The sequence below is a fragment of the Dermacentor albipictus genome, chromosome 7 (assembly GCF_038994185.2).
Source record: "Dermacentor albipictus isolate Rhodes 1998 colony chromosome 7, USDA_Dalb.pri_finalv2, whole genome shotgun sequence".
In the NCBI taxonomy this organism is placed as follows: Eukaryota; Metazoa; Arthropoda; class Arachnida; order Ixodida; family Ixodidae; genus Dermacentor; species Dermacentor albipictus.
Genome location: NC_091827.1, coordinates 127,157,442 through 127,229,530, shown reverse-complemented (window position 1 = coordinate 127,229,530; position 72,089 = coordinate 127,157,442). Strand labels below are relative to the sequence as shown.

Sequence of the window (72,089 nt, the reverse complement as noted above, 5' to 3'; positions counted from 1 at the left end):
CCCGAACTACGGTGATTAGTTTTCTTCGTGCCGAGTGGCAGGCCGATGCCTCATTGGCAAAATGGAGTGGTGGCGAAGGGAAGGCGGTCGACAACTGGGGAAAGTGTGTTCGTCCGATGGGTTTAGAGAATTGAAAAGCGCATCCGGCAGAGCTCGGCGTTGAAATTCTCTTGCCGGGTAGGTGAAGGTTGCTTGCCAAAAGCGAACAGTAGGTCTCATCCAGCGCATGCCGAAACACGCCACAGGGCCAGAAATTCTGCAGGAGTAACAGATTGGCCAATTGTCCAATTCCAATAACTGATCGGCCAATGCTGTGGCAAATAACCGGGCAGGAGACAGTGATGTTCCCGTTGGTGCATGAAATGCGGCACTGGTTGGCATTGCGGGCATCGTGGCCATTGGCGCACAGCTCATTGGTGCAGCAACTGAGGAGTTGTGAAAAGCAGGATGAATGCACACTGCGACTTCTTCCTGGACCACGTGCTGCAGCGTGAGTGCCGTGGAAAAGTAGGGCGTCTCTTGCGTCAGAGGAACCAGCGAGAACTGGCGGGCCAGCTCATCACCAACAAACTGCTTAATCTGGACCATCAGTGAAGAGTCATGGGCAGCCACAATCAAGGCAGGGAGAGAGAGCCCCCACGTGACTTGCGCGTCGCAAGCCGTTGCTTGCGCAACTCATCATAGCTCTGTCAGAGGGTGACTAGTTCAGAAACAGTGTTGGAGTTCTGGCAAACCGCATATAAAAGGCATCGTCTTCAACCCCCTTTAATAAATGCGTGATCTTTTCTCTCCGCCATTGTCACATCGACAGGCTTGCAGAGACCAATGACACGTCGATATAACTTGGGAATGTCTCACCGGTTTTCTGCGCTCGTTGTCGAAAACGTTGCATGGGGCGAAGCTTGCGGACCGGCTGCCCGAACACCTCTGTGAAGCTGGACGTGAACGGCACCCAAGCCGACAGGCCAGGTTTGTGGTTGCGGTATCACAAGTTCGCAGCATCGCTCAGATAGAATATGACGTTGTTCCGTTTCGTAGCATCGTCCCACTTGTTGTGGCTGCTCGCCCTTTCATAGGTGACGATCTATACCTCCACGTCATGGTCTCCTATCCCGATGAAGATGACAGCGTCCCGCTGAGGCAGTGCAGTGCAGCCGAGGCGGCCACGGCAGTGATTATGGCCGTCGGACGCGGTGACGGGTCTTTCGCCATGACGGGAATGGATGGCAGAGTCCTGCTTCCAAGTTCCAGGATTCAAGGCGTAGCCCGCACGTCCACGAAATGGGATGATGTTCATTGTGGTGGTCGAGCAACAGCCAGAAACGCAAAAGGGGCGACGACAGCTCAGCGGGAAGGGGAACTGGTAGTGAGACACGCGATGGCGACGGAATTTTCTAGTCCCGTTATTCTTCCTTAAAAAATAAATAAATAAATAAATAAATAAATAAATACTGCTGGCAGTAATCTCAATCGCAAGCAAATCACTTGATTTGGTCGAGTGTCACGCATACTACAACCATGCCAAAACATGCCAGTATAATCGTGCTGTAATACTTATTAGGGTAGAAGCAGTAATCGGCTAAAGTTGCACGTTGGGCTTGTTGGTATATCATGATGGAGGCAAAATGCATAGCGCATTAGAAACAGGACAAAAAGGAACACAGACGACAAGCACGCTTGGCCTTTTGCATCATTGTCACGTAATAGTGAACTGACAAGAAACGTATACACCTATTCATTAAATTCTCACCATCCTACTCATAAAATTTTATTCCTGAAAGCGCAACTCGGTTTCTCACTCTACCTTTGCCTCGCCGCGTTGCCGATGCCTTGTTGTCTGGCCGTTTATTCTACAGCCTGCTTTCTCTTTCCCTAAATCTTTTCTCAGCACACTAACCATAACTAGCACTATCATTATTTCCATACCACTTGCTTTTTAAGCGAGGAGCAATAGACATGCATGGCTTTCCTTACTACATCGTGGCACCTCGCGTTTTGTGTTCCTGTTATAAGCTACTGAGCGACCATCTTTCTTAATAAGTATTTGAACTCAATTTGCATATTCTTTTATACAAGCCAACACTTATGTGGTATCGCCGACGATATTCTGCAGTAGGTCACGTGAACTAATCGCTACTGCTATGAGCAAAAGAGACAACGAAAGCTTGTACGATGAGAACTAGCAGATAAGATAGCCAGTGAAGAGCAATGGAAGGGTTCGAAGTGCGCCAACTTTTTGGACTTGGACACGAACCTTCATCTGCGTAGAGAATGTCTCGCCTATTTAGGGATGTGCGAAAAGGCAGTGCGCCACTCCGCCATGAGTGCGGCATGCCGAGAAATCTTGCTATAAAACGGCTCCCGCTTCTTCGCACGCCCGTTTTCCACCGAAGAGACGAAAGAGTTGCTCCTTCCGTTTCCACATCCGTCATACGCACTCTGAGCCGTGCTCCACAAAGTAAGGACGCACGCACAAGTCCGCCTTGTCTCGCTGCTCCCTGGCGACGCTTAGGCGCGCATTGCGTCACATTTGCCTTTCCTCTTTGTTCTCTTTTCTTGTTTCGCTGCCCCGAGCTGAAACCCGTCTCTAATGGCGGTCGTAAAAATTTGCGCTCGGCAAGCTGCGTCCGCTTTTGTTTCCTGCCGACCCCTTTTCTTTCGCCAAAGACCTTTGTGGGCGTCTGTCCCACCAGGCACCCTTCAAGAACTTGCTACATTCGGTCTAGTTTTGCCTTTTGCTGGTGCGATGAATTTCAGCAATGCAATATGTTTGTTTCTACACTTTCTTGTTTCGTGCGGCGGCCATTGACTGGATGGCTTGTGTAATATGCGCTACACTTGAGTCATGGGTCTCTGACGCTGTTGTGCTTTGCTTATGGCTTTTCTTTTGTTCATTTTTTGACCCCACCACCAGATAAAGCGCAACCTACACCAAAGCACTGCCCTGCAGTCTTTTTCGCGAGTACATTTAGAAGGTGTTAATTACGGCACCTGATTGCCTTGGTAAGGTTTTGAAGTAGCTAAGTTTTGTGATGCTGCTCAAGTAGTGTATTCTGTCTATTTGAGCAAAAGAAACCATTGCAAGCCAATTTTTTAAACGGAAACACCTATAGAAACACTTGGTGACTGCTAAGCTAGTTTTGCAGTGATTTACGCGTATCACACCGCCACGACGCTTGAAACGTATGAATTGTGATGCCATATGTGTTCTTAATTCAACTAAGCAGCAACTTAACAAATAATGCAACACAGCACATAAACAATGTTACAGGCTTAAGAATTGTAGTTTCTCTATTGCTTATCATTTCACATAGTGGTGCCCATCCTTGTGTTAAAAAGAGTAGGTTTTCTCCCAGTGCGTACAAGGTATAAAGAATAAGATAGAAGCAAACAGGACATCGGGATATTAGAGTAGAACTAAGAACCAATGCAAACAGCGCGCCAGTGCGTGCAGCTCACTGGAACAAATGCAATCGTGAGTAATACTATCTCGCATAAAAAAACTGAACTAGTTGGAACTGACATTCAGTTACCAGAGCTCTTTGCAATGTAGAACATATGTACAATGTCCTAACATTTTGAATACTATATCAGCAATGAGCATTAAAGAAGAGGCACTCTTCATATTGCTATTGTGTTGTCGTAATCACTCATTCAAACAACTTGTCTTTCCACGAAAGACGTTCTGACAAAATGTGTTATACGGTACCCGCCGCAGGTAATGCTGGCGAGAAACGTATTTGGGCGCTTTGCTTCACCATCCCCATTAAGGGCCACTGCGGCGATTTTTCGATGTCAATGGATGTCGATGAAATTCGCTGGGTACGTTCCTCTGAACACTTCCGTCATGTCCTCAAGAAAGTAGTCTGGGGAGTTGCAGAGATATTTTACAAATGAATTTAATTATTTGCCTCGAGCACCCTACCTTCACTCCTCCTCAGTTGCAGGCCACATTTTGTATTACGTCAGGAGTGCTCCACGCAGAGCATGCCGGGATAATGCAGACGACAGCGACGAGAGCGTCGAGGAGTCGACGATTGTGAGCTGTTTGGTGCATGCACGGCGAGAGAAGTTGCTGTCGCTAGAAGTTGCGTTCCCTGTAGTCGTGCAAGAGATGGCACGCAAGTGCTGGTGTGTTGTTGGCTGCATGAGTTTCAGCCTTCGCCATACGCGCAGAGAGTTTGAGCCAATGCCGATCACGTTCAGCCAACGTTAAGCCTATATGTAAGAGTCGCGTAGTTCATGCGTCCGCTAGTGGCGGACGTGAGTGACTGACCTGAAGCTAATTAAGCCGTCAGGATAAAGAAAACTCCTTCTGTATTTCAGTTTTGACAACGCGGATTTGAAGTAGTTCCATAGCCCACACACGAAAAGCAAGAAGCGACGACACGGAGCAGTATCGACATCGCTACGTTGCCGTTTTCGGTGGCAAGCTGGCCGCCGAACTCACCGCCACTTATCTAAATGGGTGTATTTTCACGTACTGCTATGCGGACTCGTTATTTAGCTTCCGAGTGCACTGCTTGCCGCGTATTCCAAATGGGCAGCAAGCGTAGGCCCCTCGATACAGCAGCGTAAACAACCGCCTCGTTCAGCTGCCAACGGTGTCTATACTGGCATCAGCGTTTCCGCAAGAAAGCTACGCGTTCTCTAAATGAACGATGGTATGCGAAACGTCCTTATCTATGTCCACTTTACGGAACATATTGTGTGCATGAAGAGAATACGAAGAATGATGCGCAGGTAACATAACAACGCTCCTGTGTGGTCTCCGGCTCGCTGTTTTCGAAAGTGTGTGGTCGCTCAGCGGCAGCATTGGGAAAGTCGAAAGAAGAGGCAAAGAAGGCTTCGCTTCGAAACAAATAACGCTGGACATGGCGCTTGTATTCGTCTTTGTTTCTTTTTCTTTTCGTGTTTTGCTGAGCTCTATCCAGATTCCACTCCAGGGGGTTAAAGACGCGAGGAGGGAAGCGCAGAGGAGGGTGCTTATTTTCAGACAGCTGAAAATGCTGATGCATATTTTCAGACAGCTAACGCCAGATGTCCCCGTCACCGTCAGACGCCATCAGTGCTTGGGCAAAATAAAGTTTGAACCAAGCTGGGCTGTGCTGAAAGGTATTCAGACAACCCCAGCTCATCCGAAGATTAGCGGGAATGGGAACTACTTTTTCGCTAGTGGTATTAGTCGTTTGACGAGCTCGGCAGTGCTGGATAGACGACGACCCCGCAGTGGCCACCTCAGCTTTCCTGAGCTGAAATGAAGGGTCACATGTTGAAGAATAGGCTGCTTCATTCGAACGTAACACAGTTTCTTCATGAAGAGCCACATTGATTTCCGAAGACTTTGAATTCAAAACACCAGATGAAGCGTCCTGCATATAAGCGATGCCTCAGGCAGTCCTCGACAGCATGGTTTTCACTACAACGTCAGCAGGAGGCCTTACAGCCGTCCGCTGAGTGTCCAAACGCATAGTGGCACTCACACGAGGGCGTCTGGCAAGCCTTGTCAACGTGACCCTCTAAAGTGTGCTGGGAATAAACCCGACTGACACTTCAATATCCCACCATGATTCGGGATCCTCGAACACAAACAATGTTTGGTGTTTGCTGAGTCACTTGAATGCGAACTATTGAAATCGCATTTCTGAATAGAGAGTGGTTCTAAAATGCAGCTGATTTATGGAGAGCACCTTTTCAAACTCGGCAAGGACTGCAGTGGTCGCACTGTCTCCAATAAACGCAAGGTATCGAAAGAGTGTGCAGTGAAATGAATAGCCTGGGGTCGAAGCTGGCCAACAGGGACTGATTCAGTATTGCAAAGATTGCCTGCACGTAAAGCAAGCTTGTATGCTGTACTAGCGGTCGAAACGGCGGCATAAAGCTTCGCACATTAGTCGTGATGCCGACTCAGGAGCCTTGCAATGACACTTCTAGTCGGATGGATTCCATAGAAACGCCAGAAAACACAGACATACAGTCAAAGGAACGCTACGCAGCTTCAGCATCTTCTTCTTCTTTATAGAACGCTCTCTCAGCGGATACATTTGAGGGTATACATGTGAACATTACATGTTGCATGAACCACCCCTGAACAGCTTCGCTGTAAAAAATCACTTCCGACATAGAACCTGGGCATACAATGTGGGCTCACACGCATCTCCAAGACACAGTGACCTGTTAGTGGAATGGCGAATTATATTTACCGGATTGTTTGGTTTACATTATTTTCTTTGATTTAACCAAGTATTATTTCCCGCTGGGTTCTTGGCCGCTTCTCCAGAATTGTCATCTACCACTATGTGAGAGTCCTACATAGAAGAGGAAGAGATAATGTCGGCTCACCAATATCTGCTATGCACGCTATAATTTGGTAATCTTCACACATTCTTTGATTTATTTACTTTCCTATTTTTAGCCAAGTGGTATATACCACAAGGACTCTGCCCATTTTTTGACAGCCTTCCATAATGGATATGTTCCACTGTGACACAACAGACACAGCATGCGCATATGTGTCGCACTTTTCTGTGTATACGACTGCCATCCACATTCTTCCCTCGACAAGCATCGTACTTGGCCTACGTCTTTGTGACACCACCGCTTATAAGTCAATCACTCGGCACTTGCTTGATTTGATGCTTGAAGTTCGGCGGAGGTTTTGAGCAGATTAGGTTGCGTATGCATCAAAGTCGCGCGTGTGTGATGGATAACCTGTGTGACAGAAAACCTGTGTGATAGATAAACCCATGACCTTTTGAGTGGACAAACACAAACATTTCACGAGAACACACCTTCCAGCGCAGAAACGTAAACAGCATTCCGTGCATCGCCGCTAGTTTTAAAGCATCTACTTCCCGCTTCACTAATGCTGCGCTTCAAATAGATGCGAACATGCGCCTCGCATGGGCATACTTGTTTATGATATAATTAACATCACTCATGCAGCGCTTTGCTTTATGTGTGTTTCTACATGAGCGCTGCATCCAAGAAGGTGAAAGAAACACTGCTGGAGTGGAAGGGGCACCCGTCAAGTGAAGCAGCCGCACAGGCCACCTTGCGGAGGCAAAATCACGCCAGTCACCGCAACCTATGTGTTTCTGGTCGTCGTATCGTGTCATGCGTGGTGCTGTGCAGATCGCAAAGTGTGCTAGCACGGTTGGGTGTTTCTAGGAAAGTTGAAGTACAAACAGTTGGCATGTTAGCGTTATGCTTCTTATTTATATAAGGTTGCACATTAGCATTGTCTTGCTTAGAGTAAAGGGAAGTTTTATATTTGAGGCTAAAAAGAAACGACCGCCACCAAAGGTCCCAGACCCTCTATGCAATAAGGATGCTAAAGCACCGGCGACAGCTAAAGAAAGTTAAAGTCATAGGCCCGCGCGGTACACGCACAACAGTCATAGCGTAAGCTGGAGGAGTGGCTTCATAGGAGCTCCATATTCGGCGCCATGAACTTCGTGACGAAATCCCACCATTTTCGCGAGAACTGTCCGCCCAGCGTCGACGGTAAGCGGCGGCTTGTGCTGCTCTCTGCACAGTGCTCTGCTTAGTTGCCTGGTTGCAGCCATGCGCGTATCTTCGCTTCTTTAGCAGCGGTTCGCACCTTGCGAGGAGGTGCCATAACGTGTACCGAAGAGTAAACACAGGTTTCCAGACTTTGTGACGCACATATCACATCCCTTGACCCCTGGTACGATGCGCTGATAATAATTATGGTTTATTCGAATCTCCTTCGAAACCGGCTGCGACAATTAGCCATTTAACCTGCTTGAGTTAACCAGGTCCAGCTACGCGCAGTATGCAACTGCTACCTGTCGGGACACCTGGTGGAATATGCTGGAACTGCCATGTAAGGCACGTGTCGAAGCTATGCGGCACGCTTGTAATGTCGCATGTCAAATGACATGATACGGTGGTATAATCTTGATGATGATGATTGAACGGCATTCTGTTTGAAACGGGACGGTGAAGAACAGTCACCTAGCCTGCTTGAATTAAACGGGTATGCCGTACATGTCTTGCATTACATCATAATTTACACATAATCTTCTTTTTCTTCCTCAAGACTTCCTTATCTGTCTTGTACCGCTAACTATAGAACTGCTATATGAGGTGCAATAATATCCTACTGCAATAGAAGAGGCGCTCGTATAGTCGCTACGCGGCGTGCATCTCACATCGCAAGAGGCACAATACGCTGACAATGATGATGATGATTTATTGGGATGCCCTTTAAAACGTGGCGGCGACGTAATCACCTAGCCAGGTTGATTTATTCAGGTACATGATATATTTTCTAGCACTCTCGTATACATCTCCTTAAACTTGTTTTTAGTCCCTAAACCTCTGACTCCTTTAAGTGCCTTTAACCTTTAACACCTAAATTGCCTTGTACAGCTACCTATGCAACTGGTGCATGGCATTCTATTTGATGTAATAATATGCAACTGAAATGCAAAATATGGACGCATCGACGCTACGCGGCGCGCATGTGACATCATGTGTCTCCTTTTATGCGTTTGTAGGGCATGAACCCGGAACATACCGCTACGAGTCGCCTCATAAACAGATCGTCCTTTTGATGCGTAAAACGTAATAATTGAAATTATTGTCCTTGTGCAATGTGCAACAGCCCGCCGATGCGTTTTACGCCCAGCAAAGACTTCGGAGAAGAGTGCAGTGCTGAATATTAGCTTCGCACCCGCCGTGGTTACTCAGTGGCTATGGCGTTGGACTGCTGAGCCCGAGGTCACGGAATCAAATACAGGCCACGGCGGCCGCATTTCGATGGTGGCGAAATGCGAGAACCCCCGTATGTTTAGATTTAGGTGCTCGTTAAACAACCCCAGGTGGTCTAAATTTCCGTAGTCCCCCGCTACGGCGTGCCTCATTATCGGAAAGTGGTTTTGGCACGCAAAACCCCATAATTTAATGTTTAATATTAGCTTCGCGATGCAATGTGCCTTGACAGAGTGCGCGGCGCGGTGGTGCCCAAGCAGCCGTAGGCGCTGTCACTACACCTGGCGGCGCTTTGTGCGCGCGATGTGCACCGTGCGTGGCGCGACGTGCGGCAGCAGAATCTCCTCTTTGCGAGACTGATGGCAAACGCGGTCTGCTCCGAAAGTCATCCAACTTAATGAATTTACGCCACCCTCATCGCACACCTGTTCACAATCGATTGCCGGGAATAAAATACATCCCGCAGAAACTCCTCAATGAGCGCTGAGTGCCTGCGAATTGGTTAAAATACCATCTTTTGGTACGGTGTCGAGTATGCCAGATAGCGCCCGTTGTGTCCTGTTCCTTGTTTTTGTTTTTAGCTGTGCTACCGCGATTGCTCGGAAGAAGACGAAGTGTCTTTCAGGCAGAACGCCGGCCCTTCCAGCTCTACTCATTTTGTGAATTTCCTAGACTTTGCCAGTGGACTGCTGTTTCCTCCTTAACTGCGATGGAGATGCAGGAAGCGCAACGGCACCGAGAGCGACACTGACAGCGACGACACCATGCAGCACTATATCAGCGGTGAAGATTCTTGTGACGACACCTTCGAGCTGGTGCGGAGTCGTAGGGCAAAGCGAAGATTTCTCAGTGCATCATCGAATTCGAGTGAGTCCACCGTGAGATCTTCGCGGGATACCGAGGAGCTCACCATCCCGTTCTCGCCAGTTCTCGCCACTGACAACCTCAGACGCCTCAACAGGCAAGCCGTGTCTTCTCATCTAGAAGCGCTGGTTCCAAACGAAATCAAAGACATCAGAGGGAACACCCTTAAGAACGTGCTGGCGATTGACGTAGAACACGCGGCTGCGTTGGATTCCTTGCGCAAGGTCACGGAACTTGGCGGGATGAAAGTCCGCCCTTATATTCCGCTGGGCAAACCAGTCCGTACTGGCGTAATTTACGATGTTGACGAGACCATTGTCGACTCCGATCTGTCAATCTTAATCAAGCCAGCTACGGAGAACACCATCATCACAAACGCGTTTCGTCTCGGCACGTCAAGGTGTGGGAAGATCATATTTAAGGGTGAATCCCTCCCATCGCATGTAAAAGTGGGCCACTTCCGACACGCAGTTCGCCCCTTTATACCAAAAGCGCTGCAGTGCTGGAAGTGCATGAAGCTTGGCCATGTGAGTAGTGTGTGCAATAACACTACCGTCTGTTCTCGCTGCACTGGGCCCCACACCACAAACACGTGCGAGGCCAGTGTGCTGAAGTGCACAAACTGCAGCAGCCCTCACGATGCATCTTCGAAGGAATGCCCTTTGATTCGAAAGGAAATGCAAATATTGAAGACAATGGTCAGAGACCACTCGTCTCACCGAGAAGCAGCAGCACCTATTAAACGACGACGATCACGTCGCCGACGTCGATCAAGAGCCTCCAAAGCCTCTGCAGAAGGCCACACACGTATATCACGACACACTCTTCCACCCAGGCCAAACGCAGTCAGCTCAAAGGACAAGGGTGCATCGAACAGCACGGCTGCTGACGCGTGCCCTGCACTCCCGAAGCTACACGCCCCTACTGAGCGAAATGATACTTCTACAGCAGAGGACACTTCGTCTGTTCCTGATAAATTGGCGGACCAAGATCAACAAATCCTTGTTATGATCAGCTCTCTGGTGAGTGCTATTCGTGTTATTCTCGACAAGCTACAGACACCAACAGCTGGAAGTGCATTGCAAGTGCTGGATGCCATCAGTCCGGTTCTGGCGAGCCTTCAGAAGTCCAGTGCTTGAGAACAACAGCAGAACCATGGCTCATCGACAACAACGATAGTTCCGGGATAATGTGAGAAGTGCCTCCATATGCCAATGGAATGCGAGAGGCCTGAGGTCCCGTATTTCAGATTTTCGACAGTTCGTATTCGCAAACCACTTCCCTATACTGGTCATCTGTAAACCGAACTTATCAGCCTCCATAAGACTATCGGGATATGAATCTTTTGTTTTGAAACGCGCGTGTCCGGAGTAGTAAGGTTCTGGTTTACATTCGCAAGGACCTTACGTATTTTACCCAACATGTAGCGCCACACGACGGTAACCAATACGTCTGTGTTATTGTGAAAAAGAAGAAACTGTATTTTACTCTTAATGGCGTTTACCTTTCCCCAACAAGTCAGTTTGATAGAAAAAGACTGGAAGATTGTGGCTGCTACTCCCGGTCCTTGGATAATAACAGGGGACTTCAACGCTCACCACCATATATGGGGAAGCTCCAAGATAAATTCGAGGGGCAGGTCGCTAATATCCTTTGCATCAGGCCACAACCTGTGTTTTCTAAATGACGGAAGCCCGACAATTCTGCGACGAACCACGTACAGTAGCTGCCTTGACTTGACTTTGGTGTCACTTTGCCTGAGTTTGAGCGTGCAGTGGTTCACTGATATTGAAACCCATGGAAGTGATCATATCCCGACCTATGTGAGAATCGATGAACTAGACGCCACATTACCGGTTGTCTCTCGCCAAATCGACTGGTCAGTCTTTCAAGATCGCATAGAAGACACATGCAAGACACATTGCACGCAGATTAGAAGCCATAATTGCGGACGCTATGCAAGATTGTACACGCTGCTTCACACCTCCATCAAAGCGTACAGAGAATGACATTGAATTGGAAAGGCTTCGTGCACTACGTCGCCGAGCTGAAAGGAGGTACACGCGCACGAAGTCAATTCTTGACCTCAGAGAAGCTCGGCACATGCAAAAGAAGATCAAACGCCGTATGGATAAGCTAGGGGATCAAATATGGAAATGTTTTTGTGACTCACCAAACCCCCGCAAGCCATTGTCCTGTGTGTGGCGTACCCTACGGGGTCTTTGCTCAAGTCCCCAGCAACGACACCCATTCAACGCCCTTGCTCTCTATCAAAACCGCTGTGAGATAGACGTCGCAGAGGAATTTTGTGCGAACGTCGCCGGCGGCACAGTTTTAGTCCCTGACATGGCTCTAGGCAACATCCCCGGGCCACGAGATGCAAGTATGGACGCTCCATTCTCCATGGAAGAGCTAGAAGCTGCTATGGCGCTCTGTAAGTCTTCGTCTTCACCAGGGCCCGATGGTATAACATATACTGCTTCGCGCCACCTAGGAAGAGAAGCACGAAGAGAACTTGTCAGCATTTTTAATAGTTCATGGCAAGATGGTATCGTCCCACAGGAATGGAAACGCAGCCGCCTGGTACCACTTCTAAAAGCAGGAAAGTCACCGCTCGAACTGGCATCCTATCGGCCTATAGCTCTTGCCAGCTGCGTCGAGAAGCTCATGGAACGTATGATCCTCATGCGTCTCGAATGGTACCTTGAACACCACAAGATTTACCCTGGCTCTATGGCGGGATTGCGACGCGGTCGTTCATCGATTGACAATGTCATCGATCTAGTAACATCTGTGGAGCAACAAAAATATCGGAAGCGATTATCATTAGCACTCTTTCTTGACGTGAAGGGCGCTTACGACAACGTTTTCCATCAAACCATCCTAGACGCACTTTTGACAATGGAACTAGGAGGGCGAGTATATCGATGGGTCAGTAACCACTTGACATAAAGGTCCTTGTTCGTACGAACGGAAGATGGTCCGACTACCGACCACTACACATGCCGAGGCGTTCCCCAAGGCGGTGTTCTAAGCCCTATTCTTTTCAACCTCGGGCTTCTTGGGCTGGCGGAATCCCTACCGGAAACAGTGAGTGTTTCAATCTACGCCGACAAAATCTGCATCTGGACATCAGCGGTCACTCACCTGCAGGTTCGCGCATGGCTACAGAAAGCAGCAACACAGGCATCTGACTACCTTCACGCACAAGGCCTTACCATGTCAACAGAAAAATGTGTGTTAGTCGCTTTTACGCGAAAAGCGATGACTCCTTATCCGCAATTCATCAATGGTCAGCCTATCTCCTACAAGAGAAATCACTGGTTTTTGGGCGTCATTGTAGACCGGGACCTCTCTTGGAGCCCTCATGTTGCCCAGTTAAAGAAGAAGCTCACATCTATTGTTCAGGTCTTCAAGTTCATCGCCGGCAAAACATGGGGATCGTCAGTGGGCTCCAGGCTACAGTTATATCGAGCACTGTTCATCGGATTCCTACGCTACAGTTCTCCCGTGCTTGCTTAAACATGCAAGTGAAATCTTCGAGAACTTCAGAGCGTGCAGGCGCAGGCACAACGTGTTTGCCTAGGCCTTCCGCGCAGCGCCTCATCAGCTGGAACCATTATAATGGCTCAAGACCATCCGATCATGACTTACATTAGTACCGAAACGCTTAGAGCCCATGTTCGTCATGTTTCACGGATGCAGTCAAGCTCTTTTGCGTGCCTGCCGGAACGACGACCACAGGCGTCCTTCTCCAACAAGGTCAGCATCCATCGTGCCTCCTTACCATCGGGTTTCACACCCTCTGCACGTTCAACCTCAGCTTTGTGGTGTTTAAAACTACCTCAAGTGCGTCTTACGGTTCCAGGAATAAGAAAGAAGACCGACCTGCCTACCTTGGCCTTGAAGCAAGCAGCTCTGGATTGTTTGCACACTTTCGACTTTGATCGAATACACATATATACGGATGGCTCTTCCACTCAGATCAGCTCCACCAGCGCAGTTGTTATATCATCACGATCACTAAGCATCCAATAAAAGATTTCTCACTTGACAACATCGACTGGTTCGGAGCTTGTTGCCCTCCGAGGTGCCATTGATTATATTAATAACCAACCGGATAATCGGTGGGCTATATTCTGCGATTCCAAGGCGGCCTTACAATGTCTTCTGGAATCTCTTCGTCGCGGGTCATGTGAACAACTCGTGTCGGAGATACGAGAAATGCAGCATCACATGATCGCGAAAGGACACGACGTCGTGTTTCAGTGGCTGCCTGGTCATCGCAATATCTCCGGCATTGACCTGGCTGACGAAGCTGCTAGAAAAGCACACAAAGGAGCAACCCTTGTTTCAATACCTTTATCGCGGACCGACGCAGCCCAACACTTAGGCAAGCTAGCGCACTCTTTGACATTGGAGAAGTGGCACACATCTGAATTCATTCACCATCGCTTGCATTCCCTCGATCCCTCTATGCAACTGCGGCTGTTACCAGGTCTTCGGCGAAACGAGGAAACAGTACTGTGCCGCTTTCGTATGGGAGTCGCATTCACAAATGCTTATGCATTTCTGATTGGAATGGCTGTTACCGCCGAGTGCAATGCCTGCGGTGTCGAGGAAACCATAGAACACCTACTGTGCTACTGCCCATCTTATGAAAATGAAAGGCAAGACCTCTGCACAGCTCTCAATCAGCTAGATGGAAAGCCGTTCACCTTGAAGAAGATGTTGGGATCATGGCCTCACATATCATAGCTACAAAAGGCCACAAAAGCGCTGCTGCGATATTTGAAAGCGACCGGATTGAGTCGGCGCCTGTGCTCCGGACTGAGTGACCGACTGATATCTCCAGTGGACTTTCTCTTCTTTTCATCTTTGCGTCCCCCCTTCCCTTTCCCCAGTGTAGGGTAGCCAACCGGGCTCAGTCCTGGTTAACCTCCCTACCTTTCATTCATCATTTTCTCTCTCTCTCTAGCTGTGCTACCATGGTTTCAGAATATATCATATATTAGTCAAAAGAGACGGAGTGTTAGCGTTTAACATGGAAAATTTAGGAAATGAACAAGTTTGGCAGAAACTTTTGGGCCGAAATACACTTCAGATGTTAGGAGACTGGGACCGTCCCTGTGGAAACCACTGTTCACTTACAAGTGTCGGGTTGCATTTGAATGACTTGCAAGTAAGCCGCCTCCATTGCACCCCTCTGAATCCGCACATCGTGCAGTGAGCGCTTGCGATCACTGAAGGCAAAACCAGCGCAGAGAAAGTTTTTTTCGAGAACGCGTGCTTGACTAGAGAGCAACGTTATCCTCACTGCTTGCTGAAATCGGAATGCCAAATCGTGGAATTTGAAAGTAAAAACAATAACTCATGTGGTTTCAAGTGCCATAGTTATGTGTCCATACAAGGTAGAAGACCGGTTTCGAATATTTGCCCGGTTAAAATGCAGCTGCCAAGGCCGGGTTGTGATCCCGAGCCCTCCGACTTCACGAGGCAATGTCATAGGAACTACGGCTGGTTTTGAAATTTGGACGGAACTCTTGTATAGCTTAAATACTTTCGTAGAGCATAAAATACCCCATAAGGGCATCTAACAGTGCTAGAAGTGCGCAGCCTAAAAAAAACAATCTTTATTAAATTTTTGTCGACAGCTTCAATAATGTTACTTGCATACAGAGTAACAGAGTCTGAGAGGAAAAACACTTTCTGAAAGAATGCTTACAGCAAGCAAAAAATATTTTGTTCCAGGAAAATAATACTAGGTCGAATAGACGAAGTTGTATAAGAAATTTGCAGGGCACACAGGTTAAAGATAATGACCTGTAGTTAATGGGAGAACTAGTGTTACCTGAACTGGAGCCACCTTTCCCATCTTCCATTCATCTGACAAAACCAGAATCTGCAAATGCGAGCGAATTTGCGCAAGAATTTACTGGAATAAAGTTTGGCACTTTTGAGATTCTGAAATAATGCTATGCGTGTCTGGTGTTCACGGAGATCACCGTCGCAAATTAGCACAGGAATTATGAGGAATGCTGAAGTGGAGGGATGAAAAATTTAGACTACCTCAGGTCTCCTATCACGCACACAAATCGTTGCATACGAATGTTTAAGCACCTCTCTATTTCTTAAAGCTCCTGCCCCGCGATCTGGGGTCGAACTGGCCACCACGTACTCAGCAACACAACGAGAAAGTCAAGGACAGGAGGAGAATAGTGGAGGCTATGCAGGTGGACCTGTCCTCCCAGAGGCATGCTGGCATTCGCCCCGCGCGCGCGTCTATTTCTACCGTGCGCGGATAAGCATGCATGGAGGTAAACTGTTCATCGCAGCATGGAGCACGAATCCAATTAAACAATCTGCTGCATCAGATAAATGGTGACACTTAGCTGTACTTACTAAAAATGAACTGCAACAGAACTGATAGCTGGGCGAGTTGATACGAATTAATAGTGAAATATTTAGCGCGCACAATCGACAAGGACACATTGAAGGGGGACACACGAGCGCTTACTCACAACTGTTTAATTTCGGAAAAATACAGAACATATACGCCCCAGCTATCAGCGCTGAGCATGTGCAACAAGAGTCGTCTATATAAGCAGAAAACAGAATAAAAGCAGATTAAAAACGTTCAACCAGTATTTAAAAAGCAAATTCTTTGTCAGAGATTGCAACCGATGGTTGGCCTATGCTTTTGTCATCACACTTTTTGATATGAGACGCTTCCGCAATTTCACGTGTGAGTTTGTTTTTATCTGAAAAAAAAATGTCAGTGTAAAAAAATACCGGATCCTAATGACATAGACTTCAGTGGTTCGACCAGTGCAAATAGCTTTCTTTACCGAGAGCACGTTCATGTTCTTTTAGACGGGTGATTACACGCTGACATTTTGTTTTCACATAAAAACAAACTAACACGTGAAATTACGGAAGGGTTTCATATCAAAAAGTGTGTTGATAAATGCATAAGCCAACCATCGGTTGGAATCTCCGACAAAAAAAAAAATTAAGTTTTGAAGTACTGGTTGAACCTTTTAAATCAGTTTTTATTCTGTTTCTCTTTATATAGACGACTCTTGCACATGCTCAGCGCTGATAGCTGGGGTATATATGTTCTGTATCGCTCCGAAATTAAACATTTGTGAGCAAGCGCTCGTGTGTCCCCCTTCACTGTGTCCTTGTCGATTGTGCGCGCTAAATATTTCACTATGACTTACTAAAAGTTCAGGGTTCGTTAAATAAAAGATAAAAATTAAGGATCGGGCATCTCTTGTCATGATTTAAGTGATGACGAGATGTAATTTTTCAAAAATATGCTCAACAGACAACCGCCTTGCGCTTTTCGTATGTGTTTTCTTTTTATGCAAAAGCACCACAGGCCCATTGAGCGAAAAAGCCGATGCCTGTAGCAGCGAAACGGCGCCTCCATTCCCGTTGGCCTCGACGGGGCAGAGCGGGTGAAAGAAGCACCTGCTGAAGCGATGGCGCGCCAGGTGTGGCGTGAGGATTTGGGTTTTACATGCCAAAACTACCGTCTGATTATGAGGCACGCCATAGTAAAGGAGTCCGGAAATTTCGACCGCCTGGCCTCTTTAACGTGCACCTAAATCTAAGTATACGGGTGTTTTCACCCCCATCGAAATGCGGCCACCGTGGCCGGGATTCAATCCCTCGACCTCGTGCTCGGCGGTCGAACACCATAGCCATTGAGCAACCACGGTGTGTGCGCGAAAGCCTGTGTTATCCGCGCTTTATTTCTTCATGTACGCTCTTGCCCGAGTGGTAACTTCGCCTAGGTAATCTTCATAGAAAAATTAACGTATACAGAAGCCAGAATAAATTGGAAAGGAAAGATGTCGGCCGTAGTCGATTTCGAACCTACGACCCCACGCTCAGTAGCCGAGCACCTTGCCCACTGCGCTGACCAAGCGGCTCCTGGATAGCAGGCCTGTGCACTCTGCTTTATCATATCACGCTACTTGGACACAAATTTCCACTGCCTAGCATGGCGTGACGAAAGCGGTGACGTTAAAATCACCGTGGCTTACCCCGGAGCGTCGCCATTAGAGTCTACGGCAATGCGGCAAGGGAGCATGACGTCGTGGATCGGAGTGCACCGGCCTTGTGCTATATAGGCCGTGTTACTGAGGGCGCCGCCATTTTGCGATCGCAGCACCGTCGGTTTTGCGGCGCCATGCTGGTACGCAGGATCGGGCTGGTGCGTGCACAGGGAACGTGCTGAACGAGTGGCAAGTTTTCGCGCTTTCCCGAGAGGTGTCCACAACTTGTTTGGATTGGGAAACTTCTGAGCGTGTCGCCACTAAGACTTTAGCTTCGATGTATCTATCCGCAACATCCGACGGCGACGGGCCTAGGGGTGCTCTCGCAGCTTTCCCCAAGACCGAAATAGAAGGCGAGTCAATCCGATACGTAACGTATACATGTAAGTGTTGTTATTGCATATCTAGCCTTGAACTCAATTACGGTATCACTCAGATTACAAGAATAGGAGGTGTCTTCATGTGTAATGCGGTGTGCCGCGCCAGCGTACACCCCAGTCCAGATACGTGCGAAGCTCCGAGTAAGCACGTTTTGCTAGCTTGCGTGGTCCTAAAATTTTCGCGGTACGATTTCCTAAACACTGTTTATCTGGCACCCTGGCATGAAGCTTTATAAAATATAGAACTGTAAAATAACTCGATCGAAAGGGCTGTTAACATGGTTAAAATGAGCTGATGATTGTAGCTGCGAATAACCACGATCAACCAGACGCACGCGACGCGTTGACACATTATGCGCCCTCCTAGGTTTCGAATGGTGCCTTCGCGTGCAAGGTCACCTCGGCTGCTCGAGAGAGCTGAAAAACGAACTGCTCTTTGCAACGGCAACTGTATTTTCTGCAGTAATACAGCGCGCGATGAGCGGCGCCGACAGCTTCCCGGCGAGATTCGGACACACGGGAGAAACCATGTGAACTTGGGCCGGCCGACACACGGTAGGCATGGCTTTGGTGACAGAACGGAAAAAACGCACGTTCATTTCTTGGTCGGCACGTACTGTTCTCATGATACGTCCCCGGTCAACTTCCGACAGAACGTTGGTTTCCAAGCATGACAATCTTATAATAGGTTTCAACAGAATAAGTTTAACGTGCGTGCAAGAAGAAATAGTTAGCTTCATCCATTCGCGATAGCTGACCGTCTCGAATACGCACCTTTCTTTCATATCCCAGTTTGATCATGGCTGCTGAGTTCCGAGTTCGTTACTGAACGCTCAATGGGAACAAAAAATTCCGAACATACACGCGATGGCGTCAAGTTCTTTCTGTTTATGCTGGCAATACACAGCGGACGCTTCTCTGCTATCGCAGCGGCGGTGTCCTATAGAAGCCACCGCGGCTTAAGATGCACTTCAGCCTTGCTTCCGAAAGTTACTTTTGCAGGAGAATGAAGCAGCGTGGCAGCCCGTCCACGTGGATTCATCTGACATCGCAGAGATCCCAGACAGAACGCATTTGAATTGCACTAATTCGCAAGTAAACCGCTACCTTTCCAAGCTACCGCTGGAAGAAAACGGAATCCACACATACCAGTGCGAAGAGGAGAGCGGCGCGGCGCGCTGGTTCGAGGCTACGTTCCTCCTCACCGATAAAACGGTCTAACACCGTTCTTTCATGGATGCCACCATACATCGATGAATGGAAGGTAGGAGCGTCGCCTTTGAAACGGGGTGATGGCAGTTGCCACCATGCTCAGCTTTTTATTTTTGTTTAACTCTGATGTAAGTTATTCAAATTCGCCATTTTCTTTAAATGTGTCTTACTACACTTTTAACCTTATGTCCCCTCTCTGCTTTTGAGCCACCAATCCTCCAATCACATCTTGCTAATTTCTACCGCATATCTATTTACGTGACTATTGTTATCTCTGAACCCTAGGGCCTCGGGAAGCGCGATTGTGCCCGCACCGACATCAGGATGCATACCATCAAGTTTTAGTATCAGGTGTTCTATTGTTTCTGCACATTTACCACACACAGTACATGTGTCTTCTTCGTTAAATTTGTTTTTGATAGCTCCGCGTTCTAAGACATCCTGACCTAGCTTCAAAGAATAGGGCACTGCCTCTTGAGTTATCGTAGAACGCTTCCTTCCTGATCTGCGGTTTCCAGTATCGATATAGTTCCATACTATGCTCCATTGAGTTCCATTCAATTTATCCAATTTTTAACTTCCGCATTTTTAATTTGTCGTTTAAAGCTCTGTCTTTCTGCGTCCTCGTGTCTGGCATACTTACTGGTTAGCTTCCTAGTTTTTAACCTGTCGTTTAATGCTCTGTCTTTCTCCGTCCTCGTGTCTAACATAGTTACTGGTTAGCTTCCTAGCTCTTTTTAGCCCTTGTGAATCAACACTCTTTCTGTATAGGTATTTAAATACATTAGCTGCCCACCTGTTATCGTCCAATTTTCTCAGGCGTTTTTCGTATAGGATTTTACTCTGAGCTTCCCGTGTTTCGAACGATGCCCAGCCCATATCCCCCTGTACTGCTTCCTTCGTGGTTTCACGTGGGCACCTAGTGCTAATCTTCCAACAGCTCTCTGATTTACATCTAGTCTCGACTGAACTTCTGCCTTTAAGCACAAAACCGCATTCCCAAAAGTAAGCCCCAGCACCATTACTCCCTTCAAAATAGCTCTCAGTACCTCATACCTGTTGTACCCCTACAATGCCCTATGTTTCATTAACCCGGCATCTCTTCACCCTTTTGCTATGAGAGACTGTTCGTGCTTTTCCGTGTACATCTGCCCTTTGTTTATCCACACCCCAATATATTTGTATTCGGCCACTCGGGGTATTTCATGGCCTTGTATTGTAAGCTCCTGATCAGCTGTATCGTTGAAAAACATCCCACCGGACTTAGCTGCACTAAAGCTGAAACCCAAGCTGTCTCCTTCGTTTCCACAGTAATTAACCAGAGTTTGCAAATCTTCCTGGCTATCTGCTAACACTACAATATCGTCCGCATACATTAAACCCGGTAGTCGTCGCTCAACAACCTTTCCGCCTAATCTGTACGACAGATTATACCCTAGATTGCTTCCTTGTAGCCTTCTTTCCATACTTCTCATATAAAGCATTGACAGCAGCGGTGATAGAAGACAACCTTGCCTTAATTCTTTGTGTTCCTCGACAGTTGTCGTACTCTTAATTCCTTCCCATGTTATTTCAACATTATTTTCTCGATATACAGTGAAAGCTCGTTAATTCGAACTTCAATAATTCGAATTTATGGATAATTCGAACTGTACGATTTGGTCCGGCCAAGCTCCACAGAAGTCTATGTATAAAAAAGTCCGTTAATTAGAACGCGAGAAGGTTCCCTCACGGATAATTCGAACTACGCTCGCCTGACACACGGCCAGAGAAGTGCGCCTACTGCCTACACACAAGGCTGTATTGCCTCCGAAACGGAGAGAACGGCGAGAGAAGGCAAAATCGGAAAAAAAAATCTAACCGACACGGGGTCAGCCAGAAGGCAGCGGCGGCTGCCGCCTCTCCGTTCTACGTAACCTCCGAGACTTCTTGCCCGTTGCGAATCTCGGAGGCTTTGCAAATCTTGTACAGCTGCTAATGTTGTGTGGAGATGGCACGGCAAGCTCCAAAACACAGCAAATCAAGTACGTCGCAGCTGCGCTTGCAATCAAGAACCAACGAATGAGGGCCTTCGCCACCTTCACATGTTCAGCGTCTTTGTCTCGCCAGTCTTCATCGGTTGTGCACCTCTGTTTTCAGCTTAGGAGGTATCGGCCGTCGCGATTCATTGTGATGGTGTTAAGCCTCGGCTAACGTTCGTTTCGGTGGACATCGGTGGTGTGGCACAGTCGGACCCAGAGCTTCGACTTGAAGAGGGCGTGTGCCCGCGGCACACGCCATCACTTTCTGACACGCCAAATTTCTGACATGCCCTACTGCTTCCAAACCGCAGTGTACTGTTGCCCTCCTTCACTTTCGTTAGTTCGAACTTTCGTTAATTCGAACTGAAGCGGCTTCTCCTTGCGGTTCGAATTAACGAGCTTTTACTGTAGTTCCTATAGAAAATCAATTAACTCATGACCGATACCTTTACCTTTTAATATGTTCCACAGGAGTTCCCTGTTCACGTTGTCGTATGCACCGCTTATATCCAGGAAGGCTAAATACAGAGGTCGATTTTCCGCCTTAGCTATTTCTATGCACTGGGTAAGACAGTGCTACGCAGTGGCGCCATCTATGGGCAGTCGGCATGCTGGCTTGGGCGAGCGCTCCGTTTTGCATGGCAGGCATACGTTCGGCGATAGTTTCTGGTGTTTGTTTTCGCAGTCGCGCCGTCTATTTTGCATGCCATGCGTCTTCTACGCGCTGAACGGTTCTGTGCGACGTACTGAAGTGGTTTGAGTCGGTGTGGCCGGACATTCCACTGGCACTGAGGCGGATGGGGCACGCAGCACAATGTGTGCGCTCATGTATATGAGCCTGCAATCAGCCTCGGAGATCAATTGTGTACTTCTGAATGTTCCATTCGCTAATGTGGCCTTATTGCAGTAGTTTCCTCTAGTTGTAAGGTGGGTTTAGGAGAATATAAACGTACGCGACAATCGTAACAGCGTGGGTACCGTTCTGCTACGGTAGAAGTTGTGCTGTTATACTTTGACAAGCGTTGAAGCTGTTCGCTGCAGGTGACAGTGTGTGACTACTTGGTTCGCTGGATGAGGTTTCCGCCCACGAATAAAATAGTTTTGGCTAGTAATAGCAGCATACCTTACAGTCTGAAGTAAGCTTGTTCAGCAAAGCGACCGTTTACGAACTGCGCGAGCGTCCTGAGCAGTGGTAGGTACTGGATCGCAGATATATGTTTGCTTTATTTAGCGCATGATCCAAGCATATGGCATCAGCAGTTATATATCTATAAACGGTGTGGGGCGTGACTATGCGGCGTGACTAAGTGAGGTAGTATTGCGGCTTTTCCGCGAAAGAGGACGATAACAGCTTTTTTTCGGTTGCGTTTGTTCCGTTCTCTACGACGCACTCACACGTATTACGGAAATGTTGTCCCCAAAAATTGCCATCGCATACTTTTTATGCGATCCCTCTCATATGCTATATATATATGGCTGTATAAAGGCCAAAAAAGCAATGCCGGAGTACACAGCTCACATATGTATGGCGCTGGTTCACCAAACGTAGTGATTGCTGTGTTGAGCAGCGCCATCGGCTTCATGCAGGAAGGCTAGCGTAGACATATAGTGATTTCAAGCGTACAAGACTTGCAATGCGTGAGAACAATGCCGGTGTATCGCAAATATTTGATAGCGCCTGCCGCTTAGATGTTTCGTGGTTGCCTTAGGTTGGCCGTGCACAAGCATGCGCTCTTATGTTTTATAATTTACTCGCCATTTACTCTCTATGACAGTGAGCTGATTTACCATTTAATGCTAGTAATACAGAGACACCGGCTTTTATTGTTGAATTAAAACCGATATATGCAAAATAGTACACAACACATACACACACCGCGACTGATAATTCGCGTACACCACGCCTGATTATGCGCGTCACATTTTTTGCGCCCTGAAGACATATTTCTGCCTACTCTAGTTACCAATGCACCGAAAGGCTTCTCTGACGACCTTGTATGAACGGACATGGCGTAAATTTCGCAACGTACTATCTAAAACATTCCGGAATAATTCCGCAGCACGCGACAGCAAGCAGCGCCGCACCGGATCGCCCAAGCCAGAGAGGAGGAAAGGCTAGCCGCGCGCCCTATTCTCCTCGCCCGATAAAAAGTTGTATAGGAGGCATTGGCCAAACGTTTCAAAGCGCTCACTTGCCCGAGAGGAGTTGATAACTCGAAGGAGCGCTCAACGGCGTTCAAATGGACATTGATGTTTTCGCATGCACAACTCGTAACAAGTGTTCAGGTGTCCTGGGATTTTGTTTTATTCACACCTTAGTTTGCGCACGCAATACACAGATGAATGAAAGAAGCAGAAAACACGAGCGCTACTTTCATTCATCCGTGTATTACACGAGGACTAAAGGCTAATCCCACCAGTAGCCTACAACCACCCAACTCAACGAGGGCTAGTCCTGTCCTTCGTCCGTGCGTTTCGTACGCAGCCGAAAGTCTAAATTTGAATAGGCGCCAACTGTCCCAGATTTCGGTTCTCCTTTTCTGCGCACCCGCGCATTTTTCTTTGGCTTTGGCGCGTTGTGCCCTCAACATTCAGTTTCGAGGCAGCACTGCGCGTGGGTGCCATCTGTTGCCATCGCTTAATCTCGAGTTGAAAAATTCTTGTGGATAAACCTAATTAATAGGTCCGCATCTTTAGACAGGAGGCGAAACACTTCCGCTCTGCTGAAAATGCAAAGTAAATTTGGGAAGATCGATTCCTCTACGGTAGCAGACAGAGATACCGAGTCATGGATGTGGATAGTTCACTGTTAATTAGCGCTGGAGTTGGTGGCCGGCCCCAGTTGTCATACTGGCCTCTTTGACACTATCAGTAAGAGATCGCTAATAAAAAATGTCAGGAACGAATTTTTTAAGTTAAGCATGATAAGAACGCATAAAACAACATTTCATTTTTGTGACAGAATCTTGCAAGAGGTTCATTTTTTTTTTCATTTTAAATGGTACATTGCAGCACTTCGGGGTCTACAGTTGGGTCAAAACAGAACGAGAAAAATGGCATCTGATTCAGCTACATTAAACTACATCTTTATCTATTGCCCGAATTTCGTTTTTCAATCTCCACTTGTCAGAAAGACGCATGGTAGACATAGCCGTGCAAATATTACGACTGCCGAACGTTGTCCGGAATCTCAAGCGACAGTCACTAGCGAGAGCGTGAAGGCCATGTGAGCTAGCAAGTAAAGTATTAACCGCCTAATCTCCATAACACGGCCATAGTTGATCTCCATTTCGGCGCCATACAAACTGAGAAATTCTCCCGGCCAAACTGCATTCAGGCAGCCGGTTTTAGCTTTCAATGATTCCAGCGCTCTAGTGAGCCGCTATTAAAGACACAAATTTCTTAGCCACTGTCATGTTTCTGCCGCGGTGTGCAGTTGCAAATTCGTTGCACGAGATCTAAATATAATAATTAAATTCTGGGGTTTTCTGTGCCAAAGCACACATAAACTCCACACATAAAATGTGCAGTTCAGTGACCCGAAGCAGCCTAGTGGGTTATCAAGCATGCTGCAGTAGTGGGCCCTCGATTAGCTTCGACTGCCTGCACTGCGTGCAGCTACAGCACGAGCGTTCCTGCATCCCGCTCCGATCGAAATGCCGGGTGTTGAAACCGTACCTTCGTGGTCCGCATCGTAAAGTCACCTCGTTGGGTCGCAATATCTGGAACATGCGCTTAAGGGAGCACAAAACAAGAGGTTTCGCGAATATTCTGAAATTCGAAGTAACAGATTTCGTCTCGCCTTGTTCGATTCAGCCCTCGAATGGAACAGCTGACAGCTGTATAAGAGTAAAACAAAAAATGAAGAAAATTTCACCCCTACGACAGTGAACATAAAGAATAATGGGAAGTAATGGGGTGTGTGCTGCGGTCTTTAACGAGCTAGACTTTTCCAGCTTAACCGTAATTGTTCACCATCATCGCCATCAGCTTATTTCTATATCCACTGCAGGGAAGGCCTCTCTCCCAGCTATCTCCTATTACTCCTGTCTTGCGCTAGCGGATTCCAACTTGCGCCTGCGAATTTCAGCATGTCATCACGCCACTTGACTTTCTGCCGTCCTCTACAGCGCTTCCGTTGTCTTGGTACGCACTATGTAACTCTAGTGCTTCGCCGGTTATCTGCCTTACACATGACCTTTCCCCACAAGAAAAATTAAATGACGGGGTTTTACTTGCCAAAACCACGATCTGATTATGAGACATTTGGTAGTGGTGATGTCCGGAATAATGTGGACCACCTGGGGTCCTTTAACGTGCACCTAAATCTAAGTAGACGGGTGTTCTCGTATTTCGCTGCAATCGAAATCACACGGGGATCTCACGACCCCGTGCTCAGCACCCCACAGCCACTTAGCAGCCACGGGGGGTGTTGCTTGCCCATGTTTTCTCCTATTGTCAACTAGAATATAGGCTACCCCCATTTGCTCTCTGATCCACATTGCTCTCTTGTCTTTTAACGTTCTTTTAACGTTACGCGTAAATTTTTTGATTCCATCCCTCTTTGCATGATTCCTAACTTATCAACTTCCAAGTTTCTGCCTGATATGGTAGCACTGCTAGTATACAGTGACTGTACAGTATTCATTTCAACGAAGCGATATCGGTTGTCCCGTAATAAACTGTGCTTGGACCCCTCCTATTCCTAACTTATATTTATGAGTTGCGTGAAATTTATCACGTCATGTTCGTCTGCTTGCCGATCATTGCGTTATTTATACCCGACTTACTAAAAGTACTGACGAAGAATTCATCCAGGACAACCTCAGTGGCATTCAAGCATGGTGTCATCTCTGGTTGATGACCCTTAATCCCACTAAATGCAAGGTCATGTCTTACCATCGCCATCATAACCCTCATTTATTTATATACACGATTTCTGATTCTCCTGTCAAACTCGTCCGGTAGGAATAAATATCAGTTATAATCTCTCATGGCGTGAGTATGTTACAAACCTAATCTCATCCGCGAATAGAAAACTTGGCTTCCTTAAACGTCATCTTCGCGACGCCCCTCTATATGTAAAACAACATGCTTGCAAGCCATTAATCAGACCAAAACTCTAGCATGCATCCATCACTTCGAATCTACCACACGCATTTCTCATTGATTCATTAGAAGCCGTGTGAAAAAGAGCCGCACGCTTCGTTCGTCGCTCACACTGCTACAATATCAGATTATCATCACTCAAGATATTGTCCCAATTATCCGCTCTTTCCCTCTGCCACGGCATTTCTAGCCTGTGTCTATTTCATAACTTTTATCATTCCCAGCTCAAACAAGAAACCTCCATCTGCGCACTTCCACCACGCGCGTAGCAACCCACCGGTCATCCGGTCTCATGCCAGCGTGCACGCTCGGCTACTTTTTCCAAATAATTTTTCGCTCGAAACACTCAGCCAGCGTCACGACCTATCCCCATGAAATCGCAGACGCCACCTGCGCATCAGCATCCCACAGGTAGAGTTACACAGCAGCTGTCATCATTAAAGAAATGTTATCACTTCCAGTGTTAGCCCCACTCCTTATATAATATCCGCAAAACTGGGGTCTTCATGGAAATAAAAAAGAAATGAAGAAGTGGTAAGCTCCCTGTCAGAATTTGGTAATGCCCGCCGTGTTTACTCCAACCCATTTTTATTCTTCTGTAAATTTCCTTGTCATGGTCAAGGTCATCTGTGAGTAATTTGCTTAAATGAACGTCCTCCTGTACAGACTCTAGAGGTTGACTGGCTACCAGAAATTCTTTTTTTCTTTGCCGGGCTATGGAACCATTGTCTTCTGCATATTATTCTTCAACCCCATTACACTTTCACAGTTAAGTTCCCCAATAATGTGCTACAATCATTCTCTAGTGTTGCTGAATAGGACAATGTGATCTAGAGACAGTAGGCTGGTGAGATATTCGACGTTGATCCTCACACCTAAATCTTTCCGGTCTAATAGCTTTACTTAGCATGCAGGGAATGGCATTCGAGAGATTGTGTCTCCTTGCCTGACCTCTTTCTTGATAGATAATTTTAAGCTTTTTTTTGGAGAACCGAGGTATCTATAGAATCGTCGTAGATATTTTCTAAAGATTCTGCAGCTACCTTGGCTCTAAAATTGTTCGCACTCAAATTCCGCTCAGACATGATATTGGACAGGAGGTATGGTTTGTCACTATTTATTGATGTTGTAATTGCGTGCTCTTCTCTTAATAAACATGAATATGCTTAATTGCAACATTTCACTTAACAGTGCCAGCTTATATGTGAAAGTACTACTCCACCAATAGACGAATTCTCTTTTTCTATCTGACAACACTGCAGTCAACGCGCATTTCCGTATTAGTTTCTTAGAATCACGCACATTGGCGTTTTACTCAGCTTTAAAAATTGCTTGTCGCAGACCCTTAGAAATACTTCAAACATAGTCTGTAGGCACGTAGTGTGACAACATGTCTTCGTGCTAATGCACCCAATCTTGTGCAATATTTCCGTATGCCTACGAAAACTCCTCCATCCGTATGCAAGGGCGGTGGCAAGGTCGACGCCGGCACGCGGCGTCGCTGGCGTTGCTGGAAAGCCGCGAGGGCGACGACGGTGGAACGAGCACGCAAAATGTGGCCGAGGACAGAAGGCACGCGCGAACGAAACGAACCTTGTTTGAAGCAGGTGAAAGCATTGATTGTGGCACAATGCAAGAGAATCGTAACGCCTGGATGCACGGCCGTATTGGGGAAATATTGTAGCGAACGACGAAGCGATTGCTGCTGCTGCAGTAAGCAAAGAAATACTATAATGAAGAGGGAAGAACATGGGGCGTCGTCTTGGCCCGAGGGTGTCTCGCATTAGATATCTGTGATTCCTCCCCCCATGCCTTTTTAGGGAAGCGTCCGCTGGGATCGAGGCGTGGAAGAGAAACGCGCGCACGCCCTCCCATTTGGCCTTTGCTTCCATCGTGCACGCAGTGAATTAAGCCTTCAACGCGAGACGCCTCCTCTAACGGCTCCGCCACGCACACACGACGTCGCTGCCCCCAAACACAGGCGTGGAGAACGCCCCTCGCCTGCTAATCGGGTTCCGAGCTTCACCCCTGGCGTTGCCCGTATTTTGAGATCACCATTACTGCACCCCTTTAGATTTTCTTCGCATCCGAAGCCTTTATGCTCTGGATGTTCCACATCTTTGCCAGAGCTTTCTGAAAAGACCGCGCAGCTGGGGTCATTTGTTTTTCTGTGGTACATGCGTACGTTGTAATTAGGTGGTCCCAGCTAATGAGGCAATTATGAAGACTGCATTAACCTCGTTTCTATGCTCCCTTCTCAATCCTCGCACTGTGCCTATCTATTTGTATTCTCCTCCTCAATCCTCATACTGTTCCTATTTATTTCTTCTTTTTCTCTCGCAACTGCTAGTTTCTAATCAGGGAGCACATTTGGCGACTTTTCTGGTCGCGAAGAACAGTCACCTTACTGAAGCGAAAGGTGCTCTCTGGCACGGATCTTTTTGCTCGATCCGTCCTATTTCTTACCGCTCGCTCTCCCATTTGTAAGGTTTCACGTCGTCATGCAGATAGCATGGGAGCCTATTTGCAACTGGAGGCAAGGAACGAATCTCTCGTTCACTCTTTGTCACCTGCTTGAGCTACAATTATTTGCCTTTTCTCAGAAACCGGTGGCTCTGCGAAACACTGGCGAACTTTATGATCATTCTATTCGAGAGATTGCGGGAACCACAACCGGAAAACTTATATATGTGAAGGGCAAAAAAATAAATCTTGGGGTTTTACGTGCCAAAACCGCAAGCTGATTATGAGGCCCGCCGTAGTGGGTGATTCGGGAAATGCGCATCACCCAGGGCTCCTTTACCGTGTACATCGAAAATCTATGCACACGTGCGCCTCCGCATTTCGCCCCCGTCGAGACGCGGCTGCCGTGGCCAGGATTCGATCTCGCAACCAGGCGCTTATCAGCCCAACACCATAGCAACTAAGCAACCACGGCGGGTCGTGAAGTTTAAGGGAAACCTATGCCAGCAATGTGCTCGTACGGATATAGGCAATATCCAACCTGATACCCCAACTGATACACTCACTTTACACGTACACCCCTGACAAAGCGCCATGTGTTTCATGAGGAGGTGTCCTCAGCAGTGTTCCTTTCGTGCCTGTCTGGCTTAAGTTATTTTTGTCATTTTAATGTACTACGTGAGCACTAAAATCTATTCTGTCTGAAACGCGGAAGTGCTTACAAAAACTTCTGAAAGGTGCACGAACGTCTGCTGCTGCTCTAGAGCCGTGGACGCTGGCGATCGGTTTCATTTACTGAAAAGAAAACCTCATAAAGTGTTCAAATATGCTAAATCCCTAACTGAACAAGCCAATCTTATATATATGAATGACAGGTTTTTAATAATGTCTTATCAATCTGAACAACAGCGTTGTCACGATCATATCTCACTGTATCGCGGAGATGGCATAGAATGGAATGGGTGCACAATACCGTAGTTAGAACTTGCCCAAAAACTGGTGCATGTGTTTAAGATAAAGATTACATAGGTGAAATACCGTGGGATAGGAGCAACTTAGGACTATGCTTTAACACATTGCAGTGTATTTTAGAAAGCGCTACAACATTCGAGTGGGAGGGGGGGGGGTTGAGGGTAGTCGAACTGGACCCAATCTTAGCTTCGCATGCTGATAGCATATCACCACTTACACATTTATCTGCCCTAAGTCATCCCACAGTAATCCACGGCACAGTTCATCTCAAGTTATCGCATCAGAAAAAAATGGCTGTGGCTTAGCTAAGGTTAAGCCCACGATGCGAAGCATACTAGCCTTTATTTTAACGCGACAGCGTTAAGGAGCTCGTGTCGCAGAAAAGCCGGTGTCGTCGGCGTCGGCTCAGGCGTGCGGTGCTTGCACAGGCGCGCATTTCGTTGTCGCGCCGAGCGCTGCGTTGCTCGACGCTCACCGCGTCCGATGCGGGGCGCGTAGTCGCTGCGCCGTAGCAAAGCCACCTAGAAACAGTCTCTGTAGCACGCCGCAACCTTCGCTTCTCATTCCAACGAGCAGCTCTGTCTCCAGGAGGCATCTCACCTCGTGAGTGTCTAGCAGAGGCAAGCGCAGCTGCTTATATACCGCCGCGACGCCGCGAGCGACGGCGCGAGTTGGAGCCCCGTTTCTCCTCTGTCGTGACGTCACGGTGTCACGTGGTATTGAAGGCGACACCGCCGCGCCTGAGGAGCTGGGTTGAGCTCTAGTAATATGCTTCGCATAAAAGAAGAAAATAGCACGCGCTACGATAATGGAAATTACCGGGCCATCAGTGAAGAACTAACAACATTCTGCGATTGGTTCCTTACAGACGTTTCCCGGCGCTCTCTTGAGTGTAATTTGTCCCTCTTTAAAAACAAAAGGCAAGAGATTGTTGCGAAGCACATTCCCACCATTACCGTTATACAAAAATCGTCATCCCCCTGTTTCAACGCATCACTCAAACACCTCAGTAACAAGAAGGAAAGATTATTCCGGTTGGCGAAACAGTTAAACAGCCCATACGCATGTGCGAAATATCGTACGGCAGATCAAACGTTCGCAGCGCTATCTCAAAAGGATAAACAGCTTTTCTTTTCAAACACATTTCCAGATATGCTACGAAACAACCCCAAGTGATTCTGGAAGGCCATTAACCCTAGTCACGCTAGATTGCTGTCATTAACTTATGAACACAACCACCCTGTTCCAGAAGGTGATGTCGCCCAAATTCTGAACAAATCTTTCTGCTCCGTATTCACCAGTGAACCTGACACCCCATTCATCAACCACGACATCATGCCATCATTAACGTTTGAACCTAATGGAATTTCGAAAATTATTGAATCATTACCACTAACTTATTCATCTGGCATTGATGGAATCAATTCAAGAATGCTCAAAACGAAACATGTCTCAAGCACCATTTTAGCGCACATTTTTTCAGCGATCTCTTCTGTCTGGAGTGGTGCCGCTGTACTGGAGGGTGGGCGGAGTCATCCCAGTTGCAAAAAAAAGGTACCTCGATCAACTTTCAATCCCAACTGCCGTCCCATTTCCTTAACTTGTGTTTGTTCAAAAGTTAAGGAGCATATCATCTACTCCAACATAGCAAAATTCCTAGTAGCTAACAAATTCTACCATCCTAACGAACACGGCTTCTAGAAGGGACGATCTTGTGACACACAGCTTGCACTATTCGTGAATGATATTAGCCCTAGCACACCAGTAGATGCCCTCTCTGTAGACTTCCAAAAAGCATTCGATGAAATTCCGCACAGACGCTTGTTCTTAAAAATATCGTGCCTAAATATAAGCCTCCCAATTTTTTATTTGATACGCGACTTCTTGACTAACCGTCAGCCGTTCGTTTACACTAACAGCACTTCTTCCCACATGACCCCCGCTCTTTCTGGCGTACCACAGGGCACTGTCCTTGGTCCTTCGCTTTTCTTGATCCACATTAATGACCTTCCTACTAACATTCAGTCTAACATCCGGCTATTCGCCGATGATTGCGTTCTTTACCGCCCGATACTTAATCCCTCCGATTCTGCCATTCTTCAGTTAGATCTTAACCGCACTCAAGCATGGCGGGAAAACTAGTTAATGAGCTTCAGTATTCAGAAGGCGTGCAAATTTCATTTTATCCCAGGCAGTGGTACCAAACTTGTAAGTATGCCATTTCGGGATCAGAAATCCTCCCCGTGAGCACAAATAAATACCTAGGCATAAAATGAACTTCCGATCTTTCTTAGTCATCGCACTTATCACATGTTACTGACGACGCTAAACGTGCACTTGGCTACTTGCGACTAAATTTAAAGCTTGCCCCCACTTCACTAAAGATCCAAGCACACTTAACACTAGTTCGGCCTAAGTTGGAAGACGCATGTGCCGTGTGGGACCCCTTTCAGTCTAACCATACGCATACACTCGAAGCTGTCCAAAACCGTGCGATGAGATTTGTTTATTCGGATTATTCATATTACACCAGCGTATCTGCCCTGAAATCCCGCGCCAAAATTAAATCTTTAGCCTCGCGACGCAAAATTTCTCGCCTTTGTCTTTTTTATAAATTATATCACGCATCGCTTTCTCCATCTTCTATCGCTCCCGCCCACCGGTCTTCATGCAGCACGAGCCATCGGCAGGCGATTTGTCCACCAGCAGCACGTTCTTCGGCTCATCTGCATTCATTTTTTTTGTACAAACAGCCAAAGACGGGAATAAAGTGCCCACCGACACCATGCACCAGTCCGACTTCAGAAAATTCAAGGAATTCATCGATGACTTTATCTACCGAAGTAACAGCCCACCCCTCATATAATACCCCCATACGGAGCACTTGAGGTATAATAAACAAACAAATAAATAAATAAATAAATAAATAAATGAATAAATAAACGCGATGTTACTTATGAACTCAGTTGTATTTATTAAGAGATAATAAACATTGTAACAAGGATGTCCTGGTGCAGGAAGTAGGCGTAATGGTACAACGTAGGGATGCAAAAATACGCAAACAAATATAAAAGCAACACGTTTGGAACTGTCTTTACAAGTCGGCTTCACGGATGAACGCCCAAGTATAGTTTGTAGCTACTAAGACAACCATATGAGGCTCTAATTTTGCAAGATTTCATTCTGATCGTAATCACATGAACACTCCAGGCGCATTTTTGTCATCGGCGTTGCCGTCGCCCTGATGCTCAACGTAAAATCCAAGGCCGATAACACCGTCCCCCGCGCCGTATGCTGTATCTGCGAATGAAGGCGTGCGAGAGTGAGCCGAGGATGGTGGCTGAATCTCGAGCGCGCAAGCGAGGAAAGCGGGGACGCAGCGCCCTCCATCCGTCGCGCACAAGAAACTTGGGGAGGGGAGGCGGGGGGGGGGGAGGGGACGTCGTACAACATCAACGTTGTACAGGTATACGCCCCTACATCCAGTCATGATGACCAGAAAGTCGAGAGCTTCTATGAAGACGTGGTATCGGCGATGGGTAGAGCGAAAACAAAATACACTATACTGCTGGGCGACTTCAATGCCAAGGTAGGCAAGAACCAGGCTGGAGACAAGGCAGTGGGGGAATATGGCATAGGCACTAGAAATAGCAGGGGAGAGTTATTAGTAGAGTTTGCGGAACGGAATAACATGCGGATAGTGAATATCTTCTTCCGCAAGTGGGATAGCCGAAAGTGGACGAGGAGGAGCCCGAACGGCGAGACTAGAAATGAAATAGATTTCATACTCTGCGCTAACCCTGGCATCATACAATATGTGGACGTGCTCGGCAAGGCGCGCTGCCATGACCATAGGATGGTAAGAACTCGAATTAGCCTAGACCTGAGGAGTGAATGGAAGAAACTGGTACATAAGAAGCCGATCAATGAGTTAGCGGTAAGAGGGAAAATAGAAGAATTCCAGATCAAGCTACGGAAAAGCTATTCGGCTTTAACTCAGGAAGAGAACCTTAGTGTTGAAGCAATGAACGCAATCTTGTGGCCATCATTAAGGAGTGTGCAATAGTAGTCCGTGGTAACTCCATTAGACAGGATACCAGTAAGCTACCGCAGGAGACGAAAGATATGATGAAGAAACGCCAATGTATGAAAGCCTCTAACCCTACGGTTAAAATAGAACTGGCAGAACTTACAAAGGTAATCAAGAAGCGTACGACAGCTGACATGAGGAAGTATAATATGGATAGAATTGTACATGCTCTCAGGAAGGGTGGAAGCCTACAAGCAGTGAAGAAAAAACTAGGAATAGGCAAGAACCAGATGTATGCATTAAGAGACAAAACCGGCAATATCATTCCTAATATGGATGAGATCGTACAAGTGGCTAAGGAGTTCTATAGAGATTTATACAGTACCAGTGGCACCCACGACGACAATAGAAGAGAGAATAGTCTAGAGGAATTTTAAATCCTACAAGTAACGCCGGAAGAAGTTAAGAAAGCTTTGGGAGCTATGCAAAGGGGGAAGACAGCTGGGCAGGATCAGGTAACAGCAGATTTGTTGAAGGAGGGTGGGCAGATTGTTCTAGAGAAACTGGCCACCTTGTATAAGCAATGCCTCATGACCTCGAGCATACCGGAATCTTGGAAGAACGCTAACATAAACCTAATCCATAAGAAAGGGGACGCCAAAATCTTGAAAAATTATAGACCGATCAGCTTGCTGTCAGTTGCCTACAAACTATTTACTAAGGTAATCGCAAATAGAATCAGGAACACCTTAGAGTTCTGTCAAGCAAAGGACCAGGCAGGATTCTGTAAAGGCTACTCAACAACATATCATATTCACACTATTAATCAGAGATGTGTGGAATATAACCAACCCTTATATATAGCTTTTGTTGATTCGAGAAAGCGTTCGATTCTGTCGAAACCTCAGCAGTCATGGAGGCATTACGGAATCAAGGTGTAGACGAGCCGTATGTAAAAATACTGAAAGATATCTATAGCGCCTCCACAGCCAGCGTAGTCCTCCATAAAGACAGCAGCAAAATCCCAATAAAAAAAGGCGTCAGGCAGGGAGATGCGATCTCTCCAACGCTATTCACAGCGTGTTTACAGGAGGTATTCAGAGACCTGGATTGGGAAGAAATGGGGATAAAAGTTAATGGAGAATACCTTATTAAGTTGCGATTCACTGATGATATTGCCTTGCTTAGTAATTCAGGGGACCAATTGCTTGCTCACTGACCTGGAGAAGAAAAGCAGAAGAGCGGGTCTAAAAATTTATCTACAGTAAACTAAAGTAATGTTTAACAGTCTCGGAAGAGAACATCAATTCACAATAGGTAGCGAGGCACTGGAAGTCGTAAGCGAATACATCTACTTAGGGCAGGTAGTGACGGCGGATCCGGATCATGAGAAGGAAATAATCAAAAGAATAAGAATGGGCTGGGGAGCATTTGGCAGGCATTCTCAGATCATGAACAGCAGGTTGCCATTATCCCTCAAGAAAAAAGTGTATAATAGCTGTGTCTTACCAGTACTCACCTACGGGGCAGAAACCTGGAGGCTTACGAAAAGGGTTCTACTCAAATTGAGGACGACGCAACGAGCTATGGAAAGAAGAATGATAGGTCTAACGTGACGATATAAGAAAAGAGCAGATTGGGTGAGGGAACAAACGCGAGTTTATGACATCTTAGTTGAAATCAAGAAAAAGAAATGGGCATGGGCAGGACATGTAATGAGGAGGGAAGATAACCGATGGTCATTAAGGGTTATGGACTGGATTCCAAGGGAAGGGAAGCGTAGCAGGGGGCGGCCGACAATTAGGTGGGCGGATGAGATTAAGAACTTTGCAGGCACGGCATGGCCACCTTTAATACATGACCGGGGTTGTTGGAGAAGTATGGGAGAGGCCTTTGCCATGCAGTGAGCGTAACCAGGCTGAAGATGATGATGATGACGTCCCACGTCGGCAGCAACTGCGTGTCGCACCGCCACACGCGGTCACGCGTGCTTTATCTCGAAAGCGATTTGCTCTGGTGGCACAGTCTAGGTCTAGGCAGCCGGCACGTAGTTTTGTGGATGCTGCGTTCTCGCCGCTCCGTTTGCGTAGAAGCGATAGGCAACAGGAAGGTCACTTCGCTCGCTGCTGCTGCCGCGCCTCCGCACGCGAGCGCTTTGACAGCGAACGTCCGCGGACATCGAGTGAGATGTTTGCCTGTGCGCGCTGTCACCATGCTTGTTAATTTATTTACTAAACGAGCGTTTATAAGTTTGTACGGCCGACCAAACAATTATCCTTACTGACTGACTAGTAAGTTTCTACCGCAATCGATGCTTCGTTTTTCGGGCGAAACTGCGACTTCTTGAATCTCCGCATGAAATATTCCTTTGACACAGCTCCCTATAACTATATACATTTCAAATAGAGAAAGTTCACAGACATTGGAAATAACTAAAAGGTTAAAAAATTCACCGGTGCACATGATACTCCCTAATGCAAAATTTGAGCGCAACCTTATACGTTTTCATTCCGCGATATATATTGAGGCGTCGCACCATGACTGGCAGAGGCGCGGCGCGCGGCGCTATGTACAGCCCATCCACATAGTTGCCGCTTCCCGGCATATGCATGCAGCTTATGCAGCCGTAATATGTGCCGGGAAACACATGCGAACGGTATACGCGAATTCGAGCTTTCTGGTGTTTATTTTCTTTGCTCTGCACGGCCGAACCCTCCGCTCCCGCGGATGCGTAAAACCCCTGAATCTCTATAAGTAGCGCCAACCACTTCCGTCAGCGGAGACTGAAGGAGATTGGGCCACATCAAAGCCGCGCTGTCGGAAACGGCTGGCGATACTTCTCGGAAGGGTCACTTGTACTACTTCGCGCGCTGGTACATGGGTTCAGACCGCTCAAACGGTGTTTAAAATGGATGTGACGTGTATTTGAGCCTTAGCAATAAATGTCTTTCTTCCTCTTCTTTTTTTCACTTTTTTTGATGCCGCTCCGTGATTGCGCATGCAATGTAGCCGCAATGTCGGCTTTTATTCAACTATGTCATTTATTGTACGGTTGCCTTTGGCGATCAAATATTCATTTTTTTTTTCAAGCAGCATGTGTATCTCGTGTGCATTTGTGCGCATGTAGTTTTCCATCAGTAGGCCTTGCGAAACGCAGATGGAACAAAAACGTAATAAACTTCATCCTTGCAGCTTCCAACTAATAAGAGATGTGTGTCCCATCTGGTGCCCTCTACTCAGATTTGCGAGAATTATTACAGAAAGAGAAAAAAAATACGGAAGTGCAACAGTCCATTCATGTTTCTGTCTTCTTCGCGTAACGGAATGCGGAGTAATTTGCGCGGTTTCCTTACTTGCGGTATGACCTCGGGCGCCGAAAACAATTTTAGGTAGCCATTACATATGCTAGTCTCTGGCCCATCAGCTGCTTGAATTTTTAGGCGAGTCCGCGCATACCAAACAAAGCGACCCGTTAGCCTAATTAGTCGTTACATTGTGGACATGGCGTTGCGCTGCTACACTCGAGCTGACGGCTTCAAACCAGGTCGCGGAATTTGATGGGAACGAAATGGAAAAACCCTCATGTACGTCTGGTTAGGTGCACGTTAAAGAACCTCAGCTAGTGAGAACTGAACAGGGAGCCTCGTAATCATATACCAATATGCAAAGCACTAGGATTTGTTTAAATAGAAAAAAAGGAAAAGAAGGTGGCTGCGGCCTTCAGCTTTTTTCCTTATGTGTAAACGAAAGAACTTATTCTCGAGTCTGATTTCTGAGAGAAGCATGTTACGCTTATACTATATTTCTTACCTAAATGTAATGCCATTCCCAAGTGTAAGTCCGCTACACTTAGCAGCTTCTGTATCGTTAGCGGCTGCTTTCAGTTATCCGATGCGCTGTCATAGGGACCAAATTGAAGCAAGTAAAATAAGGGCATGCATCACATACAGATATTTGTAGATCTGCTGTGTTAGATGTAGAAGAGAAGTGCGGTACGATATTGAGCACCCAGTTTTATTGGGCTTGCCTGAATCAAGTTAGCGGATTTACAGGCTGCCCCAAAACGAGGAACTTATATTTACAGACAGCTGGAATCTTGTTCAGCAGGACGAATTAGCCCCAGTGCATTAATTCTCTCAGGAAAAAGTGCGCCTCTGCGCAATAGCCACGACTCTCCAGCAGCACAATCATCCGAAATAAGAGTCCTCACTTACATCCGCCCCTCACCTTGCAGACTTCAAAAATATTGACACGTGTACTTATCTTTATCGGGCGACCACGTTTCGCCGCCTAACAAGTGTTATCGCACAGCGCAGGACGCACCTGCACGTAAAAGAAGTTTCTGGAATGTTATGGATGGCTCCATCCGCTGTCGTTCCCCGCAACTTGTGCAATCTGATTGCATGTATGCGCGACGCGAATAGTGTAGAACATTGTGGAAGACACGCGGGTCCCAGTGGTTACTCTGGAACATTCGACGACTGCTGTATAAAAGCGGACGCGCTTGACCCGCTGATCAGATTTTCGACGATCGCCGACCGCGTTCGCCGCTATCGTTGTGCTATAAGTGTAGCCTGTCTTAAATAAATAAATTATGGGGCTTTACGTGCCAAAACCACTTTCTGATTATGAGGCACGCCGTAGTGGGGGACTCCGGAAATTTCGACCACCTGGGGTTCTTTAACGTGCACCTAAATCTAAGTACACGGGTGTTTTCGCATTTCGCCCCCATCGAAATGCGGCCGCCGTGGCCGGGATTCGATCCCGCGACCTCGTGCTCAGCAGCCTAACACCATAGCCACTGAGTAACCACGGCGGGTTGTAGCCTGTCTTGTGGGCACAGGTTCACCCAATAATAGTTAGTTTTGTCGTTAACAGTATTGCTACTGTGTTCTTGACCGTCACCACCACGTGACAGTATTGTTAGACGTTACTTTCGAAGGGAAATGGTTTTTCTAAAAGTTTTGATAGTGAACTCCGAAGTCGACTATGATCTGAATAGCATATACCATTTGATTAGACTACCAGTTTCTACTTCATTTCGCCTGCTGGCACCTTGAAGGGGATCGCCAGGTAAGCCACGGAGGTAAAGATTTCGTGGTCTCCCCGGTTCAGTCTGAGTACACAGACAATATCTTTTCGCTTACACCGCTGTTCATATTAACGTCCAATGAATGCCTTGATTCCTTTCGACGGAAAGTCGATTGGTTTGCAGCTTTTGAAAGAAACACGCTTATTCCGGACGGTAGTTATCACTTTTTTCAATCAGTGCATCTATATTATTTTATCATTTTTCTCTTACATATATGTCGTGGACATTATATGTCTGCGTACCCTTACATTTACCTAGAAGTGTATTGGTCATCTGCATTCCTTCGCTCCACGCAGTTAATAAACCTGATTTCTTTCACAATAATATTGTTTTCTTTGATCACTGCGCCTGATGAATATTTCAGCAACAAGAAGCGCGACTCAAATGACACGATGTCAACAAAATTTTCCTTCGTAGCTTCATATTGCAGATAGGCGGCTTCTGTGGCAAACGTTGCGTGTTACTTTGAGAGAAGAAGTTTAAAAATAGCAGTTAGCCTGGGTAAAATTTCAATTGGCGCCGGCCGACAAGTCACGGGCTTACCAACCCAAGTAAAACCATAAAAAAATTTACTGAAGAGACTCTCTGCTAGAAAAACTGGGCGCCCACCAGTGTCCGCGCCACGAACGCTCGCTAGCAGAAGTCTCACTCGAGAATGACAGCGACATTGAAGACGCCGTGCTGTATAACCTATGCTTGAAATGCAGCGCCATTATAAGTGCGCACGCGCGCAATCGGTCTCAGGGCGCGCAGTGATATTACGTTGAAATACGTTACTGAAACTAGCAAACCTACGTAGAGAAAACATTTCAAAAAAATTTCAATTAGACTGCTGTCATTCAAGTTAATATATCGCTTCATACATCTTTTACCTACTAAAAGAACAAATGTCTTGCTCTTTTACACCCCTACGAACCAGTGATTGTGGCGCAAGAAATAGCTGGTCTGTGCAAGCCAGCTATAATATGTCGTGCAAAATGACGGCGATTTCTTCAGACTTCATTTATTTACGGGCTCGTTTCAAGTGTGGCATGAGCTTGGCATTACAATTTTGCGTGCCCAAACGCACGGCACTTATTGGCGATAGCTGTGAGTACCGACGTTTTGGCTATAATTCAATTCACGCTGTGGCACCGGACACGCTCTGTCTCGTCGTGACGATAAATCCTCGCAGAAACATCGCGTTATGTTCGTTCACTGTTCGCGACACAGGCTCCGAGTGTCCTACAGGCAACAATATTAGTAAGTCGATTGTTTTATAATAATAACGTGGTGCGTTGCTGTATATTGTGATAACTTCTCGATATAAATACGTGGGGTCACAGGGAATTGCGAATGATTCTGTGAAAAGGTTTCCCATTTGTTCCTGTTTTTATGAGTGTGTGCTGGCCATAATACATGTCATCCACTGAAAGATTGTTTTTCTTTCTTTTTTAGCCACGTATAATGGTTTCATTATTCTGGATCAATAAAAGTGAAGTTCCTTTTGAAACCTCTCTGGCACTGCGATTTATTCGCATCCCATTCGCTTACCTTCCTTTACCTTCCTAAGGAACCTACACGAGCAATGCCCGTCAATAACATCCTAGGAACGTCGACCTTACGACATACGCCATTACTATAGCTTAGTGACACGCTGCCGTGTCAGCTGAGGCGAGTCGCAAGCTCGCCTCAGCTGTCGGATGCTTCACAAATTCAAACATTCGCACCAAACAGCAGAAAATCTCAACGTCACTTCCATAATCAGTTGTAACGTTCTACGTTTTTATTTTTTTCACAGAGGTTGTCCCCACGGCATACACATGGTGACGGCTGCCCCACGCCGCCATTTTCTTGACAGGGGGGCTTCTACGGAAGCTTTGCAACGAATTTACATATACCTAAGAAAGGACAATCGCGACGTCGGGCACGTCGGAGCGCGTAGGCCGCGTCCGATTGCGTCGCCTGCGCCAGTAGGTCGAACTATAGACGTACTGTTCTCGCCAACTTCACGTAGCATGTGCGCGCGCGCGCAACCGATCAGGCTGCGCGGCACGATATTCGTGCCTTTAAGCACCCGTTCCTGCAGCTAGCGTCGGCGCCCTTCATAACCAGACGAGCGAGCACAGCGAATGACGAAAGAGCGAACACGGAGCGTAGCGGGGCATAGAGGGCGGCGATAGCAAAGAGAGCGCGAGGAGGAAAGCGGAGGAGAAGGCTGCAGCGTAAGCATGAGTTGGGAAGCAGTGGAGGAAGGTATGGTGGAAGCGTGAGAAGCGCAATGGCGCGCAAGGTGGGCTCTGTGGCTACGAGATGGCACCAGGGTAGCGCGCGTCGTCTGTTCACCGAGGACGCCACCGATACCATATACGGAAAGAAAGCACCGCATGAGTGAAAGTCTGTCTGCGGCGACTGCTTTGAATTGAGTCCACACGCTGCCTCTCGCGATTCCGCGATTGGCGAGGCAATCGCGCCGCACTTCGCTCCGTTTGTAACGTGCCGCACGAGACATAGGGCGCGCCAGCCAATATATCGCGAAGCGAAAACACCTACAGAGCTGGCCTCAAATATCGCATGAGGGAGTATTGTAATCTTCGGTGATTTTTTTTCCTTATTCGGCCACCAAATATTTTGTCCATGGACGTTAAACATTTTTGCTGCATAAGAAATGCATTCGACGCGCGTAAAATGTATTGACTAATGAACAGAATGAGGCCGTCACCTATTATATATGAGATAACTTGTTTAACAATGTGACCAATGCTGTGTTTAACTAAAGTTCACGACAGTACTTTTTTATTATTCCAGCCATATAATCATTCATGCCAGTAATTTCGTACTCTGCATTGAAAATATTAAGTTGGCTTCATCGGCTATATTGAAGAAATGAACTCAAAGCTCCTCGAAATACTAAACATGTTCCTGCTGTAAGTTTGCTGCTCTTGTGGTCTCAGTCCCTCTCCTCAGGCGATATACTGGAAGACTGCACAGTCAAAAATACCGTTCCAATGTACAACCCTATTGGAAAATCCTATTTAAATTCAAACTGGGTTATACAGGTTTAAACTGGTTTTAACAGGGACCTGTTTAGCAACAAACAGGTACAAACAGGACCAGTTTACACACGAACAGGTTTGAACGGGGTCCCGTTTGGCATGCAAACAGGTATAAACTGGACCAGTTTACACACGAACAGGTCTGAACGGGGTCCCGTTTGGCATGCAAACAGGTATAAACTGGACCAGTTCACACACGAACAGGTCTCAACGGGGTCCCGTTTGGCATGCAAACAGGTATAAACTGGACCAGTTCACACATGAACAGGGCTGAGCGGGGTCCCGTTTGGCATGCAAGCAGGTATAGGCACGACCAGTTCAAGCAGAAACGGGTCTTAACAGGGGCCCTGTTTGCAACTAAACTGGCTTATACTGGACACAGTGGCACCATATAGGGTCGCCTGTTTGGCACAAAAGCTGGTTTATTCTGGAGCTTTGCGGCAACCATACTGGATGGTATCATGCATACGAGTTTAATGCTTGAATAGAACTGGGGAGGAACTTTTTTATTGTTCGACATCCTGACAATTCAGCCCCTAGTGCTAAATTGGGGTCATTATCAAGCTCTACAGAAATTGCGTGACTACCTCGGAACATTCACAGACCATACTGCGATATATGCTAGCTGCGAATTTCAAACCGATTCCCGGTCCGGCCCAGTTGAAAAAGAAACAGGAATTCCTGCTGCAACTACAGCAATTTCTGTTGTACGACAGAGGTTCCTAACGTTTCTGAAGTTGCGACAGACATTTCTGACGTTACGACAGCGATTCTGGCGTCGCAACAGAAACATTCGGTCGCGACGGCCAGGAGTTGTGAAGTCGCAACAGAAGCACTTTCCGTCGCGGCCCTTTAAAATGTCAGCTTCGCATCGGTGGTGTACACTGTACTTTTTTTTCTTGCGCAGTATTCAATCGTGCTTCTAAGAAGCCGGCAATGCTGATAGCACCGACACCGGCATTAAAGTCGACGTTGCCAATTGTTATAATTGTGCCGTAACGACGCGGCACCAGCAACGCCCTACCGGCCTCCTCTAAATCGGCCGCTGATCAAAATCATACCATCTGCGGGAATGGCTGCGTATCCGCGTTGTTTTATTTGGTAAGATGGGGCACACAGGCCTGTGGACTTACATGTGCGGTTACCCTGACACATTAGTTAATTTCCCAGAAATGTTGCACAAGCATATGCGAAGCGGAAAAGAAGCTTTGGATTGTTCCACAAAGTTGCGTGAAAAGCTGTCTCGCTCGGGTCTCATTAATCTGGTACAGCGCTGCCGTGAGAAGCCAGTATTCTGTCGAGATGAAGACTCACCCACGAGTGTTTATGTAGCTATATTGCATTGAACACACGAATTATATGCGAGCTCAAAAGTGTAAAGAGCAAGAGACAACTGTCGAAATTAGCAGCAACAACCCTCAGTGTCCCCGGCCACCCTTGTCTATTTCTGAATTTCGTATGAAATATGGATATCGTTACAGCACAATCAATGGTCTAGCACTCCACGATGTACCTGTCGATGGTAACAACGCTTTTGCTCATCTAGAGATGCGGCAGTTGACGCGGTGAAGTGAAAGCGCATCATGGCTTTTAAAATGCAAATGTAAACAGCAACCCAGACAGCAATTTACACTCTTGACATAGCTTAAACTTACTGGCAGTGATGTTCGGCGTGGTGCAGTGGTAAGTGTCAGTGGTGTCGCGAAAGAAACTTTATAAGGACCTGTGTGAGGTCTTTCTTCCGGTACCGTTGTACAGGTCGTTGTACTGTGCAGGTCCATGGCAGTCAGTTCTAAAACGTGTGAAAAGAATGACTGTACCAGGCGGAGTTAAAAGTTTCTTCTTTAAGCTCCATACGAACACTCTTGAAGTCAAGACGTATTTGGAAGCGAAGGGTTTCTTTGTGCCTTGGGGAAATCATTGTTTCATATGCCGGAAGCCGGAAACTATCGAACATGTTTTCTTAGATTGTTGGGAAGCCCTTTTCTTTTGGGACATTCTCCAACGCACGCTTAAAAAAGACTTACCGGTTGATGCTTTCGGAATTAGATTTCTGCCCGTCGAGAGTGAAGACGGGATTCCTTTTGACATGATTATGATATTGGGCCTGCACAGTATTTGGCGATCCAGGATGGCGGTCAGCCACGCAGACATTGATGCCAGGCCCATAAGACAGTATTTTTGTGAATCTGTTAGCAGAGCTATTGAGGGATACAAGATACAAGACCCAGTGCCTGAGTGGCTTCCAAGAATGGAAGCTTTGCTACACATGCGTGAATTTTAATCTCACCACGTAACCCCAAGTGAGGGTGACGTATTTTTAACATACGTGTTGTGTTCTTCGCGCGGACTGATTTTGTAAACTGACGTGTTGAAGTCGGCAATAAAGAAAAAAAAAAGTGGTGCATTGGTAAGATGCTTGTCTCGGAATCGTCCGGTCCAAGGTTCGAATCCTTGGCCACAGGCATTTTTTTTTCTACCTTTGTTTTTTTATTTTATTTCGTATTAATAATTTTACATATCCTTAAAATGGCCTCTGTCAATTTTTATTAAATATTGATCAGGAACTACAGAATTTTCGACTACAGGGCGTCACACTACAGAGCACAGAACGACAGTCACAACGTCCCAAAATACGACAGACTGAAAATTTGCTGTTGTGTTTTTCAAGTGGGTGAGACGTCTATACGGCGTATACGCAGATTGCTGTCCTCTCTATTAAAAGCAACGCTGCTGAAACACGTCGTACAAGACGCTGTACGACTCGCATAACATCGAAATACAACGCCGTCACCATCCATGAGATCACCGAAAGCGCGGTCGCTTTCAGTGGCGGCCTACAGAGGGCAGCACAGGGAGCGCCGGTAAAGTTACAGGTGATATTATTTTGCCGTCCTCAGTTGTCGCGTTGTCGCCACATGTGAATGCTTGCTGCATTGACGCCGTCCGATGTAGTAGTTTAATCGTGTGTACGCTGTGCCGAGAGAAATTGTGGTGCATTTTGTATGCATTTAGAATCACAAAACCCCTGGGACCGCGTAATGTAGCCCGCAGTATCCTTCGTGTGGTGCGCCGATGTCGAAGATATGACCCTTCGCGCTTCCTTTGTTCCGGGCTCATGAACAGGATCTCCTCCTCTGGCACTGTCGCATCGTATCGCGCTGTACGGAAGAATTTGGTGAAAGTTGTGCTCTTACATCCTGTAGTTGATCCGCAATTCAACAGTGTGTGCGCCGGAAGGACCGTTGGTGCAGTTGATGCCACGGCACCTGCGACACTAAAAGGAGCGTTTTCCGAGTACGCCTAGAAAGGTAAGTCCGGCGCTTGCGCGCATTCTTCCTGTCTATGGTTCGTGAAGTGTGCGTTGTTGTACGTATCGCAAGATCCGTACAACAACCGGATCCGGATTTGTAAAGCAGCAAGAATTATAAATGTGCTTTTCAAATGGTTGTTCTTCATGTCGCAGTGCACATTTAGCAAAAAGTTCCATGGAAATTGCCCTGAAACGTGTTCATGTTACCAACAGCTCTATCTGTGGTTTATTTACTTTCACCTATGAAGCACGCTAGCGCGGGTGGTTCTTTGATCTAAATGGGCACAAAAATTCAAGCAAAGAAAGTTACTGTTTGTGTACATAATTTTTCATTAAGAAATGGTATAGGCATTTCTAGAAGTAGTACGTCGATGTGTCGTCGTCACAGCTAACAGCTGCGCGAGATGGCACCCGATTTCTTCGTCGACGCATGGCCAGATTTTTAGCTTGTATGGAAATTCTTCTGTTTATAAGAGTGTCGTCAGATGACGTGTATTAGTGTCCTGTGTGTTTTCGTGTACTTGTAAAGGATTCCGATCTAGCAGAGAAGCCGAAATTACATAAGCAATGTTTCTTTTTAATCGAAAAATCTTTCTCTTTTCTGTATTGTCCCTCCAGAAATGAGGTGGTCTGTTGTAATTTTAAGCGCATCGTCCTTTGGGAGTAGTGCTTTGTTGCGCCGCATAGACAAGTTAGGTTTTGGAACGCTTTTCATGTCCTAAGGAATTTTTTGATAGTACAATTCACATTTCACGTTATACAGCTGTACGTTTGTGTGAACCTTTTCATAGTAGATTCATGTTCTCTACAGTTCGATTTACGTGTTATTTAACCGCCTGTGATGTTACAATCAGATATTTGCACAACCAGTTGCAGCTTCATGTAACTGGTTGTATGATACTTTTTTCAAAATATGACGTGATCTTTTTATATCACAAGTTTGTAGTTTCAGCAGGGATTACAATAAATAAGTATTTATTATTGTTTAGGGATGGCAAGATTTTGTGAACCAGAGGCACCTCCACATATGCACCTGCGGCACTTCTGCAGCCTCAACAGCACGGAAAAGTACCTGATGTGCATGCTGTGACAAGGTGTGTACAAAGTAGTTGCTGCCACTTACACGAGCTGCAGATTTTGTTGGTATCATCCATGTTTGGAAACTCTCCTGAATTTTTCGTGGGTTTACAAATGTGGGCTCATTTTACAATTTTATGAATGTCATTTTAGAAAGACAATGAAGTTGTGTTGGTTAAGATGTTTTAAAGCTGTTGAGAGATTGACGGCATGACATTGTTAAAATGCATGTAAAAAATTAATTGTAATGGTACTTGTACTGCTTTATTATTAGCGATGCAATATCTCTAACGAGAACATCAGAGGGGCACTTGCTTTTAGGAAGTTTAGTCAGATAAATTCCTGAAGCAGCGTAAAGCTCTGTAATCTAAAAAAAAAATGTTGTCAGTTACTGGTTTCAAGTTCGCTGCTGCTTTTCGTGCTGCACGACAAGTTAAATAATGGTTGATAATGTGTGTGTGACGTAATAGTTCTGCGCAAACACATGAGGTGGAGAGAAGTAATTAATAAAGGGAAAATCAGACATCCACCCGCTCGTACCATTTGCTACAAAGGAAACCTGTATGCGTTCCTCAAAAGGAAAGCCGCACAGTTGAAGAAAAATTCGTCCTGGTCCGGGACTCGAACCCGGGACTACCGCCTTTCCGAGGCAGCCACTCTACCATCTGAGAATACCAGCTGGCTAGCACATGGCAGGGCGAAGTCGAATTACTTGACAACGCGAAGCAAAAGCAAGGGTTTGACCTAATATTTTTTCTCCTTTATTAAATACTTCTCTACACCTTGCGCGTTTCCGCAGAACTATTACGTCAGACCCTTGCCTTTGCTTCATGTTGTCGACAAATTCGACTTGGCCCGGCCATCTGCTAGCCGCCTGGTTATCTTAGATGGTAAAGCGGCTGTCCCGGAAAGGCGGTGGTCCCGGGTTTGAGTCCCAGACCTGGACGGTTTCTTTTTTTCAACTGTGAGGCTTTCCTTTCGAGGAATCCGTACGGGTTTCTTTTGTAGCAATTGCTACGAGCGGGTAGATGTGCGATTTTCCCTTTATTAATAATGTGTGTGTGTATGCAACAATGGGGGTGCTGAGAGCAAGCTTTAAAATAATGTGTGCTATGTCCCCAACAAAGAATTTAGTGTCTGCAGCATTTTTACAAAATATTATGTTCACAGGTTGGCAGGTATGACATAATGTACAACAATAATGTACAACACTTTTGCTGTAGATGCATTTTCATAACGTCCATTTTCTGTCTACTTGAATCGTATATTTAGAATTTGGCCCGCCTTCAGTTTGATCAAGTTACATAGGTAGCCCCCTCTGAGTTAAATATAATTAGGAGCTATTGTAGATATGCATGATATACCTACTCACTGTATTGTGACAGATATTTTTAGGGACTGTGTTGTGAGGCATGCATATCCTTTTACCTGTATGTCTTGCTGCAGGTTGCCCGACAAAAGCATAAATGCTTTGCCCACCTTTATTATTATGCTTTCATGTAGACTTCTAACATGTGTGCCCACATAGACTCCATGTTCTTATTTACATTTTTCTAAGTATTCACTGTTGTGCATTACATTATTGTGTTACATTACTGTGCATTACATGATTTTCTTTGTTTTATTTTGGAGGGGGGTATTCATTTCTATAATAGTACAGAGAATAGGAGTTCAAAACAAAAAGCCACGAAAGGTGGCTTAAACGTGTATGAAGCTTGGAATTCTACATTCCATCCCCTAAAGCGCTACCAGTAGTAAAACATTCCTAATTGTCTTTTTTAGAAGCTAGCTGCCAGATACATAGTCCCATTATGAGAGTATGTTATTTTTTCTTCTTTGGTCTGACTTGTTTTGTTGAATGTTCTCCTTGTTAGTTCAGAATTTGTTTTCTTGCCACCCCCATGCAATACTCCAACTGGAGCCTATGAGCTATGTATAATAAATAAGTAAATTCCTAAAGCATGCAACAAACCATGCAGCATAGCATTTAAATGTTGCCAGTTTATAATGCTTCTTGAGTGCAGCGCATCATGGAGCTTGAGGCTGATCTCTTCAGATGTAAAACAAATTGCAGGTTATGAAAATGTGGTCCTACAAACTGCTGGTTACGCATGTCAGTCAGCCTGTTGCAGTGGTCACAAGTGAGAATGTAACCAGAAGCTGGGCGTGCTCGGCCATTTTGCATATGGCACAGGATAACGCTTCACCTCTGCCATTGCTTCTCTTATAATAATGGCCTCCGAGTATACATGCCGAGTTATGCTTCTGGGGACACCTATTAGTTAACCTTATCAGGTAATACCATTAGCCTTATGGGTGCTATAATGTTGCAGTGCCTGCAGGATGGCCAGCATTACAACACATTAAAATTATTGTACAAGTCATGCAATGGTATCGGGATTGGCCCACCAAGTGACAACCTTTAATTACACTATACCTGGGATCAGCTCACTCAGTCAGGGAGACATCCATGCATAAGGGGAGGGGTATGGCAAATAGAGGGCGTTCGATTAATCTTTCTCACATAGATAGCTGATACATATAATCTTTCTTAAATTGGATGCTTTGTTGCTCAAAGTGAAGTTACTTATGGGCATAATGTCAGCATTTCGATCCTATTTATGCTTAACGAAAGTTGCTTTGTTCAGTGTCACTTTTTATATTGTTTCGCTTGTGATTCTAAGCTCACTTGTTTTATAGCTGCTGTAGGTATGGCTGGACCTGGAGAAGAAGTGTAAGCAGACCATGCTATGTTGCTGATCTGCGCTGATCTCCACATCCAAGTTGGTCCCGCGACAGTTGGGCACCTTGTGCCTTGCTTCATTGACAAGGTGATATAATATGGTGAGCTTAATTGTACTTCAATATCGGTATTGAAAATTATGTTAAGGAAAAAAGACAAGGATTGGTCTTTATGATAGATACACTCATGTTCTTTCTTTAAGGTGTTCTTTTGACACTGTTCTGCATGGACAAATTTTTAGAGAATTATAACAGTCCTGTATTTCAAAGTGCCATGGCGCTAGTTTATGCGTTCAACTAGCACTCTTTCACCAAAAGAAGCCTTATTTAGCACACAATTCACAAGGAAAGAAAGGAGGCAACAGGACAGAGTGCTACTAACAGTTCAGTATTATTGCTCGCACAGTGATATTGTGCAAAAGGTGAAAGGGGGAGAATAGATCTGAATACATGCTGTTCGCACAGAAACGAAAAGGACGCATCACATGGTGAGCGTGACACTTGTTTTACAATGATAAGAAGCAGTCTCACTGTCTAGTAATTCTCTGCATGAGGAGCTAGCGCTAGGTTCCTCGTCATACATATAAGAAAAGCCTCAGATATCTCTCCAGCGCTTTTGTCTTTATATTTTGTCACGATCAAGCAGCTTTCAAACATGGGTGCATGTGCGCCGAGAGCAGTGTACTACCACTGCTAACTGACCCATGCATCAAGTTTGCTTGGTCACGCTGCCAGTCATTTATACATTGGCCGGTTTATCCGATGTAGCCTCTACTGCACGAAATGGTATGTGACAGACACTGCACCTGTGTACTGTACGTGCTTTGTTACATGATTGTTTTCTCAGAGATAGTGATGCAGGCCTTTTCATTATTTACATGCCTACACAACAAACCAAGCCAGCATGAGGCAACTGTTCTCGGCACGAAACAAACTTGATTCGTTAGTTTTCGTTCATTGGTGCGATCACACTAAGGCAGACAAGCTTGTAGGCTCTGCTTCTGCAATTTGTACAGCACACTGACAGCACTGGTGTGGGCCTCATCTGTGGGCTGACTGATGGCACCTTCTACAGCGCAGACCACTTGTGTTGGGCGAGGCACCAATGTTGACGTTTGTTCCCTTGTGCAAAACAGCAGTCCTAGGTTTTGAGTAGTTGTAGGAAGACAAGGTAAACACAACTTCCATGGCTTGAGTGGGCTCATTTTTCTTGGGGCATCTAGCTTTTTTTCTTGCAACTGTGCAGAGGTGCTTCCCTAGAGTCGGTGTGAAAATGGCATAGAGCTGTGCATTCGGGAACTCCTGAACAATGATCTGCTGTAGTTAGGGCTTTGCGAAAATGCACTGTCTACCAATTGGTAGAAGGTGCATTATTCAGCCACTGATTTCCTGTTGGCATGCTTGCACTCGTGCTGTCAGTAATTTCTTGGCTTGCCGAATTATCTTGAGGCCCCACGCTGAAGTTGCTACCGATGTCTTCATGTGCAGACTTTTCAGGATGAGGTTTTTTGCTTTGCGAATGTTGTTGAAAGGTAGGTGGTGCTTACAGGTAGCTATTCTAGATATTAGTGGAATGAATTGGCCCATCTTGCTTCATCAAACATCGTCACGCCGACATCAGTTGCACAAACAAAAAACCTGGCCTACTCGCAGCGTCGTGCACGAAGAAACAAACAAATCAGCTGCTGGATTGTCTTGACATGGCATACTAAGCTGAGACCGGAACTGCTGTAGCTACAAACCAGGCAGAGACGATGATGATGAGCAGGGTTTTGCAGGCAGAGACGATGATGATGAGCAGGGATTTGCAGTAGCGCTACTTCGTGGGGCAGCAAGGAGGCTCCGTTCAAAACAAAAATGTCGTTCAGCAAGTAGAACGATGCAACGGTCAGAGTCGGTGCATGGTGCTCTCGATCAAGTTGGCTCAAGGAGTGTCCGAAAAATCAGACGAGAGGTTGCAAGGCGTCCGAACTTTCGGAAGTTGTTATACATTATGGTCCATGGGGAGAATGGCGGTGCCGTGAAGCAGACCGAGTAATCAAGTCCGAATTTTCGGAGTCCGGAAAATCAGTCGGCGACTGTACCTATACCTATGTGTCTATGTATACCTAGGTGCAACAGTGTTTGCTATGATCTGTGCAAGAATTGCTGTTGCCCGTAGATGCCCAACATGTCGGGTGTCAAGTTGTAAAATACCTTGCAAAAGTGATCTACGGAACAATACCGCTTCTGCTATATTTCGCTTTTGCAAGAAATTTTGCGGCTGCTGGCACCTACCTTAAAAGGCTTTATATGGTCTTCGCATGGCCAGGGCCTTCTACTTTTGTGAGTTTGCTTATCTCGAAATTTACCCCGGTTTTTATAACTTCAAGTTGGCGGGATCCCTAGTCTCCTTTAACGTGTACCCAATAGACCTTACATAGGGGTTTTGGCATTTCCCTGCCATTACCGGGTTCCTCTGCCTGGCCGGGTTGAATCCCGGCCAGGCAGAGGGCCGGGATTCAACCCCATGCCCTCTGCCTGAGCAGCGCAATGTCAAAGCCAGTACACTACGGTATTTTGCTGGCAGAAGGGTTTAGTTTCTGAATAATTTATTATCTCAACCTGTCGGTGTTGTTTTTAAAGGTATTTCATGTTTGTATTCTGTTGCTTCAATACTAGTAATTATTGCTAATCAAACGATGTGTCCATCTTTTTCCTATAACACTTGCTTCAATCGCCTGCTAATTATGACAGCTTATTCTCCCACAGTAATTCATGTTCCCTTGAAACATAGGCATTGCATGAAACCACATATTTTTCAATAAGATTTATTCATTATCTCCTATGACCGGAATGCTGAACCTTTCTTATCTGTGGAAACATAGGCGAATTTGCCTATGTGCCAACCTGTTGCATGAATCAAGATAAATTATTGGCTTTACTTTTTCAGGTGCCCTGCTCGCTCTCACCCAAGCAACCCACTCCAGCGGTCTTCTCTCGGCAGACTGGATGCATCGAAATACCGTTAGAAGGTCCAATAAACAGTGCTTGGGACATTTATGACAAGCTTTTTTTTAAGCCGGATGACTTCAGGCTTAATGAAAGCTCAAGTTGGTGTACAGAAATACCTACGTAAAGTATACTTGTCTTTTTCACTTACAAGTACATGCCAATACTTTGCCTGACATTTTTCACCCCAAAATTACGCTTTACTGTGGATTTGTGAACAAACCATTACAACGAAAAGCACTGCATTAAAACGAGTACAAGTAATCGAACAAATACTTAATCTGCAAGAATTACATTTGCATACTTGTAGTAAATATGAAAATGAGGTACAGTCTTCTTCAGGGTGCATTTTCTTGTAGGTCATACATAAAGAACGTACTCGTGGGTCGTACAAAACTTGTTCATGATGTATCACATCAGTGTTGGTAGTGCTAATCAATTTATGCCGAAAATTGTGTTCATCTTCATATCAAGCAATGTGCCAGGCAAACCTACATGTGAAAGTGGCATTCTTGTTGCAAACATAATGCAGATCTACTTCTCTTCAATGCTGATCGCAAATACACAAATGTACAAAATAGGTTTAAGAGTAAATTATATTAAGCAACATCAATCCATTCTGAAAGGACCAGGTATGATTGCAGCAAAATATAGGTCTGAACAGGGGCAAACAGGTCTGGCTTAGATAGGACGGGTTTAAACGGGTCAGGATTAAACAGGATTTAAACGGGTCAGGATCAAACAGGATTTAAACGGGTCAGGTTTAAACAGGATTTAAACGGGTCAGGTTTAAACAGGAATAAACGGGATTTAAACGGGTCAGGACTGAACAGGATCAAACGGGGTCCCGTTCCATAACCCTATTTGATGAAACCCGTTTGAAAACAAATAGGATTTTCTAGTAGGGAAACCAGGTAATAGAAATTCATCGTTAAAATATTGTCCCATCGCTCTTACAAGTATACATTCTATAATAAAGAAACGCATCATTTGCACTCATATCCCTACCTCTCTTCATTTCCTTAGCTACTTTCACCCGTAAAAGCATGATATTCAAATGGGCTTCACATGTGAGACATAACTGGCTGCCTTCTTTCATGACTTGCACGGTAGCCTAGACTGCAACCAAGATATTGACAGTACCTTTCGGGATTTATCCAAATCATTTGATACAGTACCTCAACAGTACATAATGCTCAAGCTATCTCATAAAAATTATATCTTAACATAATAAACTGGATAGACCGACATCTAACCAACCGGACGCAATTCATTTCTGCCAGCAACAAATCATACCGAGCTTACCAAGACCAAGCAACCTCACCTTCCAATAAGATCAGGCGCTCCTAAAGGAACGGGGCTCGGACCTCTGTTATTCATAATATGCATCATGAGTGTACTCTTCACGTATACCGCCTAATTCTCATATTCGCTGATTGTTGCATCATTTATCAAACTATCACTAACATTTGCCACCAAGAAGCCTTTCAGGACGACCATTCTCAAGTGTAGAATGGTGTGAGCTGTGGATGATGGCACTAAACATGTAAGTTTCTTCCCTTCACCCGTAGTCGTAACGCCCTTCTCGTTTCTTATAAAGTATCTAACGTCCCGATAGAAAATGCGATTCTTTCAAATACTTAGGTGTCACACTGTCACACGACCTAACCTGGCGCACGTATGTTTCTAACATTGTATGATCCGCGAATAAAACGCTAGAATTTCTAAAACGCACCTTGCTTGCCGCTCCCGCCCACGTAAAGCTGTTGGCTTACATAACACTAATTGGAGCTAATCTAGAATACGCGTCCGCGCTATGGAATCCGCATCACCTATATCTGACAAACGCCCTCGAATCTGTTCAGAAGACTGCGATTTGGTTCATGCATTCGCCTATCAGGCAGGTGTAACGGCCTTCTAAGCTGAATCATCCTTATCAACCCTAGCCCTTCGCTGCGGCATTTCCGCCTTTACTCTGTTTCACAAGTTCGCTTGCAGCACTATCGACAGCATAGAGTACACAGCGCCACCTGTTCGCATTTCTCACCGCACCGGCGATGTTCAAGTTGCTAGACGACCACATGCCCATAATCCTACATTTTCCGCAGTGCTACGCAATCGAATGGCCTTTCCCACAACATCGCCTTTATCACCTGCCCGACTGACTTTTTGAAAACCATGACCGATCACTGTCATGCTGAGTTACATGGTAAATGTTCTTAGATCATTATTCTGCAGTCTCACCCCTTATGTATTACCCCCTGGAGGGGTCTTACGGCAACAAATTTAACTGGACTGAATGTAGATTGCAGCACCGCCGTTCCACTGAAGCGGTTAATTCACTGCGATGACTGGACGGCAACAACATGAAGAAAGGTTTCCAATAGCCAGCCACGTTGGAGTATCCCGTACAAACGACCGCGTAAGGCGTCGATTCTTTTGGCCAGGAGTGTACCATTCTGTGCGCCGGTACGTTTCTGGTTGCGAGTCCTGCCAACGCAGCAAACTTTTGTCCTTGCAGTCTGCAGGCTCACTGCAGCCTATGGACATTCCAACTAGTCCGTTCTACAGCATAGGTCTTGATCTCGTAAGGCCATTTCTGACTTCTCTTTCGAGGAACCAGTGGATCGCCGTAGCTGCTGATTACGCGATATGATACGCCATGACACGGGCAATGCCGACCAGTTGCGCCACGATCGTTGCACACTTCCTGCCTCATGACGTCATCCTCCACCACGGCGCTCGACGGCAGCTGCTAACAGTTCGCGGTCACTCTTTTCTTTCAAACGTAGCCGACGATATGCTTCGCTCTTGTTCGATACGCCACAAGCTAACCACCACCTACCACCCGCAGACTAATGAACGTACAGAACACCTCGACCACACGCTCATCAAGATACTATTCATGTACGTTTCAGCAACTCACCGTGATTGGGTCAAAAGTTTGCCTTATTTGGCATTCACATGCGACTCATCCGGCCACAATACTGCCGGCTTTTGCTTCTCTTATCTGTTGTTTGGCGGCCACCCCACGTTACTGTTTTAGACACTACTTCCATCAGCTCCACACGTTGCTACAGAATATACTCGCAATGGTATTTCTCGTGTTCAAACGACCCGTAACATCGCACAGGATCATCTGCCTGCCACGTTGTTGATTCGAAAGGCCAGTTACGATAGGCACCACAGAACCGTTAACTTGGAACCAGGTTCCTTGGTCCTTCTTTGGACCTCTCGCCGCCACGTCGGCGTGACTTCGAAACTTGTTTCCCACTACTCTGGGCCCTACAAGGTCCTAGCTAACCGAGGTGACATACTAGATTACCCCGTTGGATGGTCACTCGTCATCATGAGTGATGTCGTGCATATGTCCCGCCTCAAGCCCTACGTTTCAGCCCACAACGCTTGTCTAAGTGCCAAGCCGGCGCTCCGACCAACGGGGGCATGTCGCAAGCCATTCCCGCATTCTGAAGAAGGTGCTCACCAGGACGACGAAGAGGACGATCGAGGGAGCCCATTCGTGGTTGTGTTTATTCTGCCATCATGGTGGTGACTTCTCTCTATATATTGTTACGGGGATGCTTGTAGCATATGCAGACTGTATTTACAATATATGCACAAGCATAGTCAACTCGATTAAGATGGCTGACCAGCAACAAGCACGGAGCAGCCAGCGCCTCGCGATCTTCTGCCTTTCTCTTTTATCCTTCCGTAACAAGACCCCCGGGGGCTCAAGCGCCGTCTCGGCGCAGGTTTCGCGAAGAACTGCGAGCGAAGTATTGCTTCAGTCGCGGAACGTGCAAGATGTCAACAGGCTACCGAATTGGGTGGCCTAAACTGTAACGGGGAGATCTCGTGATTGACGTCATTAACTTGACGTAGGGCTTCATAAGGCACTGTGTAGTGAGGGAAAAGCTTCTGGGAGAGGCTGTCCCGAATGCATGGTGACCAAAGGAGCACTCAAACACCTGGGGCGAAGTTAACATCGCAATGGCACCGGTCATAACCCCCTTTTTATATACGCTGAGAGGCTATTAAACGAGATCGGGCGACATGACGCACCACGTCAGCGCGATCAATGACTTACCGAGCGCACTCATTTGCCACACGTGGCAAATAAGGCAGGATGGCAGAATGCCGGGTCGCGACCATGGAGGAGGGAAAGAGATAAGAAGAAGGCAGGGAGGTTAACCAGAATCACGTCCGGTTGGCTACCCTACACAGGGGGAATGGGAAAGGGGGAAAACAAAGATAACAGGGAGAGAGAGGAGGGAAGGAAATTGCAGTGAGTTCGATGACGTGTGTGGCCTTACAGAAATTGCATTGGTAGTCACAAATGGTCGCACGAACCCGTCGTCCTTAAGAAACACAAGAGTGCCTTCACTGCTTTATGGGCCGACGGGCGATGGGGGCGGTGTTCCAGCAGCACCTGCACAGAAAGCGGCCGATTGTCCAGTTTTTGGAAAGCTTTGGCAAGTTCTTGTCTCTCTAGGTCATATCTTGGACAATGGCACAGCAGGTGGTCGATGTTTTCTTCGGAGCCACAGACCTCGCATGCTGCACTGTCAGTCACTCCAATTAATGTAGAGTATGCCTTTGTGAAGGCCACTCCTAACCAAAGGCGACAGAGAAGCCATGGAAAAGATAAAAGGGTGAATATCCTGCGGTGCCATGTCGTGACGAGTTATACACGAACATAACGTACGCCAGCGTGGAGTCCCAGTCGCGGTGATGGTTAGAGACGTACATCGACAGCATCTCTATGAGTGCTCGGTTGAGTCGTTTCGTAAGACCATTCGTTTGTCAGTAGTAGGCAGTTGACAGCTTGTGCTCAGTGGCACAAGAGCAGAGGAGGCCGTCCACAACTCGAGACAAAAACGAGCGGTCATGGTCTGTAAGTAACTGTCGAGGCGCACCGTTATGGAGAATGACGTCGTGGAGGAGAAAATTGGTGACGTCAGTTGTGCAACTAGTCGGCAACACCTTTGTTATCGCGTAGCGCGTCACGTAATCAGTACTGACCGCGACCCACTTATTCCCTGTAGTCGTCGTTGGAAAAGCGCCAAGCAGGTCAAGGCCGACACGAAGGAATGGTTAGGAGGGAACTTCAGTTGGATGGAGTATTCTGACAGGCGCCAGGGGAGGTTTCTACATATAATTGCAAAAACCTGTTATAATTAGCGAGTTGCGACATAACGACGCACAGAGCGGTAGTGACACGGCCAGAAGAACCGGCGTCGTATGCGGTCATATGTACACAAAACTCCGATGTGTCCCGCCATCGGTGCATCATGAAGTTGTTTTAGAAGACGGACCGCAGATGACGAGGAAGGACAAAGAGCAACTCAGCACGAACATTCGGCACCTGCCGTCGGTGCTGCGAAATCACACTCCGGCGATGATGGGTTCTTTAGAAGATCTGTAAGGATTCGTCGCGTTGTTGTCCAGCGCGCATGTCGGTCATGTCAGTAAAAGCCACCATGGAGGTCACGGGGTCATGCGCAACAAGTTCAGGGTGATCCACGGGGTGACGCGAGAGGCAGTCAGCGTGCTTGTGCAGACGTCAGACTTGTAGTGGACGTTAAATGAAAACTCCTGGAGCCGCAAAGCCCAGCGACCCTGCCACCCTTTCGGTTCCCGGAGGCAAGACAGGCAGCAGAGGGCGTGGTGCTCTGTAACGACCAAAATGTGCGGCCGTAAAAATACGGCCGGAATCAGGCGACAGCCCAAACTAAGGCCAAGCACTCGCGCTCGGTGATGGAGTAATTTGTCTGGGCAGGTGATTGCAGGCGGCTGAAGTAAGCTATGAAACACTCGGTACCATTCTGCTGTTGAGTAAGAACAGCGCGGATGCCATGACCGCTTGCGTCAGTGTGGACTTCAGTCGGTCCAGATTGATCAAAGTGGGCAAGTATGGGAGGGGAGGCCAGAAACCCGATAAGAGCGGCGTACGTGTGAGCCTGCCCCGGGCCCCATGAGAATGATGTGTTCTTCGTCAGAAGATCTGTCAAAGGCGAATCAACGTCGGCGAAGTTTTTGACGTAACGGTGAAAGTAAGAACTCAGGCCGGACAAAGCAGCGCATGTCATCAGCAGCAAACACATCACAGAGGAACAGCCAACGGTGCGAACTTTTCTTTGATATGGTAGTACACCGGATGCGTCAACTAGGTGTTTCAGCACTTTATGCTGAAGGCGCCCGAATTGACACTTCGTGGAGTTCAGTTGAAGGTCGGCTTTCCGGAATACCGGGATAATTTCAGCGAGTCGAGAAAGGTGGCTAACGAACGTGGGAGAAAAAACAACAACGTCGTGAAGATAAGAAAGGCAGGTGGTTGATTTCTATCCTCGCAGAAGAGGGGCCATCATACGTTCAAATGTAGCAGGAGCATCGCATAGGCCAAACGGCAGTACTTTGAAGTGATGTAAGCCATCCGGCCTGATGAAGGCCGTCTTCTCGCGGTACGTTTCATCAAGTGAAAAAAGTATTTAGGCCCGTGCAAACAGTCCAAGATGTAATCGATGCGTGGTAGTGGGTAGACGTCTTCTCACGTGATCCTGTTTAAGTGACGATAATCGACGCACAAACGCCAGGCACCACCTTTTTTTTTTCACACTGACGCCAGGCTTAGTCTGGCGTCTTTGTGCGTTTTTCTGAGGAGTTTGGCGTTACTCCCTACATGTACGAGCCGATTGCGAAGAGCCGGCCTCTCGAAGAAGCAAACGATGCTGGTGCGAGCAGTGCTTTCGACGCGAACGAAAGCAAAGTCTTGGAATCTCCTCGTGTTGGAAATGCTCTTTGGCGAGTATGTTTTTTGCAAAGCGATCTACTGATCTCGCCCATCTTTCGCCGATCTAGTGAGCTCGTTTCCGATCAAACAACTGTAGTGTTGTGTTCCTGCATGACTCCTCGTGGAACGTAAGCGGGGATGCGATCATCGGCATTTGTGCGCTGTCCAAAGCTGTAGGCAATCTACAAAGACGGTTTAAACGCGTGAAAAGCTTCCCGGTTCATGCAGTACGTGTAGTGATCTTCATCTGTGACTACCACGTTGAATACCACTCACGTTGATTACCACTCACGTTGACTACCACGCACGTTGACTACCACTCTACATACACGCAGACGCACCATCAAAGGAATGCAGGGTCGATCGAAGCAGATTACGATGGGACGCACGCAGAAACAAGCGCGGTCAGGCACGGTCGCGGACGCTGCGAAGGAACGAAACACTAGAGTTGACGTCACATCACCGCGGTTACCGGTCTCCGCTCGCATCGTGAGTGTCAGCAGCAGCGCGTGGCATTCGACGGGGGGCGGAGCTACAGCGCAATTTCAACCTACGATTACGTCGCTCCTAATTGAAAAAAACCCAAAAATTTTACCTGCATGATTTATAAGGTTCCCGCATCCGTATATGAGCGTCTTATTGAATTCGACAGACTCTTCAGCTTCCCTTTAATGGAAATATAGGCGTTGTATTCTTTGGTATTGTATCTCGAAAATTCGTTCTAAGTGAACCCGCTTTGAGAATTGCACGGCTAGAATTTGTAAATTGCAACATGGGTCTGAATTTAATTAGTTAAAACTTAATTAGTTATATTTTTGTTACTCAGTCGATTATGCATTTCAACTTTTTTGTGCAAGTAGTGTCCGCTTCCTTGAGTAGACCAGCTCATGAACTAGAATTGTGTTATCTGCCACAGGCAGCCTTTAAAAATTTCGAATGTTTTCATTTAAACACCTTGTATTTGAATGGCGTGTTACAACATCACTTAGCGCACATAGACAATGTTATCGCGACTGATGTGCCAATGAGTGAGAAGAAAGCGGTTGTGAGAATTTTCTCCGAGTCATTATCCAAGTCATCTACATTACGCCCTCCAGATATTACAACCATATTTATGGCTGAACTAAGAACCATAATCCCTGTTCTTTGAAAACATATTCAACCACAGTAATAGTGACCGATTCGCTGTCAGTATGCAAATCAACTACTCTATCTTCAGACACTTCTGTTGACAATATATTTAGGTCATTAATTCCTCCCAACATACGACTGGAGCGGTTTGTGTGGGTTGCACGCCACCCTGGCATATATTGAAACAAAATGGCTACCATACTCAGCGTATATCCCTTGATAGATCAATTATGCATGTTATGTCTACATCGCCTAGGTTTAGTGAACTTTCTGTATCCCAACACAGAAACTAATTCGTTTGCTTTTTTTTTCATGGGTAATAAGTGATGTTAGGCATGTAAATCATAAATCTCCATAAAAATCCCGCTAAATATTTTTTGCTATAGCCGTCTGGCCTATGAGCGTCCGCTCTATGTGCTACATGCCATGAATCTGAAAACGTTCAACATTTTCTGCTAACTTGCCACCGATTTACAAATCACAAGAAACAGTTTTAACTTTTATTCTGAAAATTCGTCTTTCGCGGATCTCGCGAAAGGAAATGACCGGGTGCTTTGTTGTTGCAGTTAAGTCCAAAGATAGGCGAACATAGGAAGCTTTGAGAACGAGTACGAATAGTCAGTGTCTAATATTCTATTCGTATTTGAAAAGAAACTATGCGGTACTGGCGAATACTTCAAACTAACAAAATAATTTGCAAGAACCGGTAAATTTTGACGACTGCTATCCGGTGAACTAAACAAAGTGTCGCAATTTATCACAGGTGAAACACTTAAAAAGTTTTCGAAGCAATGCATAAACAGAATGGTTAGTCTCAGATGTGTTTGCTGTTTCTTGGCGGGAGCCTACATAACAACCTGTGATTATTTTTCGTACTATGTAATTCAGTAGTATGTAACACAATAAACTACATCATCATCACGACGCGAATATAGGTTGACAACGATGATGTAGCCTAGAGTTTCTGGCACTATTATCATGTTTGAAGTTTTATCTTTTACGGTATAACCAATGACGTTTCCCTTGTGACGGGTCCGTCCCTATATAAGGTACACTAGTCCGTTAACAGCTATTTACCCCCTCAGCTTGTGTCCTTTTTGAAACCACAATTCTTTTAACATTTTTGGAAAGTTAGTTCTGCAGCAGTAATTCATTCTTGGGAGGTCTGGGTTTCAACTAGGCTCTAAAGCTATTCGTGCGGTCATTTAATGACAAATAATGGCCTTGTGTTTGCAGCTTTCATTTTGTGCGTGATACCTTACGTAATTCTTTTTGGCCTCGTAAGTACAGATGTAGTAGGGAATAGCACATAAATATGGTGACATAGGTAAAGAGTAGGCAAAATTATATGTACGACATATTGTTGTGGAAGGATAGAAGAAGAACAAAGAAGAAGGCAGCGAGACGCTGGCTGCTGCGTGTTGTTGTTGGTAAGCCATCTTAACCATACTGAATCTGCTTGCATATATATTGCAAATACAGTCTGTCTATACTACCAACATCCCCGTAACATATTGGTGGGAGGCGCTGGGTATCACGACTGGAAACGGAGCGCCACAGGGGACGTCGCAGCACCGTCCCACGATGAATCACGGTGAGCACGCGGTATCAACGTCATTGCCGACCCCAAGGTCTCCGTCGCCAGCTACGTTGTTGTTCCCTTTGGTTGTGGTTGTGAAACCCAAGGATCCGAGAGCTTTCTGCGGGACCGATGGCGCCGACGTTAAAGAGTGGGTGGCTGTGTACGAACGCGTAAGTGGAATCAACAGATGGGACCTTACGCTAATGCTAGCTAACCTGTTGGTCTACCTAAGAGGCACGGCAAACGTGTAGTACGAAAACCACAAAGAGGAGCTAACCAGCTGAGACCAATTCAAAGTTGACATAGTTGTTTGGCAAACCAGCTGGCCAAACAATTGCCGCAAAGCAGGAACGGGCCTCTCTTGCCGAATCCCTGATGGAGTCCTATGTCTCGTGCATCCAGGACGTGCTGGCTCTTTGTCATTAAGCCGATCACGACAGGACAGAAGCTGAGAAGGTCGAACACTTGCTGAAGGGAATTGCTGGTGACGCCTTTATTCTGCTCATGTGCAAAAGTGGCTCTACAGTTGATGCTATCCTCAGAGAGTGCCGATAATTCCAGCAGGCCAAAAGCCGACGCATCTTGCAACCATTCATCAGATCTCCCAATATTGCCACAACTTCGATGTGTGAAGATCAGCCCGCACAGCAGCATGCGTCGCCAACAGAGGACGTGGTGCGAATCGCTCGACATGAACTGGATCCGACGCCGCCCACAGATTTCTGTTCGCGTAGACCTGATGCTACCGCTTTTTCAGTTCCCTTCGTACAAGCCATCGTGGCAGCCATGTCGCCACAGCCATCGCAACCATCGCCGCAGCCACGTCGCCTTTCGTCCCCTATGGCTTTGGTCCCCACCCTTTCGGAAAACTAAGAAATGCAGCCTTCGGAGGTGGTACTGCGTTGCCTGCTAGTGCAGCGAATCTACCGTCTCTGCCGATAAAGAGAAGTATAATTGCTGTTAAAATAGACGGCGTACCTGTCCAACCCCTCGTAGACACTGGAGCCCCCATTTCTGTGGTTTACTCGCATCGATTGCAGCTCATAGCTCTTGTTCCTTAACGGATGACAGTACGAAAATGATTGCACCTGACCTCACCCCTGCATAGTCCACGGGCATATCTCTCCTGATAGAATGGTACAGTGACATCTTTGATTTCAGAGACACGCCTTTAGGCCATACATGTGTCGTCCACCCCCATATTAACACCGAAGACATTAATCCTATTCGTCGGTTTCCCTATCATGTATCTCATGCTGAACGTAGAGTCAGAAGAGTACAAAATACCTGCAAAGCAGACAGACAGACGACGGACAGACGGACAGACAGACCGACAAGCAGACAGGCAGGCAGGCAGGCAGGCAGACAGACAGACAGACAGACAGACAGACAGACAGACAGACAGACAGACAGACAGACAGACAGACAGACAGACAGACAGACAGACAGACAGACAGAGCGACAAGCAGACAAACAGACAGACAGACAGACAGACAGACAGACAGACAGACAGACAGACAGACAGACAGACAGACAGATTACGGGCAGACGGACAGACAGACAGACAGACAGACAGACAGACAGACAGACAGACAGACCGACAAGCAGACAGACAAACGGACGGACAGATGACGGACAGACAGACAGACAGACAGACAGACAGACAGACAGACAGACAGACAGACAGACAGACAGACAGACAGACAGACAGACAGACAGACAGACAGACAGACAGACGGACAGACAGACAGATGGACAGATGACGGACAGACGGACAGACAGACCGACGAGCAGACAGACAGACAGACAGACAGACAGACAGACAGACAGACAGACAGACAGACAGACAGACAGACAGACAGACAGACAGACAGACAGACAGACAAGCAGACAGACACACGGACGGACAGATGACGGACAGACAGACAGACGGACAGGCAGATGACGGACGGACGGACAGACAGACAGACAGACAGACAGACAGACAGACAGACAGACAGACAGACAGACAGACAGACAGACAGACAGACAGACAGACAGACAGACAGAAAGACAGACAGACAGACAGACAGACAGACAGACAGACAGACAGACAGACAGACAGACAGACAGACAGACAGACAGACAGACAGATTGGGAATGGCTGAATTACAGGGAAATAATGCTATCTACCTTAATAACAACTGTCTGGGGGAAAGCATTGGGTGATTTTTTCAGTAATTCGCAACAGATGGAGCAGCCGATTAGATTTGGGCTAGGACGGAAAATATCGAAATTTTCGGGTGACAGATTTCCCGCAAATAGATTGATTGTCTAGGGGGAATTTTAATAAATTCTTTCGTTTTGGAGCAAAAACAGCAATATAAATATAAGGCGCATCGCAGTGGCGGGATTCCGAATAATTTTCACCACCTGGGGGGTTGTTGAAACTTTCTCACGATGCGCGGCACACGAACGTTCTTGCATTTAACCGCCACCGAAATGCGGCCACCACGACCGGCATCCCATCTCGCAGGCTTAGCAGCACTACGCGAATGTGACCGCGTTAGGATGGCTACAGCTGGGAAGTGTGAAAACCAGCCTCCCCAAGCTTGTCAGGATGCGCGATTTTTTTCACACGGGCCCTGTCATCGGCGGCAGTGAGCGTCTGGAAAACGGCGAAATAGGGGTTGATACATCCTACTTGAGTAATAGACAAATGGCGCAATAGAAGGTCCCCGGACTGATGTATGATGACGACATTGTGCCGCTAGCGGACAATGCAAGAGATTTGCAGACACTTGCGAATATTTTTGGCAACGCAGTGACAAATATAGTCCTTAAGTTTAGCATAGGCAAATCGAAAGTTATTATCTATATAGAAAACACGAATAATTAGGTGGTGTTCAACAGCAAATCATGCCCATAGTCAAACAATGCAAATACGGGTGTGTATGTACAGGGTGTCCCACGGAACATGAGTCAAATAATAATAATAATAATAATAATAATAATAATAATAATAATAATAATAATAATAATAATAATAATAATAATAATAATAATCAGCCAGATTACGCCCGCTGCGTGGCAAAGGCCTCTCCCATACTTCAACTGCCCACTTCCTGTGCTAATTGTGATCATGTTGTCCCTGCAGACTTCCTAATCTCATCCGCCTCCTAACTTTCTGCCGCTCCCTGCTATGCTTCCCTTCTCTTGGAATCCATTCCGTCACCTCTAATGACCATCGGTTCTCTTCCCCCCTAATTACATGTCCTGCCCATGCCCGATTCTTTTTCTTGATTTTAACTAAAATGTCATTACCTCGCGTTTGCTCCCTCACCCAATCTGCGCTCTTCTTATCCCCCTTAACGTTACACCTATCATTCTTCTTTCCAAAGCTCGTTGCGTCGTCCTCAATTTAGGTAGAGCCCTCTTCGTAAGCCTCAAGGTTTCTGCCCCGTACATGTGTACTGGTAAGTCACAGCGTTTATAAACTTTTCTGTTGAGGAATAATGGCAACCTGCTGTTCATGATCTGAGAATGCCTGCCAAACGCACCCCAGCCCACTCGTATCCTGATTATTTCAGTCTCATGATCCGTATCCGTGGTCACTTCCTGCCCTAAGTAGATGTATTCCCTTACCACTTCCAGTGCCTCACTACCTATCGTAAGCTGTTCTTCTTTTACGAGACTGTTAAACATTACTTTACTTTCCTGCAGATTAATTTTTAGACCCACCGTTCTGCTGTGCCTCTCCAGGTCACTGAGCATGCATTGTGATTGGTCCCCTGAGTTACTAAGCAAGGCAACATCATCAGCGAATTGCAAGTTACGAAGGTACTCTCCATTAACTGTTATCCCCAATTCTTCTCAATTCAAGTCTCTGAATACCTCTGTAAACACGCTGTGAATAGTATTTTAGACATCGTATCTCCCTGGCAAACATTAAAAATATGCAAATGCCACGTAGCTGAAGAGACTCAAGGTAATGTTGTTTGCCATCGCTTGGAGATACTTATATTATTTATTATTCTACCTAATTACCTAATCAGTCCTAATTCAATAATAAATAATCAGCCTCACCAATAATATAATTAGATGAAATATATGAATGAGAAATTGGCAGAGCGACATAAAAACCTCCCGATATAGCTTTCTCTTGCTCAATACATGTTACATAATAGTGCTTTTGTGAGCGTGAACGAACGCCGCAAACACACGCAAAATTGCCGTGTTATTGGCTGCTCGAGGCACTTTGCGTGTGTTTGTGGACTTGTTTCACGGGTTTTTTTTTTGCGTAAGTTCATGACATTGAACGAACGGGCCCAACCGTGCAGTTTTGCTTTGGCAATGGATTTTCCTACATCAAACAAAAAGCACCTCAGCGCGACAATATATCGCATAATGTGGACGAGAACATTGTGTGCACTCCCAATTATATTTCTGAACGCTGGTGGCATCAGGCTTGCTTTCTTAGCGTCATTAAACATAAAAACAGCTGCATGGCGGAAAACAAGGGATCATTCTTCTAGTGCATTGTATCAAATGGATAAGCGCGGACATGTGCGTTAGAACAAAATGCACTGAAGTTTTAGGATGAATGTGTTGCGGCATATGTTTTGTCTGTCTAATATTAATATCTAAAGAATGCCGCGATTTTCTGTCAATTAATGCTGACATATGTACAGTCCCGTGAAGTTCGAGCTTCGACACAGTGGCCGTGATGGAACTGGTCATTGGACTACAGGGCCACATTGACACATGAAAAGCTGGTCTACTTAATACCAGTAACCTTGAAGTGTTTATCTCTTGAAGTTTTGATGTGCCAGCACCTCTGTGCTATATATTTCAGCTAACGTGTAAAGGACCTGTGCATTTCTTCTTCTTTTTTGGGAGGTGAGCTTTCTTAAGCCTCTAAGCACTGTGCCAAAGTTATCGCTTTCCTCAAGCCTCCCCTGCACGTATTTCAAGTATCCTGAATGTTGTTACTGATCCAATAGCGATATCGCGTTATCTAATCAGATTGAGCGCGTAATGAGAATACTGGCGTACATTCTCGATCACATTAGAGCGACCGTGATTGCGCTGCGATGTACGAGAAATGAAGTCAGACGAGCCAATGCCTTGACCCCTAAACAAGATTCTGACGAAGGACGACCTTGAGCGCAGCCATCGTTGTGCTTTGAGTGCTTTTTTTTCAACGCAAGCTCGCCTAATAATGATTTGGATTCGAGACTCACCCTTTTCGAACTGCTTTGATATTCACGTCACTACAACGTGGTAGTATAAACGTGCTACGTTTTCATTGAGTGAATACTGGGAAACGGACTAAGGCTTTTGTTGCGTGTGCGTTAACGCTTTTGAATAATTTACCATTCACAATGGGCCTTTTTATCTAGGTGCTTGTAGAAGACAGCAACACAACTAATAACAGGAGGTCTCCAGAATAAATAAAACCTAAATACTTAATAGTCAGCTTTAACCAGATGGCAGGGAAGAAAATTTCAATGAAAATATCCTTATAATAATTAGAAGTCTATCGGGCTCGGGGTGGCATTCACAAAGGCCTACTCGTTCCGCGTAAGAATAGGGGATACGCCCATGTGCGACTCGTGTAGAACTATGGAAACGATTGAACACTTTTTTATGTTTATGTCCTCAGTACCACGTCGAGCGTCAATCTCTCCGGACGGCATTGAAGGGGCTGGACTCGAGACCATTTTCGGAAATGCAGGTCCTTGGACCATGACCGCACGCGTCGCTGGCACAGAAAGCCGCGAAAGCGTTGTTGCCGAACCTCAACTCGTCAGGTCTTGGCGACCGCTTGTAGACTCCGTGCGATCCTTCAAATGTGTGCGAAGCTTGTCTGTCCCTATCTCCTCTCTCTCTCATTTCATCCCCGTACCCCTTGCCCCCGTGCAAGTTAGCAAGCTGTACGTGCATCTGGTTAACCTCCCTGCCTTTCCTCACTTCCATTTCTCTCCCTCTCTCTATCTTCTGGAAAGCGTTTCATCTGAGTTGCCCCGGTGAAAGCTGATACCGACATGATGGTGGTTCCTATCGTAGGCCCTTGATATATATCCAACCGCCGATCAAAGGGTTATTCCGAATGTTTCTTATTTCGGGAAGGCTGGTTACCCTCCTGCCTTTCACTCCGGTTAACAACCACGCAGAAGACGAAAGTGCTGTGCGAAGAGCGACTTTAGTCCAAACCCACGAGCTACCGTAACTCACATTGCCCATACCACTGTCATTTAAGGTTAGATCGGAAATGCCGATCTGAAAAGTATCACAAATGCGAACAGAGTTGCCCGCGACCAGCCTTGCTAGGATTTTTTCGCCACGTATACTTTTAAAGGAACCCTGAAACGATTTTGACGATTTTCTATAAACGTACTAAGTCGTTAGAGTAGGTCCTTCTGATAATTAATTGACACATCCAAGTGCTCCGCGTAAAGCGTGTAATTTATCCAACTTTATGGTAAACAAATGATCTTCGTAATAGTTAAAATATTTGTGCATTTGTTTTTATAAACAGAAAGTAACATAAAGAGAATGCAGAAGGACAATTTTTCAATACAATTAAGCACTTCCGGCACACAGCAAGTGTCGTCTGCTCGTGTTACAACGTACTCCATTTTGACGAGAGCTCCGCGGTCAGAGTCGGCCTCACCCAGTTGAAAATGACAACAGAGGTTGTGTTCAGTACTACAGAAATTTCTGTTGTACAACAGGATTTTTCTGTAGTCACTACAGATTCCTGATGGAGCGACAGACTTTTCTGATGTACAACAGACATTTGTTGTTGCTACTACAGAAGTACAGTCTGTCGTATGTCTGTTGTTACAACAGAAAGCTGAAGCTCTACAACAGATTTTTGTAGTACTACAGAAAAAATTGTCATCACTACAGGCACCCTGTTGTCCCAACAGAAATGTTCCTGAAGTAACCCGAAAAATATCTGTAGTGCTACAGAGAGCTGTTGAAATACTACAGAAAGCTATTGTGGCAACAGGCCTCCAATTGTCACAACAGAAGTGTTCCTGAAGTAATGCGACCAACTTCTGTTGTACTACAGAAAAATGTTGTTGTACGAAAGAAGCCTATCATTGCAACAGGCCCCCAGTTGTCATAACAGAAGTGTTCCTGAAGTAATGGACAAGCTTCTGTTGTACTACAGAGAACTGTTCCACAACGGAAACCTATCGCCGCAACATGTACCCAACGATGACAACAGAAGTGCACTGAAATTGTGTGATGCGACAAGCTTCTGTAGTGCCCGGTTGAAAAAGACAAAAGGAATTCCTGTCGCAACTACAGAAATTCTGTTGTACGACAGAAGTTGTTGACATTTCTTAATTGGGAGACATTTCTGACATTACGACAGAAATTCTGATTTCGCAACAGAAGCATTCTGTCGCGACAACAGAGTTCTGAAGTCGGAACAACAGCTTTATATCCTGACAGCGACTCCGACGTTACGACACCAATTCTGACGTCGCAGCAGAAACATTCGGTCGCGACGGCCAAGAGTTCCGAAGTCGCAACAGAAGCGCTTTCCGTCGCGGTCCTTTAAAATTGTATGTTTTCGCATCGGTGGTGAACACTGTACTTTTCTCTTGCGCGGTATTCAATCGCGCTTCTCTGAAGCCGGCAATGCTGATGGCACCGACACCGGTAATAAAGTCGACGTGGCGAATAGTTATAATTGTGCCGTGACGACGCGGCACCAGCAACGCCCTACCGGCCTCCTCAAAATCGGCCGCTGATCAAAATCATACCATCTGCGGGAATGGCTGCGTATCCGTTTTTTTTTGGTAAGATGTGGCACACAGGCCTGTGGACTTACATGTGCTGTTACACTGACACATTAGTTAATTTCCCAGGAATATTTCACAAGCTTATGCGAAGCGGAAAAGAAGATTTGGGTTGTTCCACAAAGTTGCGTGAAAAGCTGTCTCGCTCGGGTCTCATTAATCTGGTACAGTGCTGCCGTGAGAAGCCAGTATGCTGTCAGAAAGAACTCTCATCCACGAATGTTCATGTAGCTATTTTGCATTGAACACACGAATTATATGCGCGCTCAAAAGTGTAAAGAACGAGAGACAACTGTCGAAACTAGCAGTAATAACCCTAAAAGTCAACGTTGTCTATTTCTGAATTTCTTATTTAATAAGGATATCGTACATCAAAATCGATGTTCTAGCACTGCAAGATGTACCTGTAGATGGTACGAACATTCTTGCTCATCTAGAGATGCGGCACTTGACGCGGTGGAGTGATAGCGGATCTTGGCTCTCAAAATGCAAATGTAGAACATCAGCGCATCGGCACGTCGTACTGTTCACATGGCCAAAATGTACCCTCGAAAAGCATGTCATGGGTGGTGCAGTGGTCATTCTGCTTCCGGCCACGGTCGTGAAAGGACGCAGGATGGCTGGCTCTTCGCGAGCTGTGATAACGGCCGATTCTGGCCGCGGAACATCGTTTTTGGACGGCCTGAAAGATTACAGGATTGTACTGCCGCCGCTGCCAACCGGAGAAGGACTGAAAACAATGGTTGTTCTTCACTGCGACACCGCTGGAAGGCCTTACAGGATAGAAGATTTCCGCCAGCCGATGACAGAAGCCGGCGTCATTGAACAGGTGGGCGGTACCGGAGCGTACCAGATGTCGCACGTCTGGTTAGTCAACTTCCGTAGTGAAGAAGCCAAGAAAAAGTTGCTCGACATAGGGCATATTGTTGTTAAAGGGAAGACTTGCGTTGTCTTTGACCCTGAAAGGCAGGAAGTGCGGCTGAAGGTGCATTGGTGTGCCTTCAACGTCAGCAACGAAACTCTGAGGCGGGCGTTCGCCGAGTACGGCGAAGTGAAAGAAGTTTCGAGCGATAGATGGAAGACCGGCGGGTTTGTAAACGCCGACTCGACTACTCGTGTTGTGCGGCTGGTTCTTCGAGAAGGTGCAAGCCTCGAGCGCATACCCCATCAGCTGCGTATCGGGAACGGGACAGTATTAGTCGTCGTGCCCGGGCGTGCGCCGATATGTCTCCGCTGCCGCAACACAGGCCACATTAGGCGGGACTGCAAGGTGCCCAAGTGCAGCGAGTGCCACGCCTTCGGGCATGAAGAGGCTGAATGCACGAAGTCATACGCCCGCGCCGCGACTCGAGGAACATTCGGCGATAATAGTGAGCTGCACATGGACGAGGATGAAGCTGAGCAAGCTGCCTCCAACCCAGTGGTCGAGAGCCAATCGGCCGCAGCGCTGAGCGATGAAAAGGAAGGCGCCATGCCAGGGACTCGTGAGTCAGCGCCCAGCACCCCCAAGTCGGCAACCACGAGCATGGATACCAATTCATCGCAAGATATACCACGCCCTTCTGAAAAAAGCAACGAGGAACCCATGGAGTCTGACCCTGCGGCTGCGAAACGACGCCACGACGATGTCAGTGCAATGAGCCAGGAGCAACGACTGCGTCTCCTAGACCGCCGGTGGGGCGTAGGTGAAGGGAAAAAGCAGCGTGTCACCAGCGGGCAACGATCGTCGTCGCTTCCTCGCGACGACAACCCGAAGACCTAATAATGGAGGGACGGCACTGCACGGCGCGGCGTTGTGCGCATGAAGGTAAGCGCCGTACTGGCGGCCTGGTCTTGCTTAACGATGGCGGCATTTGAAAGACACCTCGTAGTAGCCACGCTTAATGTCAGGGGAATTGGATATCGTAGCGATACAAGAAACCAAAATCGAGAGTCAAGACCAGACCGACAGAATGACGCTCTCGTTCAGTAGTCGGTATGATGTTTGCGTGTCTCATGCCGTGGGTGCCTCGGCAGGTTGCATGCTGTTGATTCGCCAGTCTCTGGGAGCGATTGTGGAAAGAGTCGAGACTTGCGTTTTCGGTCGATGGATTGTCTGTGACATCACACTTGCTGGTGTGGAATTGCGTATTATCTGTATTTACGCACACACTAACATGGCAGAGAGGCGAAACCTTTTTGAGACAGTCGGCAACCATTGTGACACAGACCGTCTGCTCGTCTTAATTGGCGATTTCAACTGCGTAAGCATGGCACGCGACAAAACCAGTGCGACGCCCTATCGAGATGCGAGTACAGCCTGTTTGGGTGACATAATTGACCGCTGTCATCTAGAGGATGTTGGCGATTGTCTCGGATGTGGTTCTGGCGTTCGGTTTACCCATTACCAAGGAACGAGTCACGCGCGTCTGGATCGGGCGTACGTATCTGTTGAACTGATAGCGTACTGCAGCGAATACAGCGTACAACCAGTGCCGTTCAGTGACCATTGTCTTGTTGTATTCCATGTAGGTAAAAGACAAGGAACGAAAAGCAAATTTGTGTGGGAAAACTGGAAACTTAATGAGAAGCTTCTAAACGACGATATCTTCGTGGATCGCGTTACGTCGGCGATACATGAACTGCCAATGGAGGACAACGAACTTCTGGGAGCGAAATGGGAAAGATTTAAGCAGGCAATG

At 46.5% G+C, this 72,089-nt stretch overlaps 1 protein-coding gene and 1 long non-coding RNA gene across 2 annotated transcripts; both read left to right on the top strand.

Moving 5' to 3' along the window:
* Positions 1 to 44,867: 44,867 nt before the first annotated feature.
* On the top strand, positions 44,868 to 52,262 carry LOC139047612 (uncharacterized). Its single transcript, XR_011507260.1, has 4 exons — positions 44,868 to 45,294; positions 46,286 to 46,390; positions 49,074 to 49,217; positions 52,048 to 52,262. It is a non-coding gene; the product is annotated as an uncharacterized lncRNA (long non-coding RNA).
* A 16,927-nt stretch (positions 52,263 to 69,189) lies between these two features.
* LOC135907087 (uncharacterized) lies at positions 69,190 to 71,295 on the top strand. Its single transcript, XM_065438754.2, has one exon. It carries the CDS (start codon positions 69,848 to 69,850, stop codon positions 71,168 to 71,170), a length of 1,323 nt encoding a protein of 440 aa, XP_065294826.1. The 5' UTR covers positions 69,190 to 69,847; the 3' UTR covers positions 71,171 to 71,295.
* The last annotated feature ends 794 nt before the right edge of the window (positions 71,296 to 72,089 follow it).

What these genes read in the sequence shown, in the direction of transcription:
- LOC135907087 (XM_065438754.2), top strand. Translation starts at nt 69,848, where the DNA reads ATGCGGCACTTGACGCGGTGGAGTGATAGCGGATCTTGGCTCTCAAAA.